Raw genomic sequence first — 72089 nt, forward strand, 5'->3', positions numbered from 1 at the left:
TAACGCTCGTGTAGCCACTTTTAATTAAAATCTAATGATAATGATGATGATGATGATGATGTTGTTGTTCTTGTTGATGTTGTTGTTGTTCTTGTTGTTCTTGTTGTCGTCGTAGTCGCCGTCATTATTATTGTTAAAGTAAAGCAGTAGTTAGATTTGTTGCTACCGTAAGGTGTAGAAGGCACAATAGCTCTGTGATTGTCTGATGGTGGCACAAGACGAGCAGCAGCTGTTTGAACAAGCCATTGAGCATCACCTTGTTGGGGTAAGTGTAAGTCTTGTCATAGCTCAGGACGTTCTTCCTTTGAAAGAGTTTCCAAAGTGTCCTGATGTGCCCTTGAGCAATGCAAAATAGGTCAGTGAAAATAGAAACCTTTATCTCACAGGCTGGCCCACGGGAAACGCCTGTGCACGTTTTACCTGCCGGCTTCGATGGGAGCCATTCGAAACACCAGGACGGGTTGGTTTCTGTAGTTTAGTGGCTATCACGTTTGCCTCACACGCGAAAGGTCCCTGGTTTGAAACCGGGCGGAAACAACCCGCGGTGCACGCGTGCCAGTGCCGTGTTACCTGTCCCCATCTCTCTGCCCCAAGGCTGGATGTCGTTTTCTCTTCCTCGGAGTGGCAAGAAATCCTGACCTTGAGAACAAACGATCACAGAAGGGTAGCTTTGCGAGGCGCAGGAACTGACACTTTTAAAATCGATACATGTTGTTGCTGTTACAATACGACCGTAGCAGGATCGGCGACATTGCTGTTACTCTTATGAGTAGATAGTAGGGTTTTTTGGGCGCGGCCTATTTTGTTATGACGTATGCCCTAAGCTTATTAATATTCCTACGTCATAATTGGGGGGCGTGATTTTAGGTAGAGTTATATCCTTAATTATTCCTACGTCATATCCGTCAGAAAGTGTACACCCATAAAACCCTGAACAACAAGGCCGCCCATAACCTGTTGTTCTTGTTGTTCTTGTTGGTCAACTGTAGAGTGTGAATGGGTCGGCTCTTCCTGTAGTGGTTGGGGGTCTTTTTTAAATATACATGTAATGGTTTAGTAAATCTAAACCGTTATAAGATCAACAAGTTCTGTTGTCTGTAATGGTCCCAGGTCTTAACAATGCCAGTTTTGAATAGTGCGTTTATCATATTCACACTGTCTCTGTCTGTCTCTCTCTCTATCTCGCCCAATCATTTTATAAGATTAACAAGTTCTGTTGTCTGTTATGATCCCAGGTCCTATCAATGCCTGTTTTGCATAGGGTATTTATGTTATCCACACTGTATCTGGCTCTGTCTCTCCCCTCAAATTTAATTAAAAATAAAATTAAAAAAGAGGGTGTGTGTGTGGGTGTTTGTGTGTATAGGTTAATTGTTTTTGTAAAAAAAAAAAAAAAAAGCTGTGGTTATATTTTATCTCTCACATAATGTGTTCAGTCGTTTTACTTAAATACATTCTAGGGTCTTAAAGCTCATAAGAGTTAGACTTAAGATAAGGATATGCTTTTAAGGTATTTTAGCAGTCTCAATCCCTGATGATAAGGAATCGTTTAAAAAATAAAAACAACTGATCACTCAATGCTAAATAGATCACAACACTCAAGGCTAAATCACTCACACCATGGGGGGCGGGGGTGGGCTCAGACAACAGTAGGTATGGCGTGTGGTATCAAAACATTCAGAATACTTTTAACCTATATAATTCATAAGCTTTGTAAAGTAAACCCAAATATCTCTTTTGCGGGGATAAACTCTGTTCTGAGTAGTTTGTGACTTGTTTAATACCAAACAAAGCATCGCTATTAAAAAAAAAAAAAAAAAATCACTGTAAAAGCGCTAGTTATTTTAGATCTTTATGGTTATTTTCTTGGCTCAGGTTGTTTTTTAGCGCTTATAAAGGCCTAAAATATTCTTAGTGGTTGTTGACTATAGGTCTTGATGCTTAAAAATGTTTTTTTGAGAGACCAAAAGGTTCTAATAAAAGTTTAGAGTAGAGAGGAGAGAGATCGTCTCCATCTTGGTTTCTATTTGAAATTTGATGCAGTGTCATTTTATTGGTTGGTTTTGATATGTTAATTGGTAACAGGGCGGCACAAAGGCCAGACCAGAACAATGCCTTACAAGAAGATCCGGCATGTGGACATCAGTATAAGTATGAAGGTCTGGTCTTCAGCTCGACAGACTCATACTGACCTTTCGATTTAAGACTAAAGATCAACAGTGTCCGGAAACAACATCTGCGACTTCGATTTAAACGAGTTTTTTGGTAAGTCTTCAGATTATTTTCACTGACTCAGAGCGTGTTGTGTGCATGTATTGTAAATAAGGCTATAACATCTGTTTTAAGTTCTGTAAAATTATTTTTCAGCCAGTCAACAGGAGTTAATTCCCAACGCTGAGGAGATCATCTGGAACAACAACGGTAAGATTTTTGTGTTTGCGCTCATGGGTTCTTATGTATGGGTGTGTGTGGTTTTGAAGCGGCTCATTAGAGTTATGAAAACGTTTTAATACATATTAATGCCGGTCTCTTTAATTACACAGAAACTATCGAAAGGCCTGTGATTAATGTCTCCGAGGATCGACCAAGAGAAGTGGTTGTCCCTAGACAGGCTGTCTGCCGACCGGGTAAGAACTAAACCCCTGTTTGTTTGTATAACGTTTCTGTAAGATGTTTGAGTCCAGTTTTGTTAATTTTAAAAAATTATCCTGTCTAACAGTATTAAGAAACGTGGTTCGAGACAACGAAAGGCCTTCCACATCAAGGGCTTGTTTCGTTTTACCTTCGAGAACCGTAACCTTTCAAGAATCTGAAAGGCCGTCAGCCCCGGTATCTGATAGCTGTGAGTATATATCTGCAGCCTGTAAGAGGTTAAAGCTTTTTATAAAGCGGTGTGGTTAAAGGTTAAACATGTCTCTTACCTTCACAGCGGTGCAAAAAGCTAAACCAGCCGAAAAACTTAAGAAACGATTATTCTGTGGAGGTAAGTAAGATCTTTCAAACTTTAATGTTTTTAAAAGGGCTTTGTTTGCCCGTTGAGGGCTAATATTTAAGCGATGGGTGCCCGTTTCCTGTAGGGCGGGGGGTTCTGGGAAAGATCTTTAGAAGTCCGGACAGGTCTAGGCTTGTTTCTGGGGAACGTGTTTAGAAATGACCGATTGCCGTACCGTCTGGTTAGGAAGTAAAGCCGTCCGAAAGGGTTTAGTAAGTTGTTTGGCTTATCTCCCGCTATTATACTTCTGTTTTAAAGTGGTTGTAGGAAAAGGCTTGAAGGTGTTCATTGTATTTAATATTTAAACAGATCGTGAAAACGTTTGTGAAACAGGAAGTCCCGGGATCAGGAAGCGTTTACACTTGGAAGGTTCGTTTAAAAATGAAATGTTGTTGTGTGTGTGTGTGTTTTATTAACAATATTACAGTTTTTAAAGAAACATTTAAGAAACAGTTTATTTACAGTGGCTTCTCTGTTTTACATTTATTATCAAGTCCTAATAAATATATTGTCTGTAAATAATAAGGCGTTGTAGTGAATGTCTAAGGCTATTTTCAAAGGTCTAAAAAAGCTAAAGGTTTTGAATGTCCTGGACATGTTGTTTTAAGTTTGATTTCTGTCGCCGTTTAAAGATGTAAATGTAATGTATATTTTTATTCTTCCCAAGACTCTTGGGATAGTCATTCTGTGGATGAGCTATTGAGGACAATTACCCCGTCTAAGTGGGATCAAACATCTTTCCCGGTGAGATCACCGAGAGGATCCCCCACGGTGGTCTTGGAGACCCCCCAACATCTACTCAGGCCACAGCCTTCTGGGGGTAATTCAACACCCCAGATTCAGCCCGCCGCATTGTCGGGCGGAACAAATACAGGCATCCAACAACCTCAGGGGTCGCCGTCAGTCAGGGCGGTCACACCACCCAACGACGGCCTGGTTTCAACATCGTCCCCCCAGACCCGTTTCTTGGCTACAGAAACGCGGAACAGTACCCCGCGCTTGGCCAGGGTGTCACCGCAAAGGCCTTCTTGGTCTCCGTCCATGAGTATACGCTCGCTCCCTGCCTCCTTCGACCGAGATTTACCGGAGCGACCATCCTTTGAAGCTGAGCCAGGCCACCAGCCCCCGGAGCTACTTCCTGAAAGTCGCCATGAGTTGCTACATACTTTGTTACAAAATCAAAGACTTGTGTTAGTGGGGCAAAACCTGGTGATAGAGAGCCAAAACACCCTTATTAATACCCTTACTAACGAATTGTACCGTATTTAATGTTTTAATAGACACAAAACGCCTTACTATTGTGGGTTGTTGGAAAAATAAAAAATAAATTAAAAAATGTCCTGACTTGGTAAAAGAACTCACAAACTAAAGGATTATGAACAAGCTAGGGCCCCAAAAAGACCTTCCCGAGAGAACATCCCCGGCCCTGTTGTGAACTCCTCTGATGTCCCAATGAACCTGGAACTATTACAAATGATAAATGATTTAAATAACCCCCAATTACCACCGATAGAATGTGAATTAACAGACTTACCGGTGAACCCCGACCTGTTACAGATGGTCAATGATCTAAATAACCACCTCCCACCGGTAGCGCTTATAGAGGTTCACCCCCTAGTTCACCCCGATTTGTTTGAAATGGTGGAGGCTTTGGAGGAGCTACCCCAACCAAATTCTGCCCCTTTTATAAATGATTTGAGACAATTAGAACACAGGATGGCGGCAGAAGCAGCCATCACTATAGAGGAGGGTCTTGGATATCTTTGAAGGACTTTTACAGGCTTTAAATGAGCCTCCTCAAAAAGGGGGTTTTGTAGATGTCAGCAGTGGGGGTGTTCGGAATGTGGAGGGTTCTGAGACTGATAAGGCTGTGGAGGACATGCTCTGTGAGAATGTAGGGGGTGAAGGCTTTGTTCAAAATGATGATGTGTCCAAGAGTACCAGTGATCCCGTGATTATAGATAGACCGGCCTATAACAATTTTGAAATGATTCAGCGTTTTAATTTTGCAGAACTTTTAAATTGTGACAATTATGCAGAAATATTTGTCAACATACACGAGGCCTTGCAGAAAATGCTTGAACAGGTTGCTGAAAGGGTCAGACCTCGAGATGTTGTACAGTTAGAACTCAGAGGGGATGATTTGTTTAGCAACCTATCTGTAATGCTGAGTGGAGATAATTTAGACGTCTGGCTAAAATCGAAGCGTTATTGCAAAGTAACGCAGCCATCATAGCTGATGAAAGTCTGTCTCTGGTAATGAATGTGGTTCGTAACCCTGAGGGTGGGGCGCTTAGAAGACTGTCGAAATGCTTGAAGAACGACATAATTAGGACCAAGCTCAGGCAATTAGTGGTGAGTTCCAGTGGGGACAATAAGCTCTGTTTTGCTTACAGTTTAATAAAACTACTCACCCCCGACATGCCTGAACCCCAAGCTCTGCAAGAAGCTTTAATGCTTCATCAGAGGGCCGGCTTAAACTCTCAACAGATGGTTGCCTTTTCAGACATCACCAAGTTTGAGGAGTTGTTGTCTTTAAAAATTGTTGTGTGGTACCGTTGTGAGGTAAAGGAAGTATTTGTGAAATTTCAGACACATCCTGAAACCCATACACAGACACTGTTTCTCTTCCTAAGTGATAGTCATTACTTTGGAATAAAGAGTTTGACGGCTTTTTTGGGTTGTTCGTATGTTTGTCATTGGTGTTATAAGGCCTTCAATGATAAGCTTAAGCACCGCTGTGACGGTTACTGTAACGTCTGTTTCAATCCGCAATGTCGTAAGGGTTTGGCCCCTACCATCCGATGTAAAGATTGCTTAAGGATTTGTCTCTCAGCGTTCTGTTTTTCCGAGCATAAGGTACAGAGGGCCGCTGCTGAGGGGGTTAAAAAACAGAGTTATTGTGATCAAACTAAATATTGCCCGCAGTGTTGCCTCCAGTACCGTTTTCATGAGGTTAAACCACACAAATGTCTGGAGCCGAGATGCAGGATCTGTAATGCTGATTTAACCCCGGGGTCCGAACACCAGTGCTTTATTCAGCCGGTTAAAAAGGAGCCGCCGCACAACCGGTATGTCTTTTTTGCTTTTGAATGCCGGCAAGAAAACGGGGTCCACGTTGCTAATTATATACTCTGTATTGACATGTTGGATCGTGAGTGGTCAGCTAGCGGTGAGAGTTGTGTCAGGGATTTCTTTACGCGGTATCGCGGTCCAAAATACCTCAATTACACATTTATTGCCCACAATGCTAAGGGTTATGATTCTTACATTTTGATGAAGTATCTGGTGGAAAATGGGGTGACCCCAAAAATAATAGATCAGGGTAGCAAGATCATGTGTTTCACCGACGAAGCTTTCAACTAACGTTACATAGACTCGTTAAATTTCATCCCCATGAAATTGAGCGCTTTGCCTAAGGCTCTGGGTTTTGAGGCTCAGAAGAAAGGTTGGTTCTGCCATTTTTTTAATACTATGGACACTCAAAATTATCGAGGGTCCTACCTGCCCGCCACTTATTATGGGGTTGATACTATGATGTCTCATGAGAGGGAGGAATTCTTTAAATGGTACAATACGGTTAAGGGAGGTGTTTTTGATGACCGAGAAGAGATGGCTGCTTATTGTAAAAATGATGTGGTGATCCTTAAAGAAGCCTGTGTGCGTTTCCGCGCCGAGGTTATCAACACATCGGGTCTCGACCCTTTGCAAAGTGTGACCATAGCGTCTCTCTGCATGAAAATGTATCGGTCCAATTTCTTGCAGAAAAACACTATAGCGGTCACCACTTCTGACAACTATCGTGCTAGACAAAAGAACTTTTCGACTGTCTCCATACAGTGGCTGGAATACCTGAGTGCCGGGGATAACATCTTCATCAGACATGCTTTAAATCAAGGGGAAGTCAAAATGGGGCCTTACTACTTAGACGGTTTTAGCGACGTGTCCGGGCGGCGTACCGCTTATGAGTTTGCAGGTTGTATTTACCATGGCTGTCCTCAGTGCTTCGACCCAAACACCTTTAACCCCGTAACACAAAAACTCTGCAGTGATATGTACTATGATTTCCAGGAACGAATTGAAACTTTAAAAAACACCTATGGTTTGAACGTGCTGGTGATTTGGGAACACGAGTGGACGACCCTGAAGCAACAGGATGCGGGGGTACAACGGTTTATGGAAACCTTGGACTTTCCTGAACGTCTTGAGCCCCGGGATGCGTTATTTGGGGGTCGTACCAACGCCCTCTGTTTACATTATGAGGTAAAGGAGGGTGAGAGAGTAGATTACTATGATTTCACCAGTCTGTACCCTTATGTCAACAAGACCAAAATGTACCCGGTGGGGCGTCCAACCATTGTTTATCGTGACTTTCTCGAAATCGGACATTACTTTGGTTTGATCAAAGTCACCATGTACCCTCCTCGCGAGCTGTTCTTACCCGTGTTGCCTTACAGGTGTTCGGGAAAATTGATGTTCCCTCTGTGTAGAACGTGTGTGGAAACTGAAAATCAAACTACCTCTTGTCTGCACAGTGATGAAGAGAGAGCGCTGACGGGTGTCTGGTGTAGCATTGAGCTTGACAAGGCGGTGGAGAAAGGTTACAGAGTCGGTAAGGTGTATGAGGTTTGGCATTTTTCTGAAAAATCTGATACTCTTTTTGCTGATTACATTATGACCCATCTGAAAGGGAAACAGGAGGCATCGGGCTATCCCTCATGGTGTGTTGACTCCGCGGCCAAAGAGCGATACGTTTAGCAATATTTTGAAAAGGAAGGGATCCGTCTAGAGCTGGGGAACATAACTGTAAACCCCGCCAAGAGACAAATGTCCAAACTGATTTTAAACAGTCTGTGGGGTAAGTTTGGGGAAAGAAATTACCGTCTAAACACAACCTTGATTAAAACCCCTGAACAGTTTATAGAATTTATGTTTTCCAAACAACATGCAGTATCACACTTTCAATTCTTAAATGACCACGTGGCACAGGTCCAGTGGAGGGCCCCTAAAGATTTCCCCACCAAACAGGGGAACGTTAATGTTTTCATAGCGGTTTTTACCACGGCTTACGCCCGGCTTGAACTGTACAACTTAATGGATCAGTTGCAGGAACGCACGCTCTATCATGATACTGACTCTGTAATCTTTGTCACCAGGCCAGGGGATTGGGTCCCTCCCCTCGGGGACTACCTTGGGGAGTTAACGAGCGAACTAGATCCTCAGGACCACATAGTGGAGTTTGTTTCAGGGGGTCCTAAGACTTACGCATACAGAACGGCTGCGGGTAAGACCTGTATGAAAGTTAAGGGTTTCACTCTGAACCATTGTAACAACAAGCTCATTAACATCAAGTCTCTGACGACCCTGGTAGAAAGTTTTGTAACCGAGAAAGACGCGCCTCCTCGTGAGATTATTACAGCCGGAAATCAGATCTATCGCAATAAAAAGGGGTACACGTTGGAAAATAGATCACTAAACAAACGGTTCAGGGTGGTGTACAATAAAAGAGTGTTGAAGACTGATTATACCACTCTGCCTTATGGATATTAGCGGTGGTTTTGAAAACAGACTTCAACACCCTTTCTCCTGTATTATAGCCGGTCCCTCCAATTCGGGGAAGAGCTATCTTATAAAGAACATCATAGAAGATGTGGACGCAACCGTGTCCCAAGCTCTTGACAACATAGTGTGGTGTTTCTCTTGCTGGCAACCTCTCTACGATGATTTGGCTTCGAAAAAAAATAATCTGAAATTTGTGCAAGGTCTCCCCGCCTCGTTGTGTGGCGATGACTTGTTCCCGCCCGGTAATACTAACCTAGTGATCCTTGATGACCTGATGGAGCAGGCCGGTGACAACAGTGAAGTGGAAAAAGCTTTCACAAAGTACACTCATCATAGGAATTTAAGTATTATTTATTTAGTTCAAAATCTATTTTTTCAAGGTAAAAAAAGCCGCACTATTAATTTATATGCCAATTATATAATTCTTTTTAAAAACCCCAGAGATAAACTACAGGTCACCGTCTTGGCTCGTCAAATGTACCCTAACCAGACCAAGTTCTTTTTGGAGGCATTTGAGGATGCCACCAAAAAACCCTACGGGTACTTGATTGCGGAATTAAATGCACAAACCCCAGAAGACTTTCCCCTAAGAACAGGTTTGTGCCCGCACGATTGGCCGGCAGTCTATGTGCTAAAGAAAAGGAAATAAATAAGAATGTCTGTTCGGATTAAAAGAAATCTGCCGCTTTTGCAAATGTTATTTGAGAGGAGCCCGCGCCATAGGAAAGCTGTGCTGGCAGGGGCCCCCTCGGATTTGATCGAGACCCTGTGTGAAATAGCTTTTAACATCTTACGCGGTAATATACCCCTAACCCCTTCTCAACATTCTAAACTCAAAAAACAAAAAGCGGTTATCAAGATCATCGCTAATAAGAAGTATTCTATTAAAAGAAAAAGAAAGAAGATTAATCAAACCGGGGGTTTTATAGGACCGCTGTTGAGCATAGCCGTGCCTTTCCTAACCAGTCTTCTAGCTTCCAGAGTGGGTTAATAATGGAATATGCTCAGAAAATGTTTTTGATCCCTCAGGAGCAGCTTGAGAAACTGAGAAAAAATGTTGTCGGGCCAGAGCCCATTAGACAAACGGCCGAAAACAACCTGGACTCTGAAATGAAAGCTATACAGGCCAGGGCCGATTTCAATCAGTATTCCAAAGCCCAGTTGTATACCAACACGTTACAGCGCTACCTCCGTCTGGTTAGACAGGGTGAAAAAGATCAAAACATTTTAACTTTAACCATGGCCTCTCAAGAAAATGGTTCTGGGGCTGATGCGGGGGGAACGGTTGATAAAGATGTTGCGGTGATCAAAGGTTCACACATGTTTGATTTGTTGAAGAGTGTCACTAGCACTAATAAGGTACCCGATAGTCGCCGACCTGTAGGCTGGAATGCTTTCCTACAGGCGATGGCCTGTCTGAACATGCCCCAATCAACAGTTCCTAACCAGGAAACGCGACAAAAAATCCGTCTGTGTAAAGAGGTGGAGCCTGATCTGACTCCGATATCTCATTACTCTGACCATGCTGAGCGACCATCCTCAGGATCTATCCATTGTTGGGAAGCTTATTAATCTCATGTTTTTATTTGTCTCCCCTGTAAATAATGACCCGACAAACAATTTTTTATTTTTATTTTTTATTTTTCAAATGTTGTACATTTATTTATACCATAACCCCTGCTTTGTATAAGAATTGTGTTGAATAAAAACAAAACTAATGATTCAAAGGCTGTTTTCATTATTTTTTCACCTTAACACGCATGACATCTTTTAAAATCCTCACAAGAACACCCCATCTGTATACACGGCTGGCTAGGGTCGTAAGTCATTGTGTTATAAGGGGGGGTCCACAGTGTCCTGACAAACTCTGCCACTTTTTTATCATTTTGGCCTAAATCCTCACTGTACAAGGCCATAATATCGGGGTATGACCTTCCTTTAGATCTATGATATAAGAAAAACACACAGTGTTGACCACAAGTGAAGGTCTGAAGACTTTGTACTTGACGACCGCTGTAAATGGTTTCTTGACAGTTGTTGAGCAGAAAGTTATTGATCTTCCGAGGGAAAGGTCTGAAATCCGGGGGGTTTGCATAGGAATCAAAAAATTCACCACGGTGGTCCTCCCTTAGATAAATAGCCAGCCAATGTTCTCCGGGCATGTTTTTAGGGTGTGTGTTGATTATGTACATTGCAGGTAAATTCTTGATCTTAAATTTAGGCAGCTGATCGCAGGTGTAGACTCCTTGAAACAGTTTCCGTGAGCTGGCCAGGGCATTCATGATGTGGTTGAGCTCTCTGGTGTTCATTTTAATAATAATCATACATAACGTTTCTCCTCTGATTCACCTCAATAATGTTGTCAAACACTGCATACACGACCATATTTACAGTGCGTGGTAGAGGCTGCTTGAAACGCATCTCCAAACGCATATTGCCCGTCTTCATCTGTGAAAAATGTTGTCCACACTCTTCGTCAGGGGTCAGGTTGAAACCGTACAGGGTGTAACCGCTGCAGTATTCCCGGCGATCGATCAGCCGGGAGTTTGATCCTTGAGATGGCGACCCGTAGCCAGTACTAGACTGTCATATTCACGAACCGCATTGCCGTTTTCAAAGTCAGGTTGAAAAGGTCTGGATGGAACCTGCACACCATCGACGTACAACGCTATAAATTCCGCGTTATAATGTTTAAAGTTAAAGGGGTTCTTGTTGTAAACCCCGGTAAATGCATCATTATCTTCGAGACCTATAATAACCTGTTTTGGGAGCTGTCCTAGAAACAGATTTTCCTGGTTCATCACCCGTGTCCCTGCGGGGATACTGTGGACTTTCATATAGACTCTTTCGATCGGGTACTTGGTGTTTGCCGTCATTAACGCCTGCGCGTGTCCTAGTTTAACCGCCGGGGAGACGGACACTTTTTTCACAAACAGCGAGGCCGATAATATGGTCAGTTTATATTTTTCAGTATCAGGGGTCATCAGACAAAAAGCACTTTTACTACGGATCATTTTAATTTTAATGTCTACCCCGTTGAGCATGAGTTTTTCTTGGAAAAATATGTCTGCATGGATATGCCCCATTAGCTCAAAGGTCCTCCCTTCTGTTGAAAAGGCCATTCTTTTTTGCAAACCCTTATTGAGTCCCTCTGGATCCTTGTCGTCCATAGCTTCCGGGATGTCTTTGAAGAAAAGGCCGGGGCTGAACTGTTTGCTTAGGGTCTCCTCACTATAATTAAGTATACACTCCATCATGGCTCTATAGGGGTAAGTATTGCTGCTTTGACTAATGAGCCGATCTCCCAGGGTCACATCCACCTGTGAAAACATGGTGGCCACCGGGTAATTGATGACCCCAGCGTTGGTCGTCTTCTCGATTGCATCGCCATCCTCATCAGTCACTTTACAGTTCATTAAAATAAATGTGTTATTCAAATCAATATAATCCTCGCCATTGCCAGCTATAAAAAACTCCAGAGGGGCCGTGTCTGAAATTGCAGAAAGAGGGGGAATCTCTACATATATGATCTTATCTATACTCGTTTGAGTGTATGGAACTGTAAACAGATCCAGTTCTGATTTGACGCATTCTTCCGATAGACTCTTCCGATGGACAAAAGACATGTTTAAAAGATGTATCCTGAGGCTCTATTTTTCTTTCTTTGAGACTTTCTTTTTGCAGGTTTTTTCTTGTGCTGCTTCCTTCTCCGAGTGTTTCCACGATATGTTGGAGAATGAGAGATTCTTCGTTTTTTGTTAGCCACGGATCTTTGTCGCCCCCTGGTGGACACATGCTGTTTCTTCTTTTACCCCCCCCTCCTCGCCATTACCATGAGACCCGAACCCTCCTGATGCTCATGGCTAGCTGGCCGGTTCATAACATTGGTGAACACGTCACTAACAATATTTTTAGCCGCTGATTTCAAGTGGGGTCTGGCTATAGCAAAGCCTCTCTTAAGCAGGGGTATGGCCATTCTAAAGAGACCACGAAAGAGTCCTCCTAGACCGGCGCCATACATTGTGGGGGCTCCTACAATACCGGGCAAGCCGTTCCATCTTGCATCTTGTAATAATCCACATAGGCGCTAGGATCTACATAACCCCTCGAGGTAGCCATTTTAATAATGTACAAACTGTTTCAGGGGTCGAAAATGTAGTTTGACATTAACTTTACTGAAGCGGAAGGGTACGTTGATATTCTGATCCGATTTTACTTCGATCGTGATGTTGTCAAAGTGGGTATTTGAGACTGGTACGTAGTGTGGTTTGTCATAAGTAATTGTGACCATGTCATTGCTTTTACCTTTAATAAGTACATTTCTCAAAAGGGGGACATAACTATCCCCGACCCTCTGGTGGGTTATGATATCCGTATACACATAAAGAGTGTAAAAGCCGCCCCACCACTTCTGAGAACCTGCTCTCTGTGTCAGAATAGAACCCAAATATACGCCCCAGTTGGCCGCTGGTTTGAATGCTAATACCTGGTTTTGACACCTTGTACACTCTGTTTTTAATAGGGTTGTAATATAGCTTGATGTTGGGGGTGCCTTCTGAGAACTGTTTATGCATCTCATCTAATATTTTATCCACATTGTCATAATAACCTCCTTGTATCGTGAATGTCCATTGACTCTTTTTAACATCATCAAAAATGGCGAAGGTGGCATCCTTATCTTGTAAAACAGCCCAAGTGTAAGGATACTGTATTTCCGCCAACCCCACTTCCCACGACCCCCTTAGATCTATAGATTTTCCAAATTGTACCGTGTAACTGGATATTTCATTTTTAGGATATATATCGAGAGAGGCATTACTGGGTAGAGTCACGTAGAAGCCTCCTGATTCCATCTTGAGAATCGAAAGTAATGCCCCCAACACACCCGCGGGCATGTTGTAATAAGGATTGAATATCGCAAACCTGTTGTTCCGGGACCCAACTATTGAACTTTTCAGGCCATCCAAGCCATTTCATCAACACATATTTTTTCCGGTTCTGGGTTTTTTCAGCTAATATCTTTTCAACTCTGTATACACTGTCTTTACCCACAATAATTTTTTGTAACTCGGCTTCGTAAAACGTTCCTTCTATATCCTCCCTGTCATAGTCTTTTAACCGGTACACGGGGGGGTCTCTAGCCAACTGTTCGGTAACTGTAAAATATTCGTCAGAAAATGTTTGTTCATAACCTTTGGCAAAAGTACTCCTTAGCTTTGAAACGCGAACCACATCACCGATGTTGAACTAATAAGTAGTTTTTCCCTTCTTAATAAATGGTCGGTATAATTTTTTATAGACCTTAAAAGAATTACTTTGATCAACATCTAAAGGCTTCATTTTAATACTGGTGTGATACCCTTGGTTGTAAGCATCGATAGAATCCTGAACTTTATCAAAATACTTGAACGTGTTGACCGCTGTAAAATATCTCCACATTTTGGTCTTTATGGTGCGGTTAAACCTCTCCACTACCGATGCCCTAAGCTCATTACCGGTGGTGAAATGATGTATTTTGTGTCTCTTCAGTAGATTCTGAAATTCTCTGTTGAGAAACTCTTTTCCTTTATCAGTCTGCAGTTTTTTAGGACATCGACCCTGGGACAATATATCCTCAAAGGCCCTTGTCACCGCCCGACCTGTTTTATTATGTAGAATGCGAGCCCAGGCATATTTTGATAACACATCGATACACATCAACATCAATTTGTGACCATTGTTATGTTTTGATAAATTTGACATATCGACTAGATCCATTTGCCATTGTGAATCTATGTCAGTTGCATATACGCGGTTTCTTTTAAAGTTAATCCTGAGAGGTTTATGTAAGGTATAGGCGTCTTGTTCCCGTAACCATTCTGAAACAACCACATCATTAACCTTCACTCCGGCCTCAGCGAGTCCTCTTTGAAAACCCTTCTTACCCGCCAAACCCCCAATCTTGGCTGGGTTGTAGTATAGTTCCTGCATTTGGGGAGCTTGCCGAGTCATTCTGTCAAATAACCACACAGACCCACACTATGCGCAAAGTTTTTATACAAGGTTTTTTATTCAACTTCAGGAGAGCAGATACCCCTTTTTAGACATTTGAGAAAAGTATAACATACACAACAATTTTTTCTACGGTCCAGACAAAAAGAAATCAGATGATTGGTTACTTGATCTATATCAACAAATATACCTGTTTCTTTATCTTGTAGGCACACACCTCAGTTACATATGTAAATAAAACAACAATATGACCTATTTTAAAAGTAAACAGAGGTGTATTAAACATGCTCAGTAAAAGGTCATACAGATGTTGATGAAATGGCCTAATATCATTCTTGGCCCCCTTGAGCCCTTCATCCCAGTGTTCGTACCCCCCGGTCTTTGTTACAGCAGCCATTCACTTTTCCAGGTTTGAAAGTTGATCCTCATCGATGGTTAAATCTGTAGAGAAAAGGCTCGCGTTGGCTACTTTTCTGTCAAGCACATGGTGTAATAGCGCTCTCAGGTTAGCTGCTGAGTGTTGATGACAGAACCAGTTGCAGAAGCAGTCCAGAACATTCCCCATGTTCAAAGTCCCTTAGTTCAGGTCAGAGTCTGAATCAGTGGCGTAGATGTCGAATTCTTCGTCGCTGCCCCCAGCTTTAACTTCTTTACGGAAGAAATAAGCTTTTAGCTTGCCAGCGGTTTTTCTACTCGGCTCATCCAGGTCATTGAGCAGCTGCCCAAGTTTCTCTATTATAAACGGCTCCTTTTTCAGCTCCAGCAAAATCTCATCTATGATTTTCTGGACTTGTCCCACAGTGACATGTATGTGGGAGTAAGAGAGCGCCTTGATTAGTGCCGGTTTCAGCCACGGTTTGTTCAGTCTTCTGTAAAACACGTTGAAATAGAACAGGAAATAGTAACGGTCTGGTTCAAACAAACAACTGTGTCTCAACTGACTGGGGTGATTCACTTCACACCCCCGACAGACTTCTTTCAGAGCTCGGTCGATGAGAGCACTCAGAATATACACCAGGGTGCTTTTAACCACTCTGCTTACTTGGTCACATACCCCGGGCAAGAATCCTGCGTCTTCATCACGCCCCCGGGACAGTCCGATGCTCATTGGGTCGCCTGGTGGTTTGTGGGGTGTTTCTCCATCCATTGGACTGACCCCCTCCTGAGACGCACAGACGTTAGACAATTCGGCAAAATCGAGGCCCTCCATGAGCTCCAGAGGCTGGGGATCCCCGAGACTCATTTGGACATCCATCGCACCGCATGTTGTTTCGTCCTGAGGGACCGGGGTCTGAGGTCTTGGAGAGTAACCACAGTCAAAGGGTTCCAGAGTGTATACAAAATCTGGGGAATAGAACCAGGGGTGATCCCGGGTTTGAAGAGGCCTGTAGAGCCTGTCGACGTCCGCAGCTTTCGGGTAAGACATTCTCTTTAATTTTAAACCATGAATGAATTGTTGCACCTTTTATCCTATCTCTTCACTACGTCACGACACACCGCCCTCTTAGAAGAGAGTAGCCCCTGAGCCGTCAGACCCCCCTCCAAAACCCCACACGTCGTCTGTCGTAGTTCTGCAAGCTTTCCCATTCACACCTTTCAAAACCCTGAGTCGGAGACTCCATTTCGCATTCTCTTGGACCCTCTTGCAAGCCTTCTAGAGTCTTATCCACAAGCCCCAGATCTCTCCAGGCCATCACCTTCAACCAGTCCTCATAAGAGTATTCAATTACCGTCTCAAAAGGTTCCAACGTACCCTCCTTCTCTCCCAAAGCAAGAAGCTCCACTCCAACATAGCTGGGATCCCTTTTAAAGCGGTTACCCCGTCGAGCCCCCCAGAACAACACCCAGGAGCGTTCAATCTTCAAATTGGTGAGTACAGGAACCCTTGCCCGGGATTGTTTCTTGCGGGGTTTCATGTTGATGTCGCTGGACATGTTGAAGAAGCGGGATGTTTCAGAAGCTGAGAATTAAAGAGGTATTGCCTAAAAGAAGCGCGGGTTCTTAAATAGAGAGGAGAGTTTCGGGGCATTGCCTTCAGAGGGGTGGGGGTATTTATGGGTGGCCTTGTTGTTCAGGGTTTTATGGGTGCACACTTTCTGACGGATATGACGTAGGAATAATTAAGGAAATAACTCTACCTAAAATCACGCCCCCCAATTATGACGTAGGAATATTAATAAGCTTAGGGCATACGTCATAACAAAATAGGCCGCGCCCAAAAACCCCTACTATCTACTCTTATGTAGTTGAAGGCGCAGTATAGCTCTCATAGTCTGGTGGTGACGGAAGACCACCAGCCGTTTGAACAAGCCATTCAGCATCACCTTGTTGGGTTAAGTGCAGGCACTGTCAGAGCGCAGGGCGTCCTGCCTTTGAAAGAGTTTCCGAAGTGTCCTGATGTGCCCTTTAGCAATGCAAAATAGGTCAGTGAAAATAGAAACCTTTATCTCACAGGCTGGCCCACGGGAAACGCCTGTGCGCGTTTTATCAGCCTGCTTCGATGGGAGGCATTCGAAACGCCAGGACGGGTCGTTTTCCGTAGTGTAGTGGCTATCACGTTTGCCTCACACGCGAAAGGTCCCCGGTTCGAAACCGGGCGGAAACAACCCGCGGTGCACGCGTGCCAGTGCCATGTTACCCGTCGCCATCTCTCTGCCCCAAGGCCGGCCGTCATTTTCTCTTCCTCGGAGTGGCAAGAAATCCTGACCTTGAGAATAAACGATCGCAGAAGGGTAGCTTTGCGAGGCGCTGGAACTCACACTTTTAAAATCGATACATGTTGTAGCTGTTACAATACGACCGTAGCAGGATCAGCGACATTGCTGTTACTCTTATGTAGTCGAAGGCGCAGTATAGCTCTGATAGTCTGGTGGTGACGGAGGACCTCCAGCCGTTTGAACAAGCCATTCAGCATCACCTTGTTGGGCTAAGTGCAGGCACTGTCAGAGCGCAGGGCGACCTGCCTTTGATAGAGTTTCCTAAGTGTCCCGAAATTGGTGCACTCAGAGCGTCCGTCCGTCGACAGGTTGAAATAGTAAACGCAGGTGTAGCCACTTTTAATTGAAATATGATGATGATGATGATGATGATGTTGTTGTTCTTGTTCTTGTTGTTGTTGTTGTTCTTGTTTTTCTTGTTGTCGTCGTGGTCGCCGTCATTATTATTGTTAAAGTAAAGCAGTAGTTAGATTTGTTGCTACCGTAAGGTGTAGAAGGCACAATAGCTTTGTGATTGTCTGATGGTGGCACAAGACGAGCAGCAGCTGTTTGAACAAGCCATTGAGCATCACCTTGTTGGGGTAAGTGTAAGTCTTGTCATAGCTCAGGGCGTTCTTCCTTTGAAAGAGTTTCCAAAGTGTCCTGATGTGCCCTTGAGCAATGCAAAATAGGTCAGTGAAAATAGAAACCTTTATCTCACAGGCTGGCCCACGGGAAACCCCTGTGCGCGTTTTACCAGCCGGCTTCGATGGGAGCCATTTGAAACACCAGGACGGGTCGGTTTCCGTAGTGTAGTGGCTATCACGTTCGCCTCACACGCGAAAGGTCCCTGGTTCGAAACCGGGCGGAAACAACCCGCGGTGCACGCGTGCCAGTGCCGTGTTACCCCTTCGCCATCTCTCTGCCCCAAGGCCGGCCGTCGTTTTCTCTTCCTCGGAGTGGCAAGAAATCCTGACCTTGAGAACAAACGATCGCAGAAGGGTAGCTTTGCGAGGCACTGGAACTGACACTTTTAAAATCGATACATGTTATTGCGTTACAATACGACCGTAGCAGGATCGGCGACATTGCTGTTACTCTTATGTAGTTGAAGGCGCAGTATAGCTCTGATAGTCTGGTGGTGACGGAAGACCACCAGCCGTTTGAACAAGCCATTCAGCATCACCTTGTAGGGCTAAACGCAGGCACTGTCAGAGCGCAGGTCGTCCTGCCTTTGAAAGAGTTTCCGAAGTGTCCCGAAATCGGTGCACTCAGAGCGTTCGTCCATCGACAGGTTGAAATTGTAAACGCTGGTGTAGCCACTTTTAATTAAAATCTGATGATGATGATGTTGTTGTTGTTATTCTTGTTGTCGTCGTAGTCGCCGTCATTATTAATGTTAAAGTAAAGCAGTAGTTAGATTTGTTGCTACCGTAAGGTGTAGAAGGCACAATAGCTTCAGATTATTTTCATTGACTCAGAGCGTGTTGTGTGCATGTATTGTAAATAAGGCTATAACATCTGTTTTAAGTTCTGTAAAATTATTTTTCAGCCAGTCAACAGCAGTTATTTCCCAACGCTGAGGAGATAATCTGGAACAACGACGGTAAGATTTTTGTGTTTGCGCTCATGGGTTCTTATGTATGGGTGTGTGTGGTTTTGAAGAGGCTCATTAGAGTTATGAAAACGTTTTAATATATATTAATGCCGGTCTCTTTAATTACACAGATACTATCGAAAGGCCTGTGATTAATGTCTCCGAGGATCGACCAAGAGAAGTGGTTGTCCCTAGACAGGCTGTCTGCCGACCGGGTAAGAACTAAACCCCTGTTTGTTTGTATAACGTTTCTGTAAGATGTTTGAGTCCAGTTTTGTTAATTTTAAAAAATTATCCTGTCTAACAGTATTAAGAAACGTGGTTCGAGACAACGAAAGGCCTTCCACATCGAGGGCTTGTTTCGTTTTACCTACTAGAACAGTAACCTTTCAAGAATCTGAAAGGCCGTCAGCCCCGGTATCTGATAGCTGTGAGTATATATCTGCAGCCTGTAAGAGGTTAAAGCTTTTTATAAAGCGGTGTGGTTAAAGGTTAAACATGTCTCTTACCTTCACAGCGGTGCAAAAAGCTAAACCAGCCAAAAAAAATAAGAAACGATTATTCTGTGGAGGTAAGTAAGATCTTTCAAACTTTAATGTTTTTAAAAGGGCTTTGTTTGCCCGTTGAGGGCTAATATTTAAGCGATTTAAGCGTTTCCTATAGGGCGGGGGGTTCTGGGAAAGATCTTTAGAAGTCCGGACAGGTCTAGGCTTGTTTCTGGGGAACGTGTTTAGAAATGACCGATTGCCGTACCGTCTGGTTAGGAAGTAAAGCCGTCCGAAAGGGTTTAGTAAGTTGTTTGACTTATCTCCCGCTATTATACTTCTGTTTTAAAGTGGTTGTAGGAAAAGGCTTGAAGGTGTTCATTGTATTTAATATTTAAACAGATCGTGAAAACGTTTGTGAAACAGGAAGTCCCGGGATCAGGAATCGTTTACACTTGGAAGGTTCGTTTAAAAATGAAATGTTGTTGTGTGTGTGTGTGTTTTATTAACAATATTACAGTTTTTAAAGAAACATTTAAGAAACAGTTTATTTACAGTTTATTTACAGCGGCTTCTCTGTTTTACATTTATTATCAAGTCCTAATAAATATATTGTCTGTAAATAATATTGCGTTGTATTGAATGTCTAAGGCTATTTTCAAAGGTCTAAAAAAGCTAAAGGTTTTGAATGTCCTGGACATGTTGTTTTAAGTTTGATTTCTGTCGCCGTTTAAAGATGTAAATGTAATGTATATTTTTATTCTTCCCAAGACTCTTGGGATAGTCATTCTGTGGATGAGCTATTGAGAACAATTACCCCGTCTAAGTGGGATCAAACATCTTCCCCGGTGAGATCACCAAGAGGATCCCCCACGGTGGTCATGGAGACCCCCCAACATCTACTCAGGCCACAGCCTTCTGGGGGTAATTCAACACCCCAGATTCAGCCCGCCGCATTGTCGGGCGGAACAAATAGAGGCATCCAACAACCTCATGGGTCGCCGTCAGTCAGGGCTGACACACCACCCAACGACGGCCTGGTTTCAACATCGTTCCCCCAGACCCATTTCTTGGCTACAGAAACGCGGAACAGTACCCCGCGCTTGGCCAGGGTGTCACCGCAAGGGCCTTCTTGGTCTCCGTCCATGAGTATACGCTCGCTCCCTGCCTCCTTCGACCGAGATTTACCGGAGCGACCATCCTTTGAAGCTGAGCCAGGCCACCAGCCCCCGGAGCTACTTCCTGAAGGTCAGCATGAGTTGCTACATACTTTGTTACAAAATCAAAGACTTGTGTTAGTGGGGCAAAACCTGGTGATAGAGAGCCAAAACACCCTTATTAATACCCTTACTAACGAATTGTACAGTATTTAATGTTATAATAGACACAAAACGCCTTACTATTGTGGGTTGTTGGAAAAATAAAAAATAAATTAAAAAATGTCCTGACTTGGTAAAAGAACTCACAAACTAAAGGATTATGAACAAGCTAGGGCCCCAAAAAGACCTTCCCGAGAGAACATCCCCGGCCCTGTTGTGAACTCCTCTGATGTCCCAATGAACCTGGAACTATTACAAATGATAAATGATGTAAATAACCCCCAATTACCACCGATAGAATGTGAATTAACAGACTTACCGGTGAACCCCGACCTGTTACAGATGGTCAATGATCTAAATAACCACCTCCCACCGGTAGCGCTTATAGAGGCTCACCCCCTAGTTCACCCCGATTTGTTTGAAATGGTGGAGGCTTTGGAGGAGCTACCCCGACCAAATTCTGCCCCTATTATAAATGATTTGAGACAATTAGAACACAGGATGGCGGCAGAAGCAGCCATCACTATAGAGGAGGGTCTTGACATTAACCGGTTGGATATCTTTGAAGGACTTTTACAGGCTTTAAATGAGCCTCCTCAAAAAGGGGGTTTTGTAGATGTCAGCAGTGGGGGTGTTCGGAATGTGGAGGGTTCTGAGACTGATAAGGCTGTGGAGGACATGCTCTGTGAGAATGTAGGGGGTGAAGGCTTTGTTCAAAATGATGATGTGTCCAAGAGTACCAGTGATCCCGTGATTATAGATAGACCGGCCTATAACAATTTTGAAATGATTCAGCGTTTTAATTTTGCAGAACTTTTAAATTGTGACAATTATGCAGAAATATTTGTCAACATACACGAGGCCTTGCAAAAAATGCTTGAACAGGTTGCTGAAAGGGTCAGACCTCGAGATGTTGTACAGTTAGAACTCAGAGGGGATGATTTGTTTAGCAACCTATCTGTAATGCTGAGTGGAGATAATTTAGATGTCTGGCTAAAATCGAAGCGTTATTGCAAAGTAACGCAGCCATCTTAGCTGATGAAAGTCTGTCTCTGGTAATGAATGTGGTTCGTAACCCTGAGGGTGGGGCGCTTAGAAGACTGTCGAAATGCTTGAAGAACGTCATAATTAGGACCAAGCTCAGGCAATTAGTGGTGAGTTCCAGTGGGGACAATAAGCTCTGTTTTGCTTACAGTTTAATAAAACTACTCACCCCCGACATGCCTGAACCCCAAGCTCTGCAAGAGGCTTTAATGCTTCATCAGAGGGCCGGCTTAAACTCTCAACAGATGGTTGCCTTTTCAGACATCACCAAGTTTGAGGAGTTGTTGTCTTTAAAAATTGTTGTGTGGTACCGTTGTGAGGTAAAGGAAGTATTTGTGAAATTTCAGACACATCCTGAAACCTATACACAGACACTGTTTCTCTTCCTAAGTGATAGTCATTACTTTGGAATAAAGAGTTTGACGGCTTTTTTGGGTTGTTCGTATGTTTGTCATTGGTGTTATAAGGCCTTCAATGATAAGCTTAAGCACCGCTGTGACGGTTACTGTAACGTCTGTTTCAATCCGCAATGTCTTAAGGGTTTGGCCCCTACCATCCGATGTAAAGATTGCTTAAGGATTTGTCTCTCAGCGTTCTGTTTTTCCGAGCATAAGGTACAGAGGGCCGCTGCTGAGGGGGTTTAAAAACGGAGTTATTGTGATCAAACTAAATATTGCCCGCAGTGTTGCCTCCAGTACCGTTTTCATGAGGTTAAACCACACAAATATCTGGAGCCGAGATGCAGGATCTGTAATGCTGATTTAACCCCGGGGTCCGAACACCAGTGCTTTATTCAGCCGGTTAAAAAGGAGCCGCCGCACAACCGGTATGTCTTTTTTGATTTTGAATGCCGGCAAGAAAACGGGGTCCACGTTGCTAATTATATACACTGCATTGACATGTTGGATCGTGAGTGGTCAGCTAGCGGTGAGAGTTGTGTCAGGGATTTCTTTACGCGGTATCGCGGTCCAAAATACCTCAATTACACATTTGTTGCCCACAATGCTAAGGGTTATGATTCTTACATTTTGATGAAGTATCTGGTGGAAAATGGGGTGACCCCAAAAATAATAGCTCAGGGTAGCAAGATCATGTGTTTCACCGACGAAGCTTTCAACTAACGTTACATAGACTCGTTAAATTTCCTCCCCATGAAATTGAGCGCTTTGCCTAAGGCTCTGGGTTTTGAGGCTCAGAAGAAAGGTTGGTTCTGCCATTTTTTTAATACTAAGGACACTCAAAATTATCGAGGGTCCTACCCGCCCGCCTCTTATTATGGGGTTGATACTATGATGTCTCATGAGAGGGAGGAATTCTTTAAATGGTACAATACGGTTAAGGGAGGTGTTTTTGATTTCCGAGAAGAGATGGCCGCTTATTGTAAAAATGATGTGGTGATCCTTAAAGAAGCCTGTGTGCGTTTCCGCGCCGAGGTTATCAACACATCGGGTCTCGACCCTTTGCAAAGTGTGACCATAGCGTCTCTCTGCATGAAAATGTATCGGTCCAATTTCTTGCAGAAAAACACTATAGCGGTCACCACTTCTGACAACTATCGTGCTAGACAAAAGAACTTTTCGACTGTCTCCATACAGTGGCTGGAATACCTGAGTGCCCGGGATAACATCTTCATCAGACATGCTTTAAATCAAGGGGAAGTCAAAATGGGGCCTTACTACTTAGACGATTTTAGCGACGTGTCCGGGCGGCGTACCGCTTATGAGTTTGCAGGTTGTATTTACCATGGCTGTCCTCAGTGCTTCGACCCAAACACCTTTAACCCCGTAACACAAAAACTCTGCGGTGATATGTACTATGATTTCCAGGAACGAATTGAAACTTTAAAAAACACCTATGGTTTGAACGTGCTGGTGATTTGGAAACACGAGTGGACGACCCTGAAGCAACAGGATGCGGGGGTACAACGGTTTATGGAAACCTTGGACTTTCCTGAACGTCTAGAGCCCCGGGATGTGTTATTTGGGGGTCGTACCAACGCCCTCTGTTTACATTATGAGGTAAAGGAGGGTGAGAGAGTAGATTACTATGATTTCACCAGTCTGTACCCTTATGTCAACAAGACCAAAATGTACCCGGTGGGGCGTCCAACCATTGTTTATCGTGACTTTCTCGAAATCGGACATTACTTTGGTTTGATCAAAGTCACCATGTACCCTCCTCGCGAGCTGTTCTTACCCGTGTTGCCTTACAGGTGTTCGGGAAAATTGATGTTCCCTCTGTGTAGAACGTGTGTGGAAACTGAAAATCAAACTACCTCTTGTCTGCACAGTGATGAAGAGAGAGCGCTGACGGGTGTCTAGTGTAACATTGAGCTTGACAAGGCGGTGGAGAAAGGTTACAGAGTCGGTAAGGTGCATGAGGTTTGGCATTTTTCTGAAAAATCTGATACTCTTTTTGCTGATTACATTATGACCCATCTGAAAGGGAAACAGGAGGCATCGGGCTATCCCTCATGGTGTGTTGACTCCGCGGCCAAAGAGCGATACGTTCAGCAATATTTTGAAAAGGAAGGGATCCGTCTAGAGCCGGGGAACATAACTGTAAACCCCGCCAAGAGACAAATGTCCAAACTGATTTTAAACAGTCTGTGGGGTAAGTTTGGGGAAAGAAATTACCGTCTAAACACAACCTTGATTAAAACCCCTGAACAGTTTATAGAATTTATGTTTTCCAAACAACATGCAGTATCACACTTTCAATTCTTAAATGACCACGTGGCACAGGTCCAGTGGAGGGCCCCTAAAGATTTCCCCACCAAACAGGGGAACGTTAATGTTTTCATAGCGGTTTTTACCACGGCTTACGCCCGGCTTGAACTGTACAACTTAATGGATCAGTTGCAGGAACGCACGCTCTATCATGATACTGACTCTGTAATCTTTGTCACCAGGCCAGGGGATTGGGTCCCTCCCCTCGGGGACTACCTTGGGGAGTTAACGAGCGAACTAGATCCTCAGGACCACATAGTGGAGTTTGTTTCAGGGGGTCCTAAGACTTACGCATACAGAACGGCTGCGGGTAAGACCTGTATGAAAGTTAAGGGTTTCACTCTGAACCATTGTAACAACAAGCTCATTAACATCAAGTCTCTGACGACCCTGGTAGAAAGTTTTGTAACCAAGAAAGACGCGCCTCCTCGTGAGATTATTACAGCCGGAAATCAGATCTATCGCAATAAAAAGGGGTACACGTTGGAAAATAGATCACTAAACAAACGATTCAGGGTGGTGTACAATAAAAGAGTGTTGAAGACTGATTATACCACTCTGCCTTATGGATATTAGCGGTGGTTTTGATAACAGATTTCAACACCCTTTCTCCTGTATTATAGCCGGTCCCTCCAATTCGGGGAAGAGCTATCTTATAAAGAACATCATAGAAGATGTGGACGCAACCGTGTCCCAAGCTCTTGACAACATAGTGTGGTGTTACTCTTGCTGGCAACCTCTCTACGATGATTTGGCTTCGAAAAAAAATAATCTGAAATTTGTGCAAGGTCTCCCCGCCTCGTTGTGTGACGATGACTTGTTCCCGCCCGGTCAAACTAATCTAGTGATCCTTGATGACCTGATGGAGCAGGCCGGTGACAACAGTGAAGTGGAAAAAGCTTTCACAAAGTGCACTCATCATAGGAATTTAAGTATTATTTATTTAGTTCAAAATCTATTTTTTCAAGGTAAAAAAAGCCGCACTATTAATTTAAATGCCAATTATATAATTCTTTTTAAAAACCCCAGAGATAAACTACAGGTCACCGTCTTGGCTCGTCAAATGTACCCTAACCAGACCAAGTTCTTTTTGGAGGCATTTGAGGATGCCACCAAAAAACCCTACGGGTACATGATTGCGGACTTAAAAGCACAAACCCCAGAAGACTTTCGCCTCAGAACAGGTTTGTGCCCGCCCGATTGGCCGGCAGTGTATGTGCTAAAGAAAAGGAAATAAATAAGAATGTCTGTTCGGATTAAAAGAAATCTGCCGCTTTTGCAAATGTTATTTGAGGGGAGCCCGCGCCATAGGAAAGCTGTGCTGGCAGGGGCCCCCTCGGATTTGATCGAGACCCTGTGTGAAATAGCTTTTAACATCTTACGTGGTAATATACCCCTAACCCCTTCTCAACATTCTAAACTCAAAAAACAAAAAGCGGTTATCAAGATCATCGCTAATAAGAAGTATTCTATTAAAAGAAAAAGAAAGAAGATTAATCAAACCGGGGGTTTTATAGGACCGCTGTTGAGCATAGCCGTGCCTTTCCTAACCAGTCTTCTAGCTTCCAGAGTGGGTTAATAATGGAATATGCTCAGAAAATGTTTTTGATCCCTCAGGAGCAGCTTGAGAAACTGAGAAAAAATGTTGTCGGGCCAGAGCCCATTAGACAAACGGCCGAAAACAACCTGGACTCTGAAATGAAAGCTATACAGGCCAGGGCCGATTTAAATCAGTATTCCAAAGCCCAGTTGTATACCAACACGTTACAGCGCTACCTCCGTCTGGTTAGACAGGGTGAAAAAGATCATAACATTTTAACTTTAACCATGGCCTATCAAGAAAATGGTTCTGGGGCTGATGCGGGGGGTACGGTTGATAAAGATGTTGCGGTGACCGAACCTGTTGAGAGTTCAGAGGGAGATGTTGTAACGGATGTTTTGAGAAACATGCCGGCCAGAAGCAAAAGACATGCACAATATATCCTGCACAAAATGGTTCAGAAACCGCGGGTAACTGCTTGGAATGAACAGGGTGAATTTGTTTTTAAAGGACAACTGATCAAAGGTTCACACATGTTGGATTTGTTGAAGAGTTTCACTAGCACTAATAAGGTACCCGATAGTCGCCGACCTGTAGGCTGGAATGCTTTCCTACAGGCGATGGCCTGTCTGAACATGCCCCAATCAACAGTTCCTAACCAGGAAACGCTACAAAAAATCCGCCCCTTGTAAAGAGGTGGAGCCTGATCTGACTCCGATATCTCATTACTCTGACCGTGCTGAGCGACCATCCTCAGGATCTATCCATCGTTGGGAAGCTTATTAATATCATGTTTTTATTTGTCTCCCATGTAAATAATGACCCGACAAACAATTTTTTTTTTTTTTTTTTTTTTCAAATGTTGTACATTTATTTATACCATAACCCCTGCTTTGTATAAGAATTGTGTTGAATAAAAACAAAACTAATGATTCAAAGGCTGTTTTCATTATTTTTTCAACTTAACACGCATGACATCTTTTAAAATCCTCACAAGAACACCCCATCTGTATACATGGCTGGCTAGGGTCGTAAGTCATTGTGTTATAAGGGGGGGTCCACAGTGTACTGACAAACTCTGCCACTTTTTTATCATTTTGGCCTAAATCCTCACTGTACAAGGCCATAATATCGGGGTATGACCTTCCTTTAGATCTATGATATAAGAAAAACACACAGTGTTGACCACAAGTGAAGGTCTGAAGACTTTGTACTTGACGACCGCTGTAAATGGTTTCTTGACAGTTGTTGAGCAGAAAGTTATTTATCTTCCGAGGGAAAGGTCTGAAATCCGGGGGGTTTGCATAGGAATCAAAAAATTCACCACGGTGGTCCTCCCTTAGATAAATAGCCAGCCAATGTTCTCCGGGCATATTTTTAGGGTGTGTGTTGATTATGTACATTGCAGGTAAATTCTTGATCTTAAATTTAGGCAGCTGATCGCAGGCGTAGACTCCTTGAAACAGTTTCCGTGAGCCGGCCAGGGCATTCATGATGTGGTTGAGCTCTCTGGTGTTCATTTTAATAATAATCATACATAACGTTTCTCCTCTGATTCACCTCAATAATGTTGTCAAACACTGCATACACGACCATATTTACAGTGCGTGGTAGAGGCTGCTTGAAACGCATCTCCAAACGCATATTGCACGTCTTCATCAGTGAAAAATGTTGTCCACACTCTTCGTCAGGGGTCAGGTTGAAACCGTACAGGGTGTAACCGCTGCAGTATTCCCGGCGATCGATCAGCAGAGTTTGATCCTTGAGATGGCGACCCGTAGCCAGTACTAGACTGTAATATTCACGAACCGCATTGCCGTTTTCAAAGTCAGGTTGAAAAGGTCTGGATGGAACCTGCACACCATCGATGTACAACGCTATAAATTCCGCGTTATAATGTTTAAAGATAAAGGGGTTCTTGTTGTAAACCCCGGTAAATGCATCATTATCCACGAGACCTATAATAACCTGTTTTGGGAGCTGTCCTAGAAACAGATTTTCCTGGTTCATCACCCGTGTCCCTGCGGGGATACTGTGGACTTTCATATAGACTCTTTCGATCGGGTACTTGGCGTTTGCCGTCATTAACGCCTGCGCGTGTCCTAGTTTAACCGCCGGGGAGACGGACACTTTTTTCACAAACAGCGAGGCCGATAATATGGTCAGTTTATATTTTTCAGTATCAGGGGTCATCAGACAAAAAGCACTTTTACTACGGATCATTTTAATTTTAATGTCTACCCCGTTGAGCATGAGTTTTTCTTGGAAAAATATGTCTGCATGGATATGCCCCATTAGCTCAAAGGTCCTCCCTTCTGTTGAAAAGGCCGTTCTTTTTTGCAAACCCTTATTGAGTCCCTCTGGATCCTTGTCGTCCATAGCTTCCGGGATGTCTTTGAAGAAAAGGCCGGGGTTGAACTGTTTGCTTAGGGTCTCCTCACTATAATTAAGGATACACTCCATCATGGCTCTATAGGGGTAAGTATTGCTGCTTTGACTAATGAGCCGATCTCCCAGGGTCACATCCACCTGTGAAAACATGGTGGCCACCGGGTAATTGATGACCCCAGCGTTGGTCGTCTTCTCGATTGCATCGCCATCCTCATCAGTCACTTTACAGTTCATTAAAATAAATGTGTTATTCAAATCAATATAATCCTCGCCATTGCCAGCCATAAAAAACTCCAGAGGGGCCGTGTCTGAAATTGCAGAAAGAGAGGGAATCTCTACATATATGATCTTATCTATACTCGTTTGAGTGTATGGAACTGTAAACAGATCCAGTTCTGATTTGACGCATTCTTCCGATAGACTGTGGACAAAAGACATGTTTAAAAGATGTATCCTGAGGCTCTATTTTTCTTTCTTTTAGACTTTCTTTTTGCAGGTTTTTTCTTGTGCTGCTTCCTTCTCCGAGTGTTTCCACGATATGTTGGAGAATGAGAGATTCTTCGTTTTTTGTTAGCCACGGATCTTCGTCTCCCCCTGGTGGACACATGCTGTTTCTTCTTTTACCCCCCCTCCTCGCCATTACCATGAGACCCGAACCCTCCTGATGCTCATGGCTAGCTGCCCGGTTCATAACATTGGTGAACACGTCACTAACAATATTTTTAGCCGCTGATTTCAAGTGGGGTCTGGCTATAGCAAAGCCTCTCCTAAGCAGGGGTACGGCCATTCTAAAGAGACCACGAAAGAGTCCTCCTAGACCGGCGCCATACATTGTGGGGGCTCCTACAATACCGGGCAAGCCGTTCCCGGCTTGCATCTTGTAATAATCCACATAGGCGCTAGGATCTACATAACCCCTCGAGGTAGCCATTTTAATAATGTACACACTGTTTCAGGGGTCGAAAATGTAGTTTGACAATAACTTTACCGAAGCGGAAGGGTACGTTGATATTCTGATCCGATTTGACTTTGATCGTGATGTTGTCAAAGTGGGTCTTTGAGACTGGTACGTAGTGTGGCTTGTCATAAGTAATTGTGACCATGTCATTGCTTTTACCTTTAATAAGTACATTTCTCAAAAGGGGGACATAACTATCCCCGACCCTCTGGTGGGTTATGATATCCGTATACACATAAAGAGTGTAAAAGCCGCCCCACCACTTCTGAGAACCTGCTCTCTGTGTCAGAATAGAACCCTAATATACGCCCCAGTTGGCCGCTGGTTTGAATGCTAATACCTGGTTTTGACACCTTGTACACTCTGTTTTTAATAGGGTTGTAATATAGCTTGATGTTGGGGGTGCCTTCTGAGAACTGTTTATGCATCTCATCTAATATTTTATCCACATTGTCATAATAACCTCCTCGTATCGTGAATATCCATTGATTTTAACATCATCAAAAATGGCGAAGGTGGCATCCTTATCTTGTAAAACAGCCCAAGTGTAAGGATACTGTATTTCCGCCAACCCCACTTCCCACGACCCCCTTAGATCTATAGATTTTCCAAATTGTACCGTGTAACTGGATATTTCATTTTTAGGGTATATATCGAGAGAGGCGTTACTGGGTAGAGTCACGTAGAAGCCTCCTGATTCCATCTTGAGTACCGAAAGTAATGCCCCCAACACACCCACGGGCATGTTGTTATAAGGATTGAATATCGCAAACCTGTTGTTCCGGGACCCAACTATTGAACTTTTCAGGCCATCCAAGCCATTTCACCAACACGTATTTTTTCCGGTTCTGGGTTTTTTCAGCTAATATCTTTTCAACTCTGTATACACTGTCTTTACCCACAATCATTTTTTGTAACTCGGCTTCGTAAAACGTTCCTTCTATATCCTCCCCGTCATAGTCTTTTAACCGGTACACGGGGGGGTCTCTAGCCAACTGTTCGGTAACTGTAAAATATTCGTCAGAAAATGTTTGTTCATAACCTTTGGCAAAAGTACTCCTTAGCTTTGAAACGCGAACCACATCACCGATGTTGAACTTATAAGTAGTTTTTCCCTTCTTAATAAATGGTCCGTATAATTCTTTATAGACCTTAAAAGAATTACTTTGATCAACATCTATAGGCTTCATTTTAATACTGGTGTGATACCCTTGGTTGTAAGCATCGATAAAATCCTGAACTTTATCAAAATACTTGAACGTGTTGACCGCTGTAAAATATCTCCAGATTTTGGTCTTCATGGTGCGGTTAAACCTCTCCACTACCGATGCCTTAAGCTCATTACCGGTGGTGAAATGATGTATTTTGTGTCTCTTCAGTAGATTCTGAAATTCTCTGTTGAGAAACTCTTTTCCTTTATTAGTCTGCAGTTTTTTAGGACATCGACCCTGGGACAATATATCCTTGTCACCGCCCGACCTGTTTTATTATGTAGAATGCGAGCCCAGGCATATTTTGATAACACATCGATACACATCAACATCAATTTGTGACCATTGTTATGTTTTGATAAATTTGACATATCGACTAGATCCATTTGTCATTGTGAGTCTATGTCAGTTGCATATACGCGGTTTCTTTTAAAGTTAATCCTGAGAGGTTTATGTAAGGTATAGGCGTCTTGTTCCCGTAACCATTCTGAAACAACCACATCATTAACCTTCACTCCGGCCTCAGCGAGTCCTCTTTGAAAACCCTTCTTACCCGCCAAACCCCCAATCTTGGCTGGGTTGTAGTATAGTTCCTGCATTTGGGGAGCTTGCCGAGTCATTCTGTCAAATAACCACACAGACCCACACTATGCGCAAAGTTTTTATACAAGGTTTTTTATTCAACTTCAGGAGAGCAGATACCCCTTTTTAGACATTTGAGAAAAGTATAACATACACAACAATTTTTTCTACGGTCCAGACAAAAAGAAATCAGATGATTGGTTACTTGATCTATATCAACAAATATACCTGTTTCTTTATCTTGTAGGCACACACCTCAGTTACATATGTAAATAAAACAACAATATGACCTATTTTAAAAGTAAACAGAGGTGTATTAAACATGCTCAGCAAAAGGTCATACAGATGTTGATGAAATGGCCTAATATCATTCTTGGCCCCCTTGAGCGCTTCATCCCAGTGTTCGTACCCCCCGGTCTTTGTTACAGCAGCCATTAACTTTTCCAGGTTTGAAAGTTGATCCTCATCGATGGTTAAATCTGTAGAGAAAAGGCTCGCGTTGGCTACTTTTCTGTCAAGCACATGGTGTAATAGCGCTCTCAGGTTAGCTGCAGAGTGTTGATGACAGAACCAGTTGCAGAAGCAGTCCAGAACATTCCCCATGTTCAAAGTCCCTTAGTTCAGGTCAGAGTCTGAATCAGTGGCGTAGATGTCGAATTCCTCGTCGCTGCCCCCAGCTTTAACTTCTTTACCGAAGAAATAAGCTTTTAGCTTGCCAGCGGTTTTTCTACTCGGCTCATCCAGGTCATTGAGCAGCTGCCCAAGTTTCTCTATTATAAACGGCTCCTTTTTCAGCTCCAGCAAAATCTCATCTATGATTTTCTGGACTTGTCCCACAGTTACATGTATGTGGGAGTAAGACAGCGCCTTGATTAATGCCGGTTTCAGCCACGGTTTGTTCAGTCTTCTGTAAAACACGTTGAAATACAACAGGAAATAGTAACGGTCTGGTTCAAACAAACAACTGTGTCTCAACTGACTGGCGTGATTCACTTCACACCCCCGACAGACTTCTTTCAGAGCTCGGTCGATGAGAGCACTCAGAATATACACCAGGGTGCTTTTAACCACTCTGCTTACTTGGTCACATACCCCGGGCATAAATCCTGCATCTTCATCACGCCATTGGGACAGTCCGATGCTCATTGGGTCGCCTGGTGGTTTGTGGGGTGTTTCTACATCCATTGGACTGACCCCCTCCTGAGACGCACAGACGGTAGACAGTTCGGCAAAATCGAGGCCCTCCATGAGCTCCAGAGGCTGGGGATCCCCGAGACTCATTTGGACATCCATCGCACCGCATGTTGTTTCGTCCTGAGGGACCGGGGTCTGAGGTCTTGGAGAGTAACCGCAGTCAAAGGGTTCCAGAGTGTATACAAAATCTGGGGAATAGAACCAGGGGTGATCCCGGGTTTGAAGAGGCCTGTAGAGCCTGTCGACGTCCGCAGCTTTCGGGTAAGACATTCTCTTTAATTTTAAACCATGAATGAATTGTTGCGCCTTTTATCCTATCTCTTCACTACGTCACGACACACCGCCCTCTTAGAAGAGAGTAGCCCCTGAGCCGTCAGACCCCCCTCCAAAACCCCACACGTCGTCTGTTTTATCATCGTCGTCGTCATTCAAGGGGGATATATAATCCATAATCCAGCATATTCTCCTTCTAACCAAATCCAGTTGCGAACATTTGGTCAAGATGTCAAAACCATCATTTATACAGTTTATGACCTCTTTCAAGAACGGCCAGTCCACGGCGTCAAACATAATTTCAGTAACCTGTTTTTCTGGATCCTCCACACCCCCTTCAATAGGGTTTGTAATCAGGGTACTGCTAAACAAAACCTTACGATCTGTAGTTTGAGTTAGACTCTTCACCACTCTACCGTAGTTCTGCAAGCTTTCCCATTCACACCTTTCAAAACCCTGAGTCGGAGACTCCATTTCGCATTCTCTTGGACCCTCTTGCAAGCCTTCTAGAGTCTTATCCACAAGCCCCAGATCTCTCCAGGCCATCACCTTCAACCAGTCCTCATAAGAGTATTCAATTACCGTCTCAAAAGGTTCCAACGTACCCTCCTTCTCTCCCAAAGCAAAAAGCTCCACTCCAACATAGCTGGGATCCCTTTTAAAGCGCAGGGCGACCTGCCTTTGAAAGAGTTTCCAAAGTGTCCTGATGTGCCCTTTAGCAATGCCAAACAGGTCTGTGAAAATGGCATCCTTTCGCGGCACTTCAGACGCCATCTCACAGTCTAGCCGACCTGAAATGCCTGAGCCCGTTTTACCAGCCGGCTTTGATAGGAGTTATTCGAAACACCAGGACGGGTTGGTTTCCGTAGTGTAGTGGCTATCACGTTTGCCTCACACGCGAAAGGTCCCCGGTTTGAAACCGGGCGGAAACAGCCTGCTGTGGGCCGGCCCTTTTCGTCCTGCTTGCCCTCGTGGTTCCCCGGAGGCGGTAGGTGGCTTTTCTTCATTGGAGTGCCCGAAATTGGTGCACTCAGAGCGTCCGTCAATCGACAGGTTGAAATTGTAAATGCTGGTGTAGGCACTTTTAATTAAAATCTGATGATGAAGTTATTGTTGTTGTTGTTGTTGTTCTTGTTGTCGTCGTGGTCGCCGTCATTATTATTGTTAAAGTAAAGCTACCGTAAGGTGTAGAAGGCACAATAGCTCTGTGATTGTCTGATGGTGGCACAAGACAAGCAGCAGCTGTTTGAACAAGCCATTGAGCATCACCTTGTTGGGGTAAGTGTAAGTCTTGTCATAGCTCAGGGCGTTCTTCCTTTGAAAGAGTTTTCAAAGTGTCCTGATGTGCCCTTGAGCAATGCAAAATAGGTCAGTGAAAATAGAAACCTTTATCTCACAGGCTGGCCCACGGGAAACGCCTGTGTGCGTTTTACCAGCCGGCTTCGATAGGAGTTATTCGAAACACCAGGACGGGTCGGTTTCTGTAGTGTAGTGGCTATCACGTTCGCCTCACACGCGAAAGGTCCCCGGTTCGAAACCGGGCGGAAACAACCCGTGGTGCACGCGTGCCAGTGCCGTGTTACCCGTCCCCCATCTCTCTGCCCCAAGGGTGGCTGTCGTTTTCTCTTCCTCGGAGTGGCAAGAAATCCTGACCTTGAGAACAAACGATGTAAGAAGGGTAGCTTTGCGAGGCGCTGGAACTGACACTTTTAAAATCGATACATGTTGTTGCTGTTACAATACGACCGTAGCAGGATCGGCGACATTGCTGTTACTCTTATGTAGTTGAAGGCGCAAAATAGCTCTGATAGTCTGGTGGTGACGGAAGACCACCAGCCGTTTGAACAAGCCATTCAGCATCACCTTGTTGGGCTAAGTGCAGGCACTGTCTGATCGCAGGGCGTCCTGCCTTTGAAAGAGTTTCCGAAGTATCCCGAAATCGGTGCACTCAGAGCGTCCGTCCGTCGACAGGATGAAATTGTAAACGCTGGTGTAGCCACTTTTAATTAAAATCTGATGATGATGATGATGATGATGTTGTTGTTCTTGTTGATGTTGTTGTTCTTGTTGTTGTTCTTGTTGTCGTCGTGGTCGCCGTCATTATTATTGTTAAAGTAAAGCAGTAGTTAGATTTGTTGCTACCGTAAGGTGTAGAAGGCACAATAGCTCTGATAGTCTGGTGGTGAAGGAAGACCACCAGCCGTTTGAACAAGCCATTCAGCATCACCTTGTTGGGTTAAGTGCAGGCACTGTCAGAGCGCAGGGCGTCCTGCCTTTGATAGAGTTTCCAAAGTGTCCTGATGTGCCCTTGAGCAATGCAAAATAGGTCAGTGAAAATAGAAACCTTTATCTCACAGGCTGGCCCACGGGAAACGCCTGTGCGCGTTTTACCAGCCTGCTTCGATGGGAGCCATTCGAAACGCCAGGACGGGTCGGTTTTACCAGCAGTCTCCAACGGTAACCGTTCTAAGCAAGAGGTGACGGTGTCAGTTTCCGAAGTGTAGCGGTTATCACGTTCTCCTAACGCACGAAAGGTCCCCGGTTTGAAACCGGGCGGAAAGAGCCTGCTGTGGGCCGGCCCTTTTCGTCCTGCTTGCCCTCGTGGTTCCCCGGAGGCGGTAGGTGGCTTTTCTTCATTGGAGTTCCCGAAATTGGTGGACTCAGAGCGTCCGTCCGTCGACAGGTTGAAATTGTAAACGCTGGTGTAGCCACTTTTAATTAAAATCTGATGATGATGTTATTGTTCTTGTTGTTGTTGTTGTTGTTCTTGTTTTTCTTTTTGTCGTCGAGGTCGCCGTCATTATTATTGTTAAAGTAAAGCTACCGTAAGGTGTAGAAGGCACAATAGCTCTGTGATTGTCTGATGGTGGCACAAGATGAGCAGCAGCTGTTTGAACAAGCCAGTGAGCATGACCTTGTTGGGGTAAGTGTAAGTCTTGTCATAGCTCAGGGCGTTCTTCCTTTGTAAGAGTTTCCAAAGTGTCCTGATGTGTCCTTGAGCAATGCAAAATAGGTCAGTGAAAATAGAAACCTTTATCTCACAGGCTGGCCCACGGGAAACGCCTGTGCGCGTTTTACCAGCCGGCTTCGATGGGAGCCATTCGAAACACCAGGACAGGTCGGTTTCCGTAGTGTAGTGGCTATCACGTTCGCCTCACACGCGAAAGGTCCCTGGTTCGAAACCGGGCGGAAACAACCCGCGGTGCACGCGTGCTAGTGCTTTGTTATCTGTCCCTGTAACGCGGCCGGCCATCGTTTTCTCTTCCTCGGAGTGTCAAGAAATCCTGACCTTGAGAACAAACGATCACAGAAGGGTAGCTTTGCGAGGCGCTGGAACTGACAGTTTTAAAATCGATACATGTTGTTGCTGTTACAATACGACCGTAGCAGGATCGGCGACATTGCTGTTACTCTTATGAGTAGATAGTAGGGTTTTATGGGCGCGGCCTATTTTGTTATGACGTATGCCCTAAGCTTATTAATATTCCTACGTCATAATTGGGGGGCGTGATTTTAGGTAGAGTTATTTCCTTAATTATTCCTACGTCATATCCGTCAGAAAGTGTACACCCATAAAACCCTGAACAACAAGGCCGCCCATAACCTGTTGTTCTTGTTGTTCTTGTTGGTCAACTGTAGAGTGTGAATGGGTCGGCTCTTCCTGTAGTGTTTGGGGGTCTTTTTTAAATATACATGTAATGGTTTAGTAAATCTAAACCGTTATAAGATCAACAAGTTCTGCTGTCTGTAATGGTCCCAGGTCTTAACAATGCCAGTTTTGAATAGTGCGTTTATCATATTCACACTGTCTCTGTCTGTCTCTCTCTCTCTCTCGCCCAATCATTTTATAAGATCAACAAGTTCTGTTGTCTGTTATGATCCCAGGTCCTAACAATGCCTGTTTTGCATAGGGTACTTATGTTATCCACACTGTATCTGGCTCTGTCTCTCCCCTCAAATTTAATTAAAAATAAAATTAAAAAAGAGGGTGTGTGTGTGGGTGTTTGTGTGTATAGGTTAATTGTTTAAAAAAAAAAAAAAAAAAAGCTGTGGTTATATTTTATCTCTCACATAATGTGTTCAGTCGTTTTACTTAAATACATTCTAGGGTCTTAAAGCTCATAAGAGTTAGACTTAAGATAAGGATATGCTTTTAAGGTATTTTAGCAGTCTCAATCCCTGATGATAAGGAATCGTTTAAAAAATAAAAACAACTGATCACTCAATGCTAAATAGATCACAACACTCAAGGCTAAATCACTCACACCATGGGTGGCGGGGGTGGGCTCAGACAACAGTACGTATGGCATGTGGTATCAAAACATTAAGAATACTTTTAACCTATATAATTTATAAGCTTTGTAAAATAAACCCAAATATCTCTTTTGCGGGGATAAACGCTGTTCTGAGTAGTTTGTGACTTGTTTAATACCAAACAAAGCATCGCTATTAAAAAAAAAAAAAAAATCACTGTAAAAGCGCTAGTTATTTTTGATCTTTATAGTTATTTTCTTGGCTCAGGTTGTTTTTTAGCGCTTATAAAGGCCTGAAATATTCTTAGTGGTTTGTTGACTATAGGTCTTGATGCTTAAAAATGTTTTTTTGAGAGACCTAAAGGTTCTAATAAAAGTTTAGAGTAGAGAGGAAGAGATCGTCTCCATCTTGGTTTCTATTTGAAATTTGATGCAGTGTCATTTTATTGGTTGGTTTTGATATGTTAATTGGTAACAGGGCGGCACAAAGGCCAGACCAGAACAATGCCTTACAAGCAGATCCGGCATGTGGCCATCAGTATAAGTATGAAGGTCTGGTCTTCAGCTCGACAGACTCATACTGACCTTTCGATTTAAGACTAAAGATCAACAATGTCCGGAAACAACATCAGCGACTTCGATTTAAACGAGTTTTTAGGCAAGTCTTCAGATTATTTTCATTGACTCAGAGCGTGTTGTGTGCATGTATTGTAAATAAGGCTATAACATCTGTTTTAAGTTCTGTAAAATTATTTTTCAGCCAGTCAACAGGAGTTAATTCCCAACGCTGAGGAGATCATCTGGAACAACGACGGTAAGATTTTTGTGTTTGCGCTCATGGGTTCTTATGTATGGGTGTGTGTGGTTTTGAAGCGGCTCATTAGAGTTATGAAAACATTTTAATATATATTAATGCCGGTCTCTTTAATTACACAGAAACTATCGAAAGGCCTGTGATTAATGTCTCCGAGGATCGACCAAGAGAAGTGGTTGTCCCTAGACATGCTGTCTGCCGACCGGGTAAGAACTAAACCCCTGTTTGTTTGTATAACGTTTCTGTAAGATGTTTGAGTCCAGTTTTGTTAATTTAAAAAAATTATCCTGTCTAACAGTATTAAGAAACGTGGTTCGAGACAACGAAAGGCCTTCCACATCGAGGGCTTGTTTCGTTTTACCTTCGAGAACCGTAACCTTTCACGAATCTGAAAGGCCGTCAGCCCCGGTATCTGATAGATGTGAGTATATGTCTGCAGCCTGTAAGAGGTAAAAGCTTTTTATAAAGCGGTGTGGTTAAAGGTTAAACATGTCTCTTACCTTCACAGCGGTGCAAAAAGCTAAACCAGCCGAAAAACATAAGAAACGATTATTCTGTGGAGGTAAGTAAGATCTTTCAAACTTTAATGTTTTTAAAAGGGCTTTGTTTGCCCGTTGAGGGCTAATATTTAAGCCATGGGTGACCGTTTCCTGTAGGGCGGGGGCTTCTGGGAAAGATCTTTAGAAGTCCGGACAGGTCTAGGCTTGTTTCTGGGGAACGTGTTTAGAAATGACCGATTGCCGTACCGTCTGGTTAGGAAGTAAAGCCGTCTGAAAGGGTTTAGTAAGTTGTTTGGCTTATCTCCCGCTATTATACTTCTGTTTTAAAGTGGTTGTAGGAAAAGGCTTGAAGGTGTTCATTGTATTTAATATTTAAACAGATCGTGAAAACGTTTGTGAAACAGGAAGTCCCGGGATCAGGAAGCGTTTACACTTGGAAGGTTCGTTTAAAAATGAAATGTTGTTGTGTGTGTGTGTGTTTTATTAACAATATTACAGTTTTTAAAGAAACATTTAAGAAACAGTTTATTTACAGCGGCTTCTCTCTTTTACATTTATTATCAAGTCCTAATAAATATATTGTCTGTAAATAATAAGGTGTTGTAGTGAATGTCTAAGGCTATTTTCAAAGGTCTAAAAAAGCTAAAGGTTTTGAATGTCCTGGACATGTTGTTTTAAGTTTGATTTCTGTCGCCGTTTAAAGATGTAAATGTAATGTATATTTTTATTCTTCCCAAGACTCTTGGGATAGTCATTCTGTGGATGAGCTATTGAGGACAATTACCCCGTCTAAGTGGGATCAAACATCTTCCCCGGTGAGATCACCGAGAGGATCCCCCACGGTGGTCTTGGAGACCCCCCAACATCTACTCAGGCCACAGCCTTCTGGGGGTAATTCAACACCCCAGATTCAGCCCGCCGCATTGTCGGGCGGAACAAATACAGGCATCCAACAACCTCAGGGGTCGCCGTCAGTCAGGGCTGACACACCACCCAACGACGGCCTGGTTTCAACATCGTCCCCCCAGACCCGTTTCTTGGCTACAGAAACGCGGAACAGTACCCCGCGCTTGGCCAGGGTGTCACCGCAAAGGCCTTCTTGGTCTCCGTCCATGAGTATACGCTCGCTCCCTGCCTCCTTCGACCGAGATTTACCGGAGCGACCATCCTTTGAAGCTGAGCCAGGCCACCAGCCCCCGGAGCTACTTCCTGAAGGTCGGCATGAGTTGCTACATACTTTGTTACAAAATCAAAGACTTGTGTTACTGGGGCAAAACCTGGTGATAGAGAGCCAAAACACCCTTATTAATACCCTTACTAACGAATTGTACCGTATTTAATGTTTTAATAGACACAAAACGCCTTACTATTGTGGGTTGTTGGAAAAATAAAAAATAAATTAAAAAATGTCCTGACTTGGTAAAAGAACTCACAAACTAAAGGATTATGAACAAGCTAGGGCCCCAAAAAGACCTTCCCGAGAGAACATCCCCGGCCCTGTTGTGAACTCCTCTGATGTCCCAATGAACCTGGAACTATTACAAATGATAAATGATTTAAATAACCCCCAATTACCACCGATAGAATGTGAATTAACACACTTACCGGTGAACCCCGACCTGTTACAGATGGTCAATGATCTAAATAACCACCTCCCACCGGTAGCGCTTATAGAGGTTCACCCCCTAGTTCACCCCGATTTGTTTGAAATGGTGGAGGCTTTGGAGGAGCTACCCCGACCAAATTCTGCCCCTATTATAAATTATTTGAGACAATTAGAACACAGGATGGCGGCAGAAGCAGCCATCACTATAGAGGAGGGTCTTGACATTAACCGGTTGGATATCTTTGAAGGACTTTTACAGGCTTTAAATGAGCCTCCTCAAAAAGGGGGTTTTGTAGATGTCAGCAGTGGGGGTGTTCGGAATGTGGAGGGTTCTGAGACTGATAAGGCTGTGGAGGACATGCTCTGTGAGAATGTAGGGGGTGAAGGCTTGGTTCAAAATGATGATGTGTCCAAGAGTACCAGTGATCCCGTGATTATAGATAGACCGGCCTATAACAATTTTGAAATGATTCAGCGTTTTACTTTTGCAGAACTTTTAAATTGTGACAATTATGCAGAAATATTTGTCAACATACACGAGGCCTTGCAGAAAATGCTTGAACAGGTTGCTGAAAGGGTCAGACCTCGAGATGTTGTACAGTTAGAACTCAGAGGGGATGCTTTGTTTAGCAACCTATCTGCAATGCTGAGTGGAGATAATTTAGATGTCTGGCTAAAATCGAAGCGTTATTGCAAAGTAACGCAGCCATCTTAGCTGATGAAAGTCTGTCTCTGGTAATGAATGTGGTTCGTAACCCTGAGGGTGGGGCGCTTAGAAGACTGTCGAAATGCTTGAAGAACGACATAATTAGGACCAAGCTCAGGCAATTAGTGGTGAGTTCCAGTGGGGACAATAAGCTCTGTTTTGCTTACAGTTTAATAAAACTACTCACCCCCGACATGCCTGAACCCCAAGCTCTGCAAGAGGCTTTAATGCTTCATCAGAGGGCCGGCTTAAACTCTCAACAGATGGTTGCCTTTTCAGACATTACCAAGTTTGAGGAGTTGTTGTCTTTAAAAATTGTTGTGTGGTACCGTTGTGAGGTAAAGGAAGTATTTGTTAAATTTCAGACACATCCTGAAACCCATACACAGACACTGTTTCTCTTCCTAGGTGATAGACATTAATTTGGAATAAAGAGTTTGACGGCTTTTTTGGGTTGTTCGTATGTTTGTCATTGGTGTTATAAGGCCTTCAATGATAAGCTTAAGCACCGCTGTGACGGTTACTGTAACGTCTGTTTCAATCCGCAATGTCGTAAGGGTTTGGCCCCTACCATCCAATGTAAAGATTGCTTAAGGATTTGTCTCTCAACGTTCTGTTTTTCCGAGCATAAGGTACAGAGGGCCGCTGCTGAGGGGGTTAAAAAACTGAGTTATTGTGATCAAACTAAATATTGCCCGCAGTGTTGCCTCCAGTACCATTTTCATGAGGTTAAACCACACAAATGTCTGGAGCCGAGATGCAGGATCTGTAATGCTGATTTAACCTCGGGGTCCGAACACCAGTGCTTTATTCAGCCGGTTAAAAAGGAGCCGCCGCACAACCGGTATGTCTTTTTTGCTTTTGAATGCCGGCAAGAAAACGGGGTCCACGTTGCTAATTATATACACTGTATTGACATGTTGGATCGTGAGTGGTCAGCTAGCGGTGAGAGTTGTGTCAGGGATTTCTTTACGCGGTATCGCGGTCCAAAATACCTCAATTACACATTTATTGCCCACAATGCTAAGGGTTATGATTCTTACATTTTGATGAAGTATCTGGTGGAAAATGGGGTGACCCCAAAAATAATAGCTCAGGGTAGCAAGATCATGTGTTTCACCGACGAAGCTTTCAACTAACGTTACATAGACTCGTTAAATTTCCTCCCCATGAAATTGAGCGCTTTGCCTAAGGCTCTGGGTTTTGAGGCTCAGAAGAAAGGTTGGTTCTGCCATTTTTTTAATACTAAGGACACTCAAAATTATCGAGGGTCCTACCCGCCCGCCTCTTATTATGGGGTTGATACTATGATGTCTCATGAGAGGGAGGAATTCTTTAAATGGTACAATACGGTTAAGTGAGGTGTTTTTGATTTCCGAGAAGAGATGGCCGCTTATTGTAAAAATGATGTGGTGATCCTTAAAGAAGCCTGTGTGCGTTTCTGCGCCGAGGTTATCAACACATCGGGTCTCGACCCTTTGCAAAGTGTGACCATAGTGTCTCTCTGCATGAAAATGTATCGGTCCAATTTCTTGCAGAGAAACACTATAGCGGTCACCACTTCTGACAACTATCGTGCTAGACAAAATAACTTTTCGACTGTCTCCATACAGTGGCTGGAATACCTGAGTGCCCGGGATAACATATTCATCAGACATGCTTTAAATCAAGGGGAAGTCAAAATGGGGCCTTACTACTTAGACGGTTTTAGCGACGTGTTCGGGCGGCGTACCGCTAATGAGTTTGCTGGTTGTATTTACCATGGCTGTCCTCAGTGCTTCGACCCAAACACCTTTAACCCCGAATCACAAAAACTCTGCGGTGATATCTACTATGATTTCCAGGAACGAATTGAAACTTTAAAAAACACCTATGGTTTGAACGTGCTGGTGATTTGGGAACACGAGTGGACGACCCTGAAGCAACAGGATGCGGGGGTACAATGGTTTATGGAAACCTTGGACTTTCCTGAATGTCTAGAGCCCCGGGATGCGTTATTTGTGGGTCGTACCAATGCCCTCTGTTTACATTATGAGGTAAAGGAGGGTGAGAGAGTAGATTACTATGATTTCACCAGTCTGTACCCTTATGTCAACAAGACCAAAATGTACCCGCTGGGGCGTCCAACCATTGTTTATCGTGACTTTCTCGAAATCGGACATTACTTTAGTTTGATCAAAGTCACCATGTACCCTCCTCGCGAGCTGTTCTTACCCGTGTTGCCTTACAGGTGTTCGGGAAAATTGATGTTCCCTCTGTGTAGAACGTGTGTGGAAACTGAAAATCAAACTACCTCTTGTCTGCACAGTGATGAAGAGAGAGCGCTGACGGGTGTCTGGTGTAGCATTGAGCTTGACAAGGCGGTGGAGAAAGGTTACAGAGTCGGTAAGGTGTATGAGGTTTGGCATTTTTCTGAAAAAACTGATACTCTTTTTGCTGATTACATTATGACCCATCTGAAAGGGAAACAGGAGGCATCGGGCAATCCCTCATGGTGTGTTGACTCCGCGGCCAAAGAGCGATACGTTCAGCAATATTTTGAAAAGGAAGGGATCCGTCTAGAGCCGGGGAACATAACTGTAAACCCCGCCAAGAGACAAATGTCCAAACTGATTTTAAACAGTCTGTGGGGTAAGTTTGGGGAAAGAAATTACCGTCTAAACACAACCTTGATTAAAACCCCTGAACTGTTCATAGAATTTATGTTTTCCAAACAACATGCAGTATCACACTTTCAATTCTTAAATGACCACGTGGCACAGGTCCAGTGGAGGGCCCCTAAAGATTTCCCCACCAAACAGGGGAACGTTAATGTTTTCATAGCGGTTTTTACCTCGGCTTACGCCCGGCTTGAACTGTACAACTTAATGGATCAGTTGCAGGAACGCACGCTCTATCATGATACTGACTCTGTAATCTTTGTCACCAGGCCAGGGGATTGGGTCCCTCCCCTCGGGGACTACCTTGGGGAGTTAACGAGCGAACTAGATCCTCAGGACCACATAGTGGAGTTTGTTTCAGGGGGTCCTAAGACTTACGCATACAGAACGGCTGCGGGTAAGACCTGTATGAAAGTTAAGGGTTTCACTCTGAACCATTGTAACAACAAGCTCATTAACATCAAGTCTCTGACGACCCTGGTAGAAAGTTTTGTAACCGAGAAAGACGCGCCTCCTCGTGAGATTATTACAGCCGGAAATCAGATCTATCGCAATAAAAAGGGGTACACGTTGGAAAATAGATCACTAAACAAACGGTTCAGGGTGGTGTACAATAAAAGAGTGTTGAAGACTGATTATACCACTCTGCCTTATGGATATTAGCGGTGGTTTTGAAAACAGACTTCAACACCCTTTCTCCTGTATTATAGCCGGTCCCTCCAATTCGGGGAAGAGCTATCTTATAAAGAACATCATAGAAGATGTGGACGCAACCGTGTCCCAAGCTCTTGACAACATAGTGTGGTGTTTCTCTTGCTGGCAACCTCTCTACGATGATTTGGCTTGGAAAAAAAATAATCTGAAATTTGTGCAAGGTCTCCCCGCCTCGTTGTGTGGCGATGACTTGTTCCCGCCCGGTAATACTAACCTAGTGATCCTTGATGACCTGATGGAGCAGGCCGGTGACAACAGTGAAGTGGAAAAAGCTTTCACAAAGTACACTCATCATAGGAATTTAAGTATTATTTATTTAGTTCAAAATCTATTTTTTCAAGGTAAAAAAAGCCGCACTATTAATTTATATGCCAATTATATAATTCTTTTTAAAAACCCCAGAGATAAACTACAGGTCACCGTCTTGGCTCGTCAAATGTACCCTAACCAGACCAAGTTCTTTTTGGAGGCATTTGAGGATGCCACCAAAAAACCCTACGGGTACTTGATTGCGGAATTAAATGCACAAACCCCAGAAGACTTTCGCCTAAGAACAGGTTTGTGCCCGCACGATTGGCCGGCAGTCTATGTGCTAAAGAAAAGGAAATAAATAAGAATGTCTGTTCGGATTAAAAGAAATCTGCCGCTTTTGCAAATGTTATTTGAGAGGAGCCCGCGCCATAGGAAAGCTGTGCTGGCAGGGGCCCCCTCGGATTTGATCGAGACCCTGTGTGAAATAGCTTTTAACATCTTACGCGGTAATATACCCCTAACCCCTTCTCAACATTCTAAACTCAAAAAACAAAAAGCGGTTATCAAGATCATCGCTAATAAGAAGTATTCTATTAAAAGAAAAAGAAAGAAGATTAATCAAACCGGGGGTTTTATAGGACCGCTGTTGAGCATAGCCGTGCCTTTCCTAACCAGTCTTCTAGCTTCCAGAGTGGGTTAATAATGGAATATGCTCAGAAAATGTTTTTGATCCCTCAGGAGCAGCTTGAGAAACTGAGAAAAAATGTTGTCGGGCCAGAGCCCATTAGACAAACGGCCGAAAACAACCTGGACTCTGAAATGAAAGCTATACAGGCCAGGGCCGATTTAAATCAGTATTCCAAAGCCCAGTTGTATACCAACACGTTACAGCGCTACCTCCGTCTGGTTAGACAGGGTGAAAAAGATCAAAACATTTTAACTTTAACCATGGCCTCTCAAGAAAATGGTTCTGGGGCTGATGCGGGGGGAACGGTTGATAAAGATGTTGCGGTGACCGAACCTGTAGAGAGTTCAGAGGGAGATGTTGTAACGGATGTTTTGAGAAACATGCCGGCCAGAAGCAAAAGACATGCACAATATATCCTGCACAAAATGGTTCAGAAACTGCGGGTAACGGCTTGGAATGAACAGGGTGAATTTGTTTTTAAAGGACTACTGATCAAAGGTTCACACATGTTCGATTTGTTGAAGAGTGTCACTAGCACTAATAAGGTACCTGATAGTCGCCGACCTGTAGGCTGGAATGCTTTCCTACAGGCGATGGCCTGTCTGAACATGCCCCAATCAACAGTTCCTAACCAGGAAACGCGACAAAAAATCCGTCTGTGTAAAGAGGTGGAGCCTGATCTGACTCCGATATCTCATTACTCTGACCGTGCTGAGCGACCATCCTCAGGATCTATCCATTGTTGGGAAGCTTATTAATCTCATGTTTTTATTTGTCTCCCCTGTAAATAATGACCCGACAAACAATTTTTTATTTTTATTTTTTATTTTTCAAATGTTGTACATTTATTTATACCATAACCCCTGCTTTGTATAAGAATTGTGTTGAATAAAAACAAAACTAATGATTCAAAGGCTGTTTTCATTATTTTTTCACCTTAACACGCATGACATCTTTTAAAATCCTCACAAGAACACCCCATCTGTATACACGGCTGGCTAGGGTCGTAAGTCATTGTGTTATAAGGGGGGGTCCACAGTGTCCTGACAAACTCTGCCACTTTTTTATCATTTTGGCCTAAATCCTCACTGTACAAGGCCATAATATCGGGGTATGACCTTCCTTTAGATCTATGAAATAAGAAAAACACACAGTGTTGACCACAAGTGAAGGTCTGAAGACTTTGTACTTGACGACCGCTGTAAATGGTTTCTTGACAGTTGTTGAGCAGAAAGTTATTGATCTTCCGAGGGAAAGGTCTGAAATCCGGGGGGTTTGCATAGGAATCAAAAAATTCACCACGGTGGTCCTCCCTTAGATAAATAGCCAGCCAATGTTCTCCGGGCATATTTTTAGGGTGTGTGTTGATTATGTACATTGCAGGTAAATTCTTGATCTTAAATTTAGGCAGCTGATCGCAGGTGTAGACTCCTTGAAACAGTTTCCGTGAGCTGGCCAGGGCATTCATGATGTGGTTGAGCTCTCTGGTGTTCATTTTAATAATAATCATACATAACATTTCTCCTCTGATTCACCTCAATAATGTTGTCAAACACTGCATACACGACCATATTTACAGTGCGTGGTAGAGGCTGCTTGAAACGCATCTCCAAACGCATATTGCCCGTCTTCATCAGTGAAAAATGTTGTCCACACTCTTCGTCAGGGGTCAGGTTGAAACCGTACAGGGTGTAACCGCTGCAGTATTCCCGGCGATCGATCAGCCGGGAGTTTGATCCTTGAGATGGCGACCCGTAGCCAGTACTAGACTGTCATATTCACGAACCACATTGCCGTTTTCAAAGTCAGGTTGAAAAGGTCTGGATGGAACCTGCACACCATCGACGTACAACGCTATAAATTCCGCGTTATAATGTTTAAAGTTAAAGGGGTTCTTGTTGTAAACCCCGGTAAATGCATCATTATCCACGAGACCTATAATAACCTGTTTTGGGAGCTGTCCTAGAAACAGATTTTCCTGGTTCATCACCCGTGTCCCTGCGGGGATACTGTGGACTTTCATATAGACTCTTTCGATCGGGTACTTGGCGTTTGCCGTCATTAACGCCTGCGCGTGTCCTAGTTTAACCGCCGGGGAGACGGACACTTTTTTCACAAACAGCGAGGCCGATAATATGGTCAGTTTATATTTTTCAGTATCAGGGGTCATCAGACAAAAAGCACTTTTACTACGGATCATTTTAATTTTAATGTCTACCCCGTTGAGCATGAGTTTTTCTTGGAAAAATATGTCTGCATGGATATGCCCCATTAGCTCAAAGGTCCTCCCTTCTGTTGAAAAGGCCGTTCTTTTTTGCAAACCCTTATTGAGTCCCTCTGGATCCTTGTCGTCCATAGCTTCCGGGATGTCTTTGAAGAAAAGGCCGGGGTTGAACTGTTTGCCTAGGGTCTCCTCACTATAATTAAGTATACACTCCATCATGGCTCTATAGGGGTAAGTATTGCTGCTTTGACTAATGAGCCGATCTCCCAGGGTCACATCCACCTGTGAAAACATGGTGGCCACCGGGTAATTGATGACCCCAGCGTTGGTCGTCTTCTCGATTGCATCGCCATCCTCATCAGTCACTTTACAGTTCATTAAAATAAATGTGTTATTCAAATCAATATAATCCTCGCCATTGCCAGCTATAAAAAACTCCAGAGGGGCCGTGTCTGAAATTGCAGAAAGAGGGGGAATCTCTACATATATGATCTTATCTATACTCGTTTGAGTGTATGGAACTGTAAACAGATCCAGTTCTGATTTGACGCATTCTTCCGATAGACTGTGGACAAAAGACATGTTTAAAAGATGTATCCTGAGGCTCTATTTTTCTTTCTTTGAGACTTTCTTTTTGCAGGTTTTTTCTTGTGCTGCTTCCTTCTCCGAGTGTTTCCACGATATGTTGGAGAATGAGAGATTCTTCGTTTTTTGTTAGCCACGGATCTTTGTCGCCCCCTGGTGGACACATGCTGTTTCTTCTTTTACCCCCCTCCTCGCCATTACCATGAGACCCGAACCCTCCTGATGCTCATGGCTAGCTGCCCGGTTCATAACATTGGTGAACACGTCACTAACAATATTTTTAGCCGCTGATTTCAAGTGGGGTCTGGCTATAGCAAAGCCTCTCTTAAGCAGGGGTATGGCCATTCTAAAGAGACCACGAAAGAGTCCTCCTAGACCGGCGCCATACATTGTGGGGGCTCCTACAATACCGGGCAAGCCGTTCCATCTTGCATCTTGTAATAATCCACATAGGCGCTAGGATCTACATAACCATTCGAGGTAGCCATTTTAATAATGTACAAACTGTTTCAGGGGTCGAAAATGTAGTTTGACATTAACTTTACCGAAGCGGAAGGGTACGTTGATATTCTGATCCGATTTTACTTCGATCGTGATGTTGTCAAAGTGGGTCTTTGAGACTGGTACGTAGTGTGGTTTGTCATAAGTAATTGTGACCATGTCATTGCTTTTACCTTTATTAAGTACATTTCTCAAAAGGGGGACATAACTATCCCCGACCCTCTGGTGGGTTATGATATCCGTATACACATAAAGAGTGTAAAAGCCGCCCCACCACTTCTGAGAACCTGCTCTCTGTGTCAGAATAGAACCCAAATATACGCCCCAGTTGGCCGCTGGTTTGAATGCTAATACCTGGTTTTGACACCTTGTACACTCTGTTTTTAATAGGGTTGTAATATAGCTTGATGTTGGGGGTGCCTTCTGAGAACTGTTTATGCATCTCATCTAATATTTTATCCACATTGTCATAATAACCTCCTTGTATCGTGAATGTCCATTGACTCTTTTTAACATCATCAAAAATGGCGAAGGTGGCATCCTTATCTTGTAAAACAGCCCAAGTGTAAGGATACTGTATTTCCGCCAACCCCACTTCCCACGACCCCCTTAGATCTATAGATTTTCCAAATTGTACCGTGTAACTGGATATTTCATTTTTAGGATATATATCGAGAGAGGCATTACTGGGTAGAGTCACGTAGAAGCCTCCTGATTCCATCTTGAGAATCGAAAGTAATGCCCCCAACACACCCGCGGGCATGTTGTTATAAGGATTGAATATCGCAAACCTGTTGTTCCGGGACCCAACTATTGAACTTTTCAGGCCATCCAAGCCATTTCATCAACACATATTTTTTCCGGTTCTGGGTTTTTTCAGCTAATATCTTTTCAACTCTGTATACACTGTCTTTACCCACAATAATTTTTTGTAACTCGGCTTCGTAAAACGTTCCTTCTATATCCTCCCTGTCATAGTCTTTTAACCGGTACACGGGGGGGTCTCTACCCAACTGTTCGGTAACTGTAAAATATTCGTCAGAAAATGTTTGTTCATAACCTTTGGCAAAAGTACTCCTTAGCTTTGAAACGCGAACCACATCACCGATGTTGAACTAATAAGTAGTTTTTCCCTTCTTAATAAATGGTCGGTATAATTTTTTATAGACCTTAAAAGAATTGCTTTGATCAACATCTAAAGGCTTCATTTTAATACTGGTGTGATACCCTTGGTTGTAAGCATCGATAAAATCTTGAACTTTATCAAAATACTTGAACGTGTTGACCGCTGTAAAATATCTCCACATTTTGGTCTTTATGGTGCGGTTAAACCTCTCCACTACCGATGCCCTAAGCTCATTACCGGTGGTGAAATGATGTATTTTGTGTCTCTTCAGTAGATTCTGAAATTCTCTGTTGAGAAACTCTTTTCCTTTATCAGTCTGCAGTTTTTTAGGACATCGACCCTGGGACAATATATCCTCAAAGGCCCTTGTCACCGCCCGACCTGTTTTATTATGTAGAATGCGAGCCCAGGCATATTTTGATAACACATCGATACACATCAACATCAATTTGTGACCATTGTTATGTTTTGATAAATTTGACATATCGACTAGATCCATTTGCCATTGTGAATCTATGTCAGTTGCATATACGCGGTTTCTTTTAAAGTTAATCCTGAGAGGTTTATGTAAGGTATAGGCGTCTTGTTCCCGTAACCATTCTGAAACAACCACATCATTAACCTTCACTCCGGCCTCAGCGAGTCCTCTTTGAAAACCCTTCTTACCCGCCAAACCCCCAATCTTGGCTGGGTTGTAGTATAGTTCCTGCATTTGGGGAGCTTGCCGAGTCATTCTGTCAAATAACCACACAGACCCACACTATGCGCAAAGTTTTTATACAAGGTTTTTTATTCAACTTCAGGAGAGCAGATACCACTTTTTAGACATTTGAGAAAAGTATAACATACACAACAATTTTTTCTACGGTCCAGACAAAAATAAATCAGATGATTGGTTACTTGATCTATATCAACAAATATACCTGTTTCTTTATCTTGTAGGCACACACCTCAGTTACATATGTAAATAAAACAACAATATGACCTATTTTAAAAGTAAACAGAGGTGTATTAAACATGCTCAGTAAAAGGTCATACAGATGTTGATGAAATGGCCTAATATCATTCTTGGCCCCCTTGAGCCCTTCATCCCAGTGTTCGTACCCCCCGGTCTTTGTTACAGCAGCCATTCACTTTTCCAGGTTTGAAAGTTGATCCTCATCGATGGTTAAATCTGTAGAGAAAAGGCTCGCGTTGGCTACTTTTCTGTCAAGCACATGGTGTAATAGCGCTCTCAGGTTAGCTGCTGAGTGTTGATGACAGAACCAGTTGCAGAAGCAGTCCAGAACATTCCCCATGTTCAAAGTCCCTTAGTTCAGGTCAGAGTCTGAATCAGTGGCGTAGATGTCGAATTCTTCGTCGCTGCCCCCAGCTTTAACTTCTTTACGGAAGAAATAAGCTTTTAGCTTGCCAGCGGTTTTTCTACTCGGCTCATCCAGGTCATTGAACAGCTGCCCAAGTTTCTCTATTATAAACGGCTCCTTTTTCAGCTCCAGCAAAATCTCATCTATGATTTTCTGGACTTGTCCCACAGTGACATGTATGTGGGAGTAAGAGAGCGCCTTGATTAGTGCCGGTTTCAGCCACGGTTTGTTCAGTCTTCTGTAAAACACGTTGAAATAGAACAGGAAATAGTAACGGTCTGGTTCAAACAAACAACTGTGTCTCAACTGACTGGGGTGATTCACTTCACACCCCCGACAGACTTCTTTCAGAGCTCGGTCGATGAGAGCACTCAGAATATACACCAGGGTGCTTTTAACCACTCTGCTTACTTGGTCACATACCCCGGGCAAAAATCCTGCGTCTTCATCACGCCCCCGGGACAGTCCGATGCTCATTGGGTCGCCTGGTGGTTTGTGGGGTGTTTCTCCATCCATTGGACTGACCCCCTCCTGAGACGCACAGACGGTAGACAGTTCGGCAAAATCAAGGCCCTCCATGAGCTCCAGAGGCTGGGGATCCCCGAGACTCATTTGGACATCCATCGCACCGCATGTTGTTTCGTCCTGAGGGACCGGGGTCTGAGGTCTTGGAGAGTAACCACAGTCAAAGGGTTCCAGAGTGTATACAAAATCTGGGGAATAGAACCAGGGGTGATCCCGGGTTTGAAGAGGCCTGTAGAGCCTGTCGACGTCCGCAGCTTTCGGGTAAGACATTCTCTTTAATTTTAAACCATGAATGAATTGTTGCACCTTTTATCCTATCTCTTCACTACGTCACGACACACCGCCCTCTTAGAAGAGAGTAGCCCCTGAGCCGTCAGACCCCCCTCCAAAACCCCACACGTCGTCTGTCGTAGTTCTGCAAGCTTTCCCATTCACACCTTTCAAAACCCTGAGTCGGAGACTCCATTTCGCATTCTCTTGGACCCTCTTGCAAGCCTTCTAGAGTCTTATCCACAAGCCCCAGATCTCTCCAGGCCATCACCTTCAACCAGTCCTCATAAGAGTATTCAATTACCATCTCAAAAGGTTCCAACGTACCCTCCTTCTCTCCCAAAGCAAGAAGCTCCACTCCAACATAGCTGGGATCCCTTTTAAAGCGGTAACCCCGTCGAGCCCCCCAGAACAACACCCAGGAGCGTTCAATCTTCAAATTGGTGAGTACAGGAACCCTTGCCCGGGATTGTTTCTTGCGGGGTTTCATGTTGATGTCGCTGGACATGTTGAAGAAGCGGGATGTTTCAGAAGCTGAGAATTAAAGAGGTATTGCCTAAAAGAAGCGCGGGTTCTTAAATAGAGAGGAGAGTTTCGGGGCGTTGCCTTCAGAGGGGTGGGGGTATTTATGGGTGGCCTTGTTGTTCAGGGTTTTATGGGTGCACACTTTCTGACGGATATGACGTAGGAATAATTAAGGAAATAACTCTACCTAAAATCACGCCCCCCAATTATGACGTAGGAATATTAATAAGCTTAGGGCATAAGTCATAACAAAATAGGCCGCGCCCAAAAAACCCTACTATCTACTCTTATGTAGTTGAAGGCGCAGTATAGCTCTCATAGTCTGGTGGAGACGGAAGACCACCAGCCGTTTGAACAAGCCATTCAGCATCACCTTGTTGGGTTAAGTGCAGGCACTGTCAGAGCGCAGGGCGTCCTGCCTTTGAAAGAGTTTCCGAAGTGTCCTGATGTGCCCTTTAGCAATGCAAAATAGGTCAGTGAAAATAGAAACCTTTATCTCACAGGCTGGCCCACGGGAAACGCCTGTGCGCGTTTTATCAGCCTGCTTCGATGGGAGGCATTCGAAACGCCAGGACGGGTCGTTTTCCGTAGTGTAGTGGCTATCACGTTTGCCTCACACGCGAAAGGTCCCCGGTTCGAAACCGGGCGGAAACAACCCGCGGTGCACGCGTGCCAGTGCCATGTTACCCGTCGCCATCTCTCTGCTCCAAGGCCGGCCGTCGTTTTCTCTTCCTCGGAGTGGCAAGAAATCCTGACCTTGAGAACAAACGATCGCAGAAGGGTAGCTTTGCGAGGCGCTGGAACTCACACTTTTAAAATCGATACATGTTGTAGCTGTTACAATACGACCGTAGCAGGATCAGCGACATTGCTGTTACTCTTATGTAGTCGAAGGCGCAGTATAGCTCTGATAGTCTGGTGGTGACGGAGGACCTCCAGCCGTTTGAACAAGCCATTCAGCATCACCTTGTTGGGCTAAGTGCAGGCACTGTCAGAGCGCAGGGCGACCTGCCTTTGATAGAGTTTCCTAAGTGTCCCGAAATCGGTGCACTCAGAGCGTCCGTCCGTCGACAGGTTGAAATTGTAAACGCTGGTGTAGCCACTTTTAATTGAAATATGATGATGATGATGATGATGTTGTTGTTCTTGTTCTTGTTGTTGTTGTTGTTCTTGTTTTTCTTGTTGTCGTCGTGGTCGCCGTCATTATTATTGTTAAAGTAAAGCAGTAGTTAGATTTGTTGCTACCGTAAGGTGTAGAAGGCACAATAGCTTTGTGATTGTCTGATGGTGGCACAAGACGAGCAGCAGCTGTTTGAACAAGCCATTGAACATCACCTTGTTGGGGTAAGTGTAAGTCTTGTCATAGCTCAGGGCGTTCTTCCTTTGAAAGAGTTTCCAAAGTGTCCTGATGTGCCCTTTAGCAATGCCAAACAGGTCAGTGAAAATGGCATCCTTTCGCCGCACTTCAGACGCCATCTCACAGCCTAGCCGACCTGAAACACCTGAGCCCGTTTTACCAGCAGGCTTTAACGGTAACCATTTGAAGCAAGAGGCAGCGGTGTCGGTTTCCGTAGTGTAGCGGTTATCACGTTCGCCTAACGCGCGAAAGGTCCCCGGTTCGAAACCGGGCGGAAACAGCCTACTGTGGGCTGGCCCTTTTCGTCATTCTTGCCCTCGTGGTTCCCCGGAGGCGGTGGGTGTCTTTTCTTCATTGGAGTGCCCGCAATCGATGCACTCAGAGCGTCCGTCCGTCGACAGGTTGAAATTGTAAACGCTGGTGTAGCCACTTTTAATTAAAATCTGATGATGATGATGATGATGATGTTGTTGTTGTTGTTCTTGTTGTTGTTGTTCTTGTTGTCATCGTGGTCGCCGTCATTATTATTGTTAAAGTAAAGCAGTAGTTAGATTTGTTGCTACCGTAAGGTGTAGAAGACAACAGTTGGTATGGCGTGTGATATCAAAACATTCAGAATACTTTTAACCTATATAATTTATAAGCTTTGTAAAATAAACCCAAATATATCTTTTGCGGGGATAAACGCTGTTCTGAGTAGTTTGTGACTTGTTTAATACCAAACATAGCATCGCTATAAAAAAAAAAAAAAAATCACTGTAAAAGCGCTAGTTATTTTTGATCTTTATAGTTATTTTCTAGGCTCAGGTTGTTTTTTAGTGCTTATAAAGGCCTGAAATATTCTTAGTGGTGGTTGACTATAGGTCTTGATGTTTAAAAATGTTTTTTTGAGAGACCAAAAGGTTCTAATAAAAGTTTAGAGTAGAGAGGAGAGAGATCGTCTCCATCTTGGTTTCTATTTGAAATTTGATGCAGTGTCATTTTATTGGTTGGTTTTGATATGTTAATTGGTAACAGGGCGGCACAAAGGCCAGACCAGAACAATGCCTTACAAGCAGATCCGGCATGTGGCCATCAGTATAAGTATGAAGGTCTGGTCTTCAGCTCGACAGACTCATACTGACCTTTCGATTTAAGACTAAAGATCAACAATGTCCGGAAACAACATCAGCGATTCGATTTAAACGAGTTTTTAGGCAAGTCTTCAGATTCTTTTCATTGACTCAGAGCGTGTTGTGTGCATGTATTGTAAATAAGGCTATAACATCTGTTTTAAGTTCTGTAAAATAATTTTTCAGCCAGTCAACAGGAGTTAATTCCCAACGCTGAGGAGATCATCTGGAACAACGACGGTAAGATTTTTGTGTTTGCGCTCATGGGTTCTTATGCATGGGTGTGTGTGGTTTGAAGCGGCTCATTAGAGTTATGAAAACGTTTTAATATATATTAATGCCGGTCTCTTTAATTACACAGAAACTATCGAAAGGCCTGTGATTAATGTCTCCAAGGATCGACCAAGAGAAGTGGTTGTCCCTAGACAGGCTGTCTGCCGACCGGGTAAGAACTAAACCCCTGTTTGTTTGTATAACGTTTCTGTAAGATGTTTGAGTCCAGTTTTGTTAATTTTAAAAAATTATCCTGTCTAACAGTATTAAGAAACGTGGTTCGAGACAACGAAAGGCCTTCCACATCGAGGGCTTGTTTCGTTTTACCTTCGAGAACCGTAACCTTTCAAGAATCTGAAAGGCCGTCAGCCCCGGTATCTGATAGCTGTGAGTATATATCTGCAGCCTGTAAGAGGTTAAAGCTTTTTATAAAGCGGTGTGGTTAAAGGTTAAACATGTCTCTTACCTTCACAGCGGTGCAAAAAGCTAAACCAGCCGAAAAACATAAGAAACGATTATTCTGTGGAGGTAAGTAAGATCTTTCAAACTTTAATGTTTTTAAAAGGGCTTTGTTTGCCCGTTGAGGGCTAATATTTAAGCGATGGGTGACCGTTTCCTGTAGGGCGGGGGGTTCTGGGAAAGATCTTTAGAAGTCCGGACAGGTCTAGGCTTGTTTCTGGGGAACGTGTTTAGAAATGACCGATTGCCGTACCGTCTGGTTAGGAAGTAAAGCCGTCCGAAAGGGTTTAGTAAGTTGTTTGGCTTATCTCCCGCTATTATACTTCTGTTTTAAAGTGGTTGTAGGAAAAGGCTTGAAGGTGTTCATTGTATTTAATATTTAAACAGATCGTGAAAACGTTTGTGAAACAGGAAGTCCCGGGATCAGGAAGCGTTTACACTTGGAAGGTTCGTTTAAAAATGAAATGTTGTTGTGTGTGTGTGTGTTTTATTAACAATATTACAGTTTTTAAAGAAACATTTAAGAAACAGTTTATTTACAGCGGCTTCTCTGTTTTAAATTTATTATCAAGTCCTAATAAATATATTGTCTGTAAATAATAAGGCGTTGTAGTGAATGTCTAAGGCTATTTTCAAAGGTCTAAAAAAGCTAAAGGTTTTGAATGTCCTGGACATGTTGTTTTAAGTTTGATTTCTGTCGCCGTTTAAAGATGTAAATGTAATGTATATTTTTATTCTTCCCAAGACTCTTGGGATAGTCATTCTGTGAATGAGCTATTGAGGACAATTACCCCGTCTAAGTGGGATCAAACATCTTTCCCGGTGAGATCACCGAGAGGATCCCCCACGATGGTCTTGGAGACCCCCCAACATCTACTCAGGCCACAGCCTTCTGGGGGTAATTCAACACCCCAGATTCAGCCCGCCGCATTGTCGGGCGGAACAAATACAGGCATCCAACAACCTCAGGGGTCGCCGTCAGTCAGGGCTGACACACCACCCAACGACGGCCTAGTTTCAACATCGTCCCCCCAGACCCGTTTCTTGGCTACCGAAACGCGAAACAGTAACCCCGCGCTTGGCCAGGGTGTCACCGCAAAGGCCTTCTTGGTCTCCGTCCATGAGTATACACTCGCTCCCTGCCTCCTTCGACCGAGATTTACCGGAGCGACCATCCTTTGAAGCTGAGCCAGGCCACCAGCCCCCGGAGCTACTTCCTGAAGGTCGGCATGAGTTGCTACATACTTTGTTACAAAATCAAAGACTTGTGTTAGTGGGGCAAAACCTGGTGATAGAGAGCCAAAACACCCTTATTAATACCCTTACTAACGAATTGTACCGTATTTAATGTTTTAATAGACACAAAACGCCTTACTATTGTGGGTTGTTGGAAAAATAAAAAATAAATTAAAAAATGTCCTGACTTGGTAAAAGAACTCACAAACTAAAGGATTATGAACAAGCTAGGGCCCCAAAAAGACCTTCCCGAGAGAACATCCCCGGCCCTGTTGTGAACTCCTCTGATGTCCCAATGAACCTATTACTATTACAAATGATAAATGATTTAAATAACCCCCAATTACCACCGATAGAATGTGAATTAACAGACTTACCTGTGAACCCCGACCTGTTACAGATGGTCAATGATCTAAATAACCACCTCCCACCGGTAGCGCTTATAGAGGTTCACCCCCTAGTTCACCCCGATTTGTTTGAAATGGTGGAGTCTTTGGAGGAGCTACCCCGACCAAATTCTGCCCCTATTATAAATGATTTGAAACAATTAGAACACAGGATGGCGGCAGAAGCAGCCATCACTATAGAGGAGGGTCTTGACATTAACCGGTTGGATATCTTTGAAGGACTTTTACAGGCTTTAAATGAGCCTCCTCAAAAAGGGGGTTTTGTAGATGTCAGCAGTGGGGGTGTTCGGAATGTGGAGGGTTCTGAGACTGATAAGGCTGTGGAGGACATGCTCTGTGAGAATGTAGGGGGTGAAGGCTTTGTTCAAAATGATGATGTGTCCAAGAGTACCAGTGATCCCGTGATTATAGATAGACCGGCCTATAACAATTTTGAAATGATTCAGTGTTTTAATTTTGCAGAACTTTTAAATTGTGACAATTATGCAGAAATATTTGTCAACATACACGAGGCTTTGCAGAAAATGCTTGAACAGGTTGCTGAAAGGGTCAGACCTCGAGATGTTGTACAGTTAGAACTCAGAGGGGATGATTTGTTTAGCAACCTATCTGTAATGCTGAGTGGAGATAATTTAGATGTCTGGCTAAAATCGAAGCGTTATTGCAAAGTAACGCAGCCATCTTAGCTGATGAAAGTCTGTCTCTGGTAATGAATGTGGTTCGTAACCCTGAGGGTGGGGCGCTTAGAAGACTGTCGAAATGCTTGAAGAACGACATAATTAGGACCAAGCTCAGGCAATTAGTGGTGAGTTCCAGTGGGGACAATAAGCTCTGTTTTGCTTACAGTTTAATAAAACTACTCACCCCCGACATGCCTGAACCCCAAGCTCTGCAAGAGGCTTTAACGCTTCATCAGAGGGCTGGCTTAAACTCTCAACAGAGGGTTGCCTTTTCAGACATCACCAAGTTGCAGGAACATAACTGTAAACCCCGCCAAGAGACAAATGTCCAAACTGATTTTAAACAGTCTGTGGGGTAAGTTTGGGGAAAGAAATTACCGTCTAAACACAACCTTGATTAAAACCCCTGAACAGTTTATAGAATTTATGTTTTCCAAACAACATGCAGTATCACACTTTCAATTCTTAAATGACCACGTGGCACAGGTCCAGTGGAGGGCCCCTAAAGATTTCCCCACCAAACAGGGGAACGTTAATGTTTTCATAGCGGTTTTTACCACGGCTTACGCCCGGCTTGAACTGTACAACTTAATGGATCAGTTGCAGGAACGCACACTCTATCATGATTCTGACTCTGTAATCTTTGTCACCAGGCCAGGGGATTGGGTCCCTCCCCTCGGGGACTACCTTGGGGAGTTAACGAGCGAACTAGATCCTCAGGACCACATAGTGGAGTTTGTTTCAGGGGGTCCTAAGACGCATACAGAACGGCTGCGGGTAAGACCTGTATGAAAGTTAAGGGTTTCACTCTGAACCATTGTAACAACAAGCTCATTAACATCAAGTCTCTGACGACCCTGGTAGAAAGTTTTGTAACCGAGAAAGACGCGCCTCCTCGTGAGATTATTACAGCCGGAAATCAGATCTATCGCAATAAAAAGGAGTACACGTTGGAAAATAGATCACTAAACAAACGGTTCAGGGTGGTGTACAATAAAGGAGTGTTGAAGACTGATTATACCACTCTGCCTTATGGATATTAGCGGTGGTTTTGATAACAGACTTCAACACCCTTTCTCCTGTATTATAGCTGGTCCCTCCAATTCGGGGAAGAGCTATCTTATAAGGAACATCATAGAAGATGTGGACGCAACCGTGTCCCAAGCTCTTGACAACATAGTGTGGTGTTACTCTTGCTGGCAACCTCTCTACGATGATTTGGCTTCGAAAAAAAATAATCTGAAATTTGTGCAAGGTCTCCCCGCCTCGTTGTAAGACGATGACTTGTTCCCGCCCGGTCAAACTAACCTAGTGATCCTTGATGACCTGATGGAGCAGGCCGGTGACAACAGTGAAGTGGAAAAAGCTTTCACAAAGTACACTCATCATAGGAATTTAAGTATTCTTTATTTAGTTCAAAATCTATTTTTTCAAGGTAAAAAAAGCCGCACTATTAATTTAAATGCCAATTATATAATTATTTTTAAAAACCCCAGAGATAAACTACAGGTCACCGTCTTGGCTCGTCAAATGTACCCTAACCAGACCAAGTTCTTTTTGGAGGCATTTGAGGATGCCACCAAAAAACCCTACGGGTACTTGATTGCGGACTTAAAAGCACAAACCCCAGAAGACTTTCGCCTCAGAACAGGTTTGTGCCCGCCCGATTGGCCGGCAGTGTATGTGCTAAAGAAAAGGAAATAAATAAGAATGTCTGTTCGGATTAAAAGAAATCTGCCACTTTTGCAAATGTTATTTGAGGGGAGCCTGCGCCATAGGAAAGCTGTGCTGGCAGGGGCCCCCTCGGATTTGATCGAGACCATGTGTGAAATAGCTTTTAACATCTTACACGGTAATATACCCCTAACCCCTTCTTAACATTCTAAACTCAAAAAACAAAAAGCGGTTATCAAGATCATCGCTAATAAGAAGTATTCTATTAAAAGAAAAAGAAAGAAGATTAATCAAACCAGGGGTTTTATAGGACCGCTGTTGAGCATAGCCGTGCCTTTCCTAACCAGTCTTCTAGCTTCCAGAGTGGGTTAATAATGGAATATGCTCAGAAAATGTTTTTGATCCCTCAGGAGCAGCTTGAGAAACTGAGAAAAAATGTTGTCGGGCAAGAGCCCATTAGACAAACAGCCGAAAACAACCTGGACTCTGAAATGAAAGCTATACAGGCCAGGGCCGATTTAAATCAGTATTCCAAAGCCCAGTTGTATACCAACACGTTACAGCGTTACCTCCGTCTGGTTAGACAGGGTGAAAAAGATCAAAACATTTTAACTTTAACCATGGCCTCTCAAGAAAATGGTTCTGGGGCTGATGCGGGGGGTACGGTTGATAAAGATGTTGCGGTGACCGAACCTGTTGAGAGTTCAGAGGGAGATGTTGTAACGGATGTTTTGAGAAACATGCCGGCCAGAAGCAGGAGACATGCAGAATATATCCTGCGCAAAATGGTTCAGAAACCGCGGGTAACGGCTTGGAATGAACAGGGTGAATTTGTTTTTAAAGGACAACTGATCAAAGGTTCACACATGTTTGATTTGTTGAAGAGTGTCAATAGCACTAATAAGGTACCCGAGAGTCGCCGACCTGTAGGCTGGAATGCTTTCCTACAGGCGATGGCCTGTCTGAACATGCCCCAATCCACAGTTCCTAACCAGGAAACGCGACAAAAAATCCATCTGTGTAAAGAGGTGTAGCCTGATCTGACTCCGATATCTCATTACTCTGACCGTGCTTAGCGACCATCCTCAGGATCTATCCATCGTTGGGAAGCTTATTAATCTCATGTTTTTATTTGTCTCCCCTGTAAATAATGACCCGACAAACAATTTTTTATTTATTTTTTTTTATTTTCAAATGTTGTACATTTATTTATAACATAACCCCTGCTTTGTATAAGAATTGTTTTGAATAAAAACAAAACTAATGATTCAAAGGCTGTTTTCATTATTTTTTCACCTTAACACGCATGACATCTTTTAAAATCCTCACAAGAACACCCCATCTGTATACATGACTGGCTAGGGTCGTAAGTCATTGTGTTATAAGGGGGGTCCACAGTGTACTGACAAACTCTGCCACTTTTTTATCATTTTGGCCTAAATCCTCACTGTACAAGGCCATAATATCGGGGTATGACCTTCCTTTAGATCTATGATATAAGAAAAACACACAGTGCTGACCACAAGTGAAGGTCTGAAGACTTTGTACTTGACGACCGCTGTAAATGGTTTCTTGACAGTTGTTGAGCAGAAAGTTATTGATCTTCCGAGGGAAAGGTCTGAAATCCGGGGGGTTTCCATAGGAATCAAAAAATTCACCACGGTGGTCCTCCCTTAGATAAATAGCCAGCCAATGTTCTCCGGGCATATTTTTAGGGTGTGTGTTGATTATGTACATTGCAGGTAAATTCTTGATCTTAAATTTAGGTAGCTGATCGCAGGCGTAGACTCCTTGAAACAGTTTCCGTGAGCCGGCCAGGGCATTCATGATGTGGTTGAGCTCTCTGGTGTTCATTTTAATAATAATCATACAGAACGTTTCTCCTCCGATTCACCTCAATAATGTTGTCAAACACAGCATACACGACCATATTTACAGTGCGTGGTAGAGGCTGCTTGAAACGCATCTCCAAACGCATATTGCCCGTCTTCATCAGTGAAAAATGTTGTCCACACTCTTCGTCAGGGGTCAGGTTGAAACCGTACAGGGTGTAACCGCTGCAGTATTCCCGGCGATCGATCAGCAGAGTTTGATCCTTGAGATGGCGACCCGTAGCCAGTACTACACTGTAATATTCACGAACCGCATTGCCGTTTTCAAAGTCAGGTTGAAAAGGTCTGGATGGAACCTGCACACCATCGACGTACAACGCTATAAATTCCGCGTTATAATGTTAAAAGTTAAAAAGGTTCTTGTTGTAAACCCCGGTAAATGCATCATTATCCACGAGACCAATAATAACCTGTTTTGGGAGCTGTCCTAGAAACAGATTTTCCTGGTTCATCACCCGTGTCCCTGCAGGGATACTGTGGACTTTCATATAGACTCTTTCGATCGGGTACTTAACGCCTGCGCGTGTCCTAGTTTAACCGCCGGGGAGACGGACACTTTTTTCACAAACAGCGAGGCCGATAATATGGTCAGTTTATATTTTTCAGTATCAGGGGTCATCAGATAAAAAGCACTTTTACTACGGATCATTTTAATTTTAATGTCTACCCCGTTGAGCATGAGTTTTTCTTGGAAAAATATGTCTGCATTGATATGCCCCATTAGCTCAAAGGTCCTCCCTTCTGTTGAAGAGGCCGTTCTTTTTTGCAAACCCTTATTGAGTCCCTCTGGATCCTTGTCGTCCATAGCTTCCGGGTTGTCTTTGAAGAAAAGGCCGGGGCTGAACTGTTTGCTTAGGGTCTCCTCACTATAATTAAGTTTACACTCCATCATGGCTCTATAGGGGTAAGTATTGCTGCTTTGACTAATGAGCCGATCTCCCAGGGTCACATCCACCTGTGAAAACATGGTGGCCACCGGGTAATTGATGACCCCAGCGTTGGCCGTCTTCTCGATTGCATCGCCATCCTCATTAGTCACTTTACAGTTCATTAAAATAAATGTGTTTTTCAAATCATTATAATCCTCGCCATTGCCAGCTATAAAAAACTCCAGAGGGGCCATGTCTGAAATTGCAGAAAGAGGGGGAATCTCTACATATATGCTCTTATCTATACTCGTTTGAGTGTATGGAACTGTAAACAGATCCAGTTCTGATTTGACGCATTCTTCCAATAGACTGTGGACAAAAGACATGTTTAAAAGATATATCCTGAGGCTCTATTTTTCTTTCTTTGAGACTTTCTTTTTGCAGGTTTTTTCTTGTGCTGCTTCCTTCTCCGAGTGTTTCCACGATATGTTGGAGAATGAGAGATTCTTCGTTTTCTGTTAGCCACGGATCATCGTCGCCCTGGTGGACACATGCTGTTTCTTCTTTTACCCCCCCTCCTCGCCATTACCATGAGACCCGAACCCTCCTGATGCTCATGGCTAGCTGCCCGGTTCATAACATTGGTGAACACGTCACTAACAATATTTTTAGCCGCTGATTTCAAGTGGGGTCTGGCTATAGCAAAGCCTCTCTTAAGCAGGGGTACGGCCATTCTAAAGAGACCACGAAAGAGTCCTCCTAGACCGGCGCCATACATTGTGGGGGCTCCTACAAAACCGGGCAAGCCGTTCCATCTTGCATCTTGTAATAATCCACATTGGCGCTAGGATCTACATAACCCCTCGAGGTAGCCATTTTAATAATGTACACACTGTTTCAGGGGTCGAAAATGTAGTTTGACAACTTAACTTTACCGAAGCGGAAGGGTACGTTGATATTCTGATCCGATTTGACTTCGATCGTGATGTTGTCAAAGTGGGTCTTTGAGACTGGTACGTAGTGTGGCTTGTCATAAGTAATTGTGACCATGTCATTGCTTTTACCTTTAATAAGTACATTTCTCAAAAGGGGGACATAACTATCCCCGACCCTCTGGTGGGTTATGATATCCGTATACACATAAAGAGTGTAAAAGCCGCCCCACCACTTCTGAGAACCTGCTCTCTGTGTCAGAATAGAACCCTAATATACGCCCCAGTTGGCCGCTGGTTTGAATGCTAATACCTGGTTTTGACACCTTGTACACTCTGTTTTTAATAGGGTTGTAATATAGCTTGATGTTGGGGGTGCCTTCTGAGAACTGTTTATGCATCTCATCTAATATTTTATCCACATTGTCATAATAACCTCCTTGTATCGTGAATGTCCATTGACTCTTTTTAACATCATCAAAAATGGCGAAGGTGGCATCCTTATCTTGTAAAACAGCCCAAGTGTAAGGATACTGTATTTCCGCCAACCCCACTTCCCACGACCCTCTTAGATCTATAGATTTTCCAAATTGTACCGTGTAACTGGATATTTCATTTTTAGGGTATATATCGAGAGAGGCGTTACTGGGTAGAGTCACGTAGAAGCCTCCTGATTCCATCTTGAGTATCGAGAGTAATGCCCCCAACACACCCGCGGGCATGTTGTTATAAGGATTGAATATCGCAAACCTGTTGTTCCGGGACCCAACTATTGAACTTTTCAGGCCATCCAAGCCATTTCACCAACACATATTTTTTCCGGTTCTGGGTTTTTTCAGCTAATATCTTTTCAACTCTGTATACACTGTCTTTACCCACAATAATTTTTTGTAACTCGGCTTCGTAAAACGTTCCTTCTATATCCTCCCCGTCATAGTCTTTTAACCGGTACACGGGGGGGGCTCTAGCCAACTGTTCGGTAACTGTAAAATATTCGTCAGAAAATGTTTGTTCATAACCTTTGGCAAAAGTACTCCTTAGCTTTGAAACGCGAACCACATCACCGATGTTGAACTTATAAGTAGTTTTTCCCTTCTTAATAAATGGTCCGTATAATTTTGTATAGACCTGAAAAGAATTACTTTGATCAACATCTATAGACTTCATTTTAATACTGGTGTGATACCCTTGGTTGTAAGCATCAATAAAATCCTGAACTTTATCAAAATACTTGAACGTGTTGACCGCTGTAAAATATCTCCACATTTTGGTCTTTATGGTGCGGTTAAACCTCTCCACTACCGATGCTTTAAGCTCATTTCCGGTGGTGAAATGATGTATTTTGTGTCTCTTCAGTAGATTCTGAAATTCTCTGTTGAGAAACTCTTTTCCTTAATCAGTCTGCAGTTTTTTAGGACATCGACCCTGGGACAATATATCCTCAAAGACCCTCGTCACCGCTCAACCTGTTTTATTATGTAGAATTCGAGCCCAGGCATATTTTGATTAAACATCGATACACATCAACATCAATTTGTGACCATTGTTATGTTTTGATAAATTTGACATATCGACTAGATCCATTTGCCATTGTGAGTCTATGTCAGTTGCATATACGCGGTTTCTTTTAAAGTTAATCCTGAGAGGTTTATGTAAGGTATAGGCGTCTTGTTCCCGTAACCATTCTGAAACAACCACATCATTAACCTTCACTCCGGCCTCAGCGAGTCCTCTTTGAAAACCCTTCTTACCCGCCAAACCCCCAATCTTGGCTGGGTTGTAGTATAGTTCCTGCATTTGGGGAGCTTGCCGAGTCATTCTGTCAAATAACCACACAGACCCACACTATGCGCAAAGTTTTTTACAAGGTTTTTTATTCAACTTCAGGAGAGCAGATACCCCTTTTTAGACATTTGAGAAAAGTATAACATACACAACAATTTTTTCTACGGTCCAGACAAAAAGAAATCAGATGATTGGTTACTTGATCTATATCAACAAATATACCTGTTTCTTTATCTTGTAGGCACACACCTCAGTTACATATGTAAATAAACAACAATATGACCTATTTTAAAATTAAACAGAGGTGTATTAAACATGCTCAGTAAAAGGTCATACAGATGTTGATGAAATGGCCTAATATCATTCTTGGCCCCCTTGAGCGCTTCATCCCAGTGTTCGTACCCCCCGATCTTTGTTACAGCAGCCATTAACTTTTCCAGGTTTGAAAGTTGATCCTCATCGATGGTTAAATCTGTAGAGAAAAGGCTCGCGTTGGCTACTTTTCTGTCAAGCACATGGTGTAATAGCGCTCTCAGGTTAGCTGCAGAGTGTTGATGACAGAACCAGTTGCAGAAGCAGTCCAGAACATTCCCCATGTTCAAAGTCCCTTAGTTCAGGTCAGAGTCTGAATCAGTGGCGTAGATGTCGAATTCTTCGTCGCTGTCCCCAGCTTTAACTTCTTTACGGAAGAAATAAGCTTTTAGCTTGCCAGCGGTTTTTCTACTCGGCTCATCCAGGTCATTGAGCAGCTGCCCAAGTTTCTCTATTATAAACGGCTCCTTTTTCAGCTCCAGCAAAATCTCATCTATGATTTTCTGGACTTGTCCCGCAGTGACATGTATGTGGGAGTAAGACAGCGCCTTGATTAGTGCCGGTTTCAGCCACGGTTTGTTCAGTCTTCTGTAAAACACGTTGAAATAGAACAGGAAATAGTAACGGTCTAGTTCAAACAAACAACTGTGTCTCAACTGACTGGGGTGATTCACTTCACACCCCCGACAGACTTCTTTCAGAGCTCGGTCGATGAGAGCACTCAGAATATACACCAGGGTGCTTTTAACCACTCTGCTTACTTGGTCACATACCCCGGGCATAAATCCTTCGTCTTCATCACGCCCCCGGGACTGTCCGATGCTCATTGGTTCGCCTGGTGGTTTGTGGGGTGTTTCTACATCCATTGGACTGACCCCCTCCTGAGACGCACAGACGGTAGACAGTTCGGCAAAATCGAGGCCCTCCATGAGCTCCAGAGGCTGGGGATCCCCGAGACTCATTTGGACATCCATCGCACCGCATGTTGTTTCGTCCTGAGGGACCGGGGTCTGAGGTCTTGGAGAGTAACCGCAGTCAAAGGGTTCCAGAGTGTATACAAAATCTGGGGAATAGAACCAGGGGTGATCCCGGGTTTGAAGAGGCCTGTAGAGCCTGTCGACGTCCGCAGCTTTCGGGTAAGACATTCTCTTTAATTTTAAACCATGAATGAATTGTTGCACCTTTTATCCTATCTCTTCACTACGTCATGACACACCGCCCTCTTAGAAGAGAGTAGCCCCTGAGCCGTCAGACCCCCCTCCAAAACCCCACACGTCGTCTGTTTTATCATCGTCGTCGTCATTCAAGGGGGATATATAATCCATAATCCAGCATATTCTCCTTCTAACCAAATCCAGTTGCGAACATTTGGTCAAGATGTCAAAACCATCATTTATACAGTTTATGACCTCTTTCAAGAACGGCCAGTCCACGGCGTCAAACATCATTTCAGTAACCTGTTTTTCTGGATCCTCTTGCCCTTGAGCAATGCAAAATAGGTCAGTGAAATTAGAAACCTTTATCTCACAGGCTGGCCCACGGGAAACGCCTGTGCGCGTTTTACCAGCCTGCTTCGATGGGAGCCATTCGAAACGCCAGGACGGGTCGGTTTTACCAGCAGTCTCCAACGGTAACCGTTCTAAGCAAGAGGTGACGGTGTCAGTTTCCGAAGTGTAGCGGTTATCACGTTCGCCTAACGCACGAAAGATCCCCGGTTTGAAACCGGGCGGAAAGAGCCTGCTGTGGGCCGGCCCTTTTCGTCCTGCTTACCCTCGTGGTTCCCCGGAGGCGGTAGGTGGCTTTTCTTCATTGGAGTTCCCGAAATTGGTGGACTCAGAGCGTCCGTCCGTCGACAGGTTGAAATTGTAAACGCTGGTGTAGCCACTTTTAATTAAAATCTGATGATGATGTTATTGTTGTTGTTGTTGTTCTTGTTGTCGTCGTGGTCGCCGTCATTATTATTGTTAAAGTAAAGCTACCGTAAGGTGTAGAAGGCACAATAGCTCTGTGATTGTCTGATGGTGGCACAAGACAAGCAGCAGCTGTTTGAACAAGCCATTGAGCATCACCTTGTTGGGGTAAGTGTAAGTCTTGTCATAGCTCAGGGCGTTCTTCCTTTGAAAGAGTTTCCAAAGTGTCCTGATGTGCCCTTGAGCAATGCAAAATAGGTCAGTGAAAATAGAAACCTTTATCTCACAGGCTGGCCCACGGGAAACGCCTGTGTGCGTTTTACCAGCCGGATTCGATGGGAGCCATTCGAAACACCAGGACGGGTTGGTTTCCGTAGTGTAGTGGCTATGATGTTTGCCTCACACGCGAAAGGTCCCCGGTTCAAAACCGGGCGGAAACAACCCACGGTGCACGCGTGCCAGTGCCGTGTTACCCGTCCTCATCTCTCTGCCCCATGGCCGGCCGTCGTTTTCTCTTCCTCGGAGTGGCAAGAAATCCTGACCTTGAGAACAAACGATCGCAGAAGGGTAGCTTTGCGAGGCGCAGGAACTGACACTTTTAAAATCGATACATGTTGTTGCTGTGACAATACGACCGTAGCAGGATCGGCGACATTGCTGTTACTCTTATGAGTAGATAGTTGGTTTTTTTGGGTGCGGCCTATTTTGTTATGACGTATGCCCTAAGCTTATTAATATTCCTACGTCATAATTGGGGGGCGTGATTCTAGGTAGAGTTATTTCCTTAATTATTCCTACGTCATATCCGTCAGAAAGTGTACACCCATAAAACCCTGAACAACAAGGCCGCCCATAACCTGTTGTTCTTGTTGTTCTTGTTGGTCAACTGTAGAGTGTGAATGGGTCGGCTCTTCCTGTAGTGGTTGGGGGTCTTTTTTAAATATACATGTAATGGTTTAGTAAATCTAAACCGTTATAAGATCAACAAGTTCTGTTGTCTGTAATGGTCCCAGGTCTTAACAATGCCAGTTTTGAATAGTGCGTTTATCATATTCACACTGTCTCTGTCTGTCTCTCTCTCTCTCTCGCCCAATCATTTTATAAGATCAACAAGTTCTGTTGTCTGTTATGATCCCAGGTCCTAACAATGCCTGTTTTGCATAGGGTACTTATGTTATCCACACTGTATCTGGCTCTGTCTCTCCCCTCAAATTTAATTAAAAATAAAATTAAAAAAGAGGGTGTGTGTGTGGGTGTTTGTGTGTATAGGTTAATTGTGTTTGTAAAAAAAAAAAAAAAAAAGCTGTGGTTATATTTTATCTCTCACATAATGTGTTCAGTCGTTTTACTTAAATACATTCTAGGGTCTTAAAGCTCAAAAGAGTTAGACTTAAGATAAGGATATGCTTTTAAGGTATTTTAGCAGTCTCAATCCCTGATGATAAGGAATCGTTTAAAAAATAAAAACAACTGATCACTCAATGCTAAATAGATCACAACACTCAAGGCTAAATCACTCACACCATGGGGGGCGGGTGTGGGCTCAGACAACAGTAGGTATGGCGTGTGGTATCAAAACATTCAGAATACTTTTAACCTATATAATTTATAAGCTTTGTAAAATAAACCCAAATATCTCTTTTGCGGGGATAAACGCTGTTCTGAGTAGTTTGTGACTTGTTTATTACCAAACAAAGCATCGCTATTAAAAAAAAAAAAAATCACTGTAAAAGCGCTAGTTATTTTAGATCTTTATAGTTATTTTCTTGGCTCAGGTTGTTTTTTAGCGCTTATAAAGGCCTGAAATATTCTTAGTGGTTGTTGACTATAGGTCTTGATGCTTAAAAATGTTTTTTTGAGAGACCAAAAGGTTCTAATAAAAGTTTAGAGTAGAGAGGAGAGAGATCGTCTCCATCTTGGTTTCTATTTGAAATTTGATGCAGTGTCATTTTATTGGTTGGTTTTGATATGTTAATTGGTAACAGGGCGGCACAAAGGCCAGACCAGAACAATGCCTTACAAGCAGATCCGGCATGTGGCCATCAGTATAAGTATGAAGGTCTGGTCTTCAGCTCGACAGACTCATACTGACCTTTCGATTTAAGACTAAAGATCAACAATGTCCGGAAACAACATCAGCGACTTCGATTTAAACGAGTTTTTAGGCAAGTCTTCAGATTATTTTCATTGACTCAGAGCGTGTTGTGTGCATGTATTGTAAATAAGGCTATAACATCTGTTTTAAGTTCTGTAAAATTATTTTTCAGCCAGTCAACAGCAGTTATTTCCCAACGCTGAGGAGATAATCTGGAACAACGACGGTAAGATTTTTGTGTTTGCGCTCATGGGTTCTTATGTATGGGTGTGTGTGGTTTTGAAGAGGCTCATTAGAGTTATGAAAACGTTTTAATATATATTAATGCCGGTCTCTTTAATTACACAGATACTATCGAAAGGCCTGTGATTAATGTCTCCGAGGATCGACCAAGAGAAGTGGTTGTCCCTAGACAGGCTGTCTGCCGACCGGGTAAGAACTAAACCCCTGTTTGTTTGTATAACGTTTCTGTAAGATGTTTGAGTCCAGTTTTGTTAATTTAAAAAAATTATCCTGTCTAACAGTATTAAGAAACGTGGTTCGAGACAACGAAAGGCCTTCCACATCGAGGGCTTGTTTCGTTTTACCTACGAGAACAGTCACCTTTCAAGAATCTGAAAGGCCGTCAGCCCCGGTATCTGATAGCTGTGAGTATATATCTGCAGCCTGTAAGAGGTTAAAGCTTTTTATAAAGCGGTGTGGTTAAAGGTTAAACATGTCTCTTACCTTCACAGCGGTGCAAAAAGCTAAACCAGCCGAAAAACATAAGAAACGATTATTCTGTGGAGGTAAGTAAGATCTTTCAAACTTTAATGTTTTTAAAAGGGCTTTGTTTGCCCGTTGAGGGCTAATATTTAAGCCATGGGTGACCGTTTCCTGTAGGGCGGGGGCTTCTGGGAAAGATCTTTAGAAGTCCGGACAGGTCTAGGCTTGTTTCTGGGGAACGTGTTTAGAAATGACCGATTGCCGTACCATCTGGTTAGGAAGTAAAGCCGTCTGAAAGGGTTTAGTAAGTTGTTTGGCTTATCTCCCGCTATTATACTTCTGTTTTAAAGTGGTTGTAGGAAAAGGCTTGAAGGTGTTCATTGTATTTAATATTTAAACAGATCGTGAAAACGTTTGTGAAACAGGAAGTCCCGGGATCAGGAAGCGTTTACACTTGGAAGGTTCGTTTAAAAATGAAATGTTGTTGTGTGTGTGTGTGTTTTATTAACAATATTACAGTTTTTAAAGAAACATTTAAGAAACAGTTTATTTACAGCGGCTTCTCTCTTTTACATTTATTATCAAGTCCTAATAAATATATTGTCTGTAAATAATAAGGTGTTGTAGTGAATGTCTAAGGCTATTTTCAAAGGTCTAAAAAAGCTAAAGGTTTTGAATGTCCTGGACATGTTGTTTTAAGTTTGATTTCTGTCGCCGTTTAAAGATGTAAATGTAATGTATATTTTTATTCTTCCCAAGACTCTTGGGATAGTCATTCTGTGGATGAGCTATTGAGGACAATTACCCCGTCTAAGTGGGATCAAACATCTTCCCCGGTGAGATCACCGAGAGGATCCCCCACGGTGGTCTTGGAGACCCCCAAACATCTACTCAGGCCACAGCCTTCTGGGGGTAATTCAACACCCCAGATTCAGCCCGCCGCATTGTCGGGCGGAACAAATACAGGCATCCAACAACCTCAGGGGTCGCCGTCAGTCAGGGCTGACACACCACCCAACGACGGCCTGGTTTCAACATCGTCCCCCCAGACCCGTTTCTTGGCTACAGAAACGCGGAACAGTACCCCGCGCTTGGCCAGGGTGTCACCGCAAAGGCCTTCTTGGTCTCCGTCCATGAGTATACGCTCGCTCCCTGCCTCCTTCGACCGAGATTTACCGGAGCGACCATCCTTTGAAGCTGAGCCAGGCCACCAGCCCCCGGAGCTACTTCCTGAAGGTCGGCATGAGTTGCTACATACTTTGTTACAAAATCAAAGACTTGTGTTACTGGGGCAAAACCTGGTGATAGAGAGCCAAAACACCCTTATTAATACCCTTACTAACGAATTGTACCGTATTTAATGTTTTAATAGACACAAAACGCCTTACTATTGTGGGTTGTTGGAAAAATAAAAAATAAATTAAAAAATGTCCTGACTTGGTAAAAGAACTCACAAACTAAAGGATTATGAACAAGCTAGGGCCCCAAAAAGACCTTCCCGAGAGAACATCCCCGGCCCTGTTGTGAACTCCTCTGATGTCCCAATGAACCTGGAACTATTACAAATGATAAATGATTTAAATAACCCCCAATTACCACCGATAGAATGTGAATTAACACACTTACCGGTGAACCCCGACCTGTTACAGATGGTCAATGATCTAAATAACCACCTCCCACCGGTAGCGCTTATAGAGGTTCACCCCCTAGTTCACCCCGATTTGTTTGAAATGGTGGAGGCTTTGGAGGAGCTACCCCGACCAAATTCTGCCCCTATTATAAATGATTTGAGACAATTAGAACACAGGATGGCGGCAGAAGCAGCCATCACTATAGAGGAGGGTCTTGACATTAACCGGTTGGATATCTTTGAAGGACTTTTACAGGCTTTAAATGAGCCTCCTCAAAAAGGGGGTTTTGTAGATGTCAGCAGTGGGGGTGTTCGGAATGTGGAGGGTTCTGAGACTGATAAGGCTGTGGAGGACATGCTCTGTGAGAATGTAGGGGGTGAAGGCTTGGTTCAAAATGATGATGTGTCCAAGAGTACCAGTGATCCCGTGATTATAGATAGACCGGCCTATAACAATTTTGAAATGATTCAGCGTTTTACTTTTGCAGAACTTTTAAATTGTGACAATTATGCAGAAATATTTGTCAACATACACGAGGCCTTGCAGAAAATGCTTGAACAGGTTCAGACCTCGAGATGTTGTACAGTTAGAACTCAGAGGGGATGCTTTGTTTAGCAACCTATCTGCAATGCTGAGTGGAGATAATTTAGATGTCTGGCTAAAATCGAAGCGTTATTGCAAAGTAACGCAGCCATCTTAGCTGATGAAAGTCTGTCTCTGGTAATGAATGTGGTTCGTAACCCTGAGGGTGGGGCGCTTAGAAGACTGTCGAAATGCTTGAAGAACGACATAATTAGGACCAAGCTCAGGCAATTAGTGGTGAGTTCCAGTGGGGACAATAAGCTCTGTTTTGCTTACAGTTTAATAAAACTACTCACCCCCG

The 72089-nt window shown here is 43.5% G+C and overlaps 7 non-coding genes across 7 annotated transcripts; all 7 read left to right on the forward strand.

The window, feature by feature from the left end:
- The first annotated feature begins 17076 nt into the window (after nt 1-17076).
- trnav-cac (transfer RNA valine (anticodon CAC)) lies at nt 17077-17150 on the forward strand. The gene has a single exon. It is a non-coding gene; the product is annotated as a tRNA-Val (tRNA).
- Nucleotides 17151-18042: 892 nt separating this feature from the next.
- On the forward strand, nt 18043-18115 carry trnav-cac (transfer RNA valine (anticodon CAC)). Its single transcript has one exon. It is a non-coding gene; the product is annotated as a tRNA-Val (tRNA).
- Nucleotides 18116-33423: 15308 nt separating this feature from the next.
- trnav-cac (transfer RNA valine (anticodon CAC)) lies at nt 33424-33496 on the forward strand. Its single transcript has one exon. It is a non-coding gene; the product is annotated as a tRNA-Val (tRNA).
- Nucleotides 33497-34041: 545 nt separating this feature from the next.
- On the forward strand, nt 34042-34114 carry trnav-cac (transfer RNA valine (anticodon CAC)). The gene has a single exon. It is a non-coding gene; the product is annotated as a tRNA-Val (tRNA).
- A 1572-nt stretch (nt 34115-35686) lies between these two features.
- trnav-cac (transfer RNA valine (anticodon CAC)) lies at nt 35687-35759 on the forward strand. Its single transcript has one exon. It is a non-coding gene; the product is annotated as a tRNA-Val (tRNA).
- A 16698-nt stretch (nt 35760-52457) lies between these two features.
- Nucleotides 52458-52531, forward strand: trnav-cac (transfer RNA valine (anticodon CAC)). The gene has a single exon. It is a non-coding gene; the product is annotated as a tRNA-Val (tRNA).
- Nucleotides 52532-53441: 910 nt separating this feature from the next.
- On the forward strand, nt 53442-53514 carry trnav-aac (transfer RNA valine (anticodon AAC)). The gene has a single exon. It is a non-coding gene; the product is annotated as a tRNA-Val (tRNA).
- Nucleotides 53515-72089: the final 18575 nt, after the last annotated feature.

This window comes from Amia ocellicauda (genome assembly GCF_036373705.1).
Source record: "Amia ocellicauda isolate fAmiCal2 chromosome 11 unlocalized genomic scaffold, fAmiCal2.hap1 SUPER_11_unloc_1, whole genome shotgun sequence".
NCBI lineage: Eukaryota > Metazoa > Chordata > Actinopteri > Amiiformes > Amiidae > Amia > Amia ocellicauda.